The sequence below is a fragment of the Dromaius novaehollandiae genome, chromosome 6 (genome assembly GCF_036370855.1).
Source record: "Dromaius novaehollandiae isolate bDroNov1 chromosome 6, bDroNov1.hap1, whole genome shotgun sequence".
Lineage (NCBI taxonomy): Eukaryota > Metazoa > Chordata > Aves > Casuariiformes > Dromaiidae > Dromaius > Dromaius novaehollandiae.
In genome coordinates, this window is record NC_088103.1 from 27620673 (window position 1) to 27680660 (window position 59988).

Sequence of the window (59988 nt, forward strand, 5' to 3'; positions counted from 1 at the left end):
GTTACAATTTAATCTATCGCCATTGGCTAAGATTCAAAGACAGACTTTGAAAGAATGTGTATGCACCAGGCTGTGCACCTGCCAGAACAGAGATGGAAGACACAAACTTTGGGAAAGTAAATATTTATAGCCGGCTAAAAGAAAGCTGTAATTACAAGTGACCTGAACTTTGTCTTCCTAATGGAAGAAATCACAGTCATTGCAATTAAAGAGTGCTTGAAGAAAATTAGGAAGTTATGCTTATCAGAACATGTTATACTAAACAGAACATAGTTGTGATCCCAGCTGCTTCACTGCTTGCTTTATACAACAATATCTTGAGCAGAGCCCACTGTGGTAGGCGCTATAGAGACGCTGTAAAATTTACACTAACCTTATGATAATAAAGCTTGTGACACCATTAAATTCAACACAGATCAGCCACGCTTCAAGAAGTGTTCTCAGTGCTCAGCATGCTGAGCTCCTCTTAAAGTCCTCTTGAAAATAAGACAAAAATAAATGGTTCAAAATGCAGCTACTGCAGGTGTTCATGGTCACAAGGAACATTCTTTAAGATCTGGGATTTTACACCTGTTTAGAAACATATTGCTAAAGTAATAAAACCAATGTCATTCCCAGTGTCATTAACAAACACACCAAGCTTAAGAGTTCTTTACCTGCACAGTTCAGCTCTGTTAATGCAGTGCAATGCAAAACTTAAATGGTATAAAATCCTCTGCGTAATAGAGAACACATCTAGGCATACCTTAGAAAAGAACTGACCTATAGGGCAGCTATAGCTAGATAACTGGCAGAGGGAGTTAAAACTATTCCCAGAATAATACGACAAGTGAAAGAGAGCTATGCTGGTTAATAGCTAGGTTGCAATCAAAGCTGTTGTAACACCTCCTTTAGGCCAAACGCATCGAACCAGATCAATAGGCTCTGTTAAAGTTGCTCTAATTCAGTGGAATTAACTTCTCTACAGAACACACAGCTATCAGGAAAGACTCCTATGTCCTACACTACATGTAAATCCGATGTCTAACAATCTACGGAGTCCTACCTGTGTTAGCAGCGCTCATAAAAATCACAATCACCTTTGTGATGACCTGGTCTCACTTCCTGCATAACACAAGAAAACCCCACCAGCAAGTTCTCCATCAGGCCTCTATCTGGTGGGTAAGCAAGTCAATAGGAGCATACTCAAGGGTAAGACAAAGTACAGGCCTGTGTGCAGGATAAGAATCTGAAAAATCATTAAAATGAAGCACACAAGTCACTTCAGGACTCCAGCCTTCCTCTCCCACTCATCACACATAATCAGCACTTTGGAAATATTTAAAGTAGCATACGAAGGCTAAGGAAAGCTTTTACAGCGCAACTTTAAGTTCCTTTTGCTTTATAGCATGATGACCTATTTAACAAAATACAAAACTTAAGTGTTATGCCCTAGGCAATATATCCTTGCCATATTTGCTCCTCCTTCTTCTCCCTGTGAAGTATGGAAAGCCCAACGCAATCTGGTTCTCACTGATAGCACACTAGTTATCCCTAAAGCATTTCAGACATAAACATGGAGAAGGTTTTGCATGTGAATCCTCACAGCTGCTTGACAGTGGGCCAGCTGCCACTTCAAACTGGTATTAGCGCATCATTCACAAAGAAGCGATTTCATAAACACCCCAGATAGCAGTTTACCAATTAGAATTCCTTTTGGACGCTTGAGTAGCGTATTATCAGCTTTGCAGTCCCTTTCCCCTTGTACTTGTGTGTGGGCTGTGTGAAAAAGAAATGTGCTTTCTTTTTCTTACCTTTGCTCCCCAGAATGATTTCCAGCTGGTATTTTCAAGTCAGCATATTATACTGAGCAGTTAAGCTACAGGCACTGAGAGGTACCTCAACTGCATCAGAAGCGCTGCTGTACAGGTTTGTCAGTATATAGTGTGTTTTTGGATCATGGTTCCCTTTCTCTCCTTTATTTAAGGGATATTAAATGGCATCCAGAATTCCCTTCTGGAGCATTCTGGGAGCAAGTATTATGGTTTGTTTCACTCATGTGCCATCCTGACATGGTTTACATATTAATCCTCCTTTCTGTTCTCTTTTCAGTGGATGTAATGTGACTGAAGCAGTTCCCCATGGAAAAAAAATGTATATGTATTTTTATACACTCCACATGGTCAGCACCCACTGTACCCCACAGAACTGATCCACAGCACCCTGAAGCAGGTAGGAAAACAGACTAAATCCACCAGCCATATTAAAAGTGGCAGACATTTACAGCAGTTCTGTGACCACAACAGCAATAGTGAAGCAGGCACACTGGATACTCATTGTTTCAGTTCCTTCCCCCCCAAGTTTTATGTTGTTTAGCACTATATTTTCTTTATTGCTGCTATTATATCAAGCATAGAAGCAGCGTGAAGACCACAAGCAGATACATGCATCCACTGCCAGTTTCAGGATTCACAGAGTATTAAAAAATTAAAAACCTCAAACAGAATCATTAATATCCTGCACCTGAAACATCATCCATCCCTTAGCAATTCATTTATTTACTTTTCTTGGTACCAGAGCTAAAGAAAATACACACTCAGCAGACACTTTGACCCCTAGAAAACTCAAGGGCAGAAGGTCAAGAGGAAAGCAGTCACTGGGAATACTGATGGAAAAGGGTGAGTAAACCTGACTGCACCTCCAGCTCACATGACCAATAGGACCCTGCAAATTATTCTGAAATGCATTATATCTGTAATTTAATACGACTATGCGAGACCAGCTAGGGACAGGAATTAACCCATTGAAGAGCACAGGAAGATCAGATAAACTTCATATAAAGGGCCCAAGTCCACAAGACTCAGCACCGAAGACTTATTTTCTGACCAATTAGCACGAAATACCAGGAATCCAGTATATAACTGATCACTGTGACAGCTGACAAGCATGCTTTCATGAAACAAAGCTGTTCTTGAACATGAACGCTAAAAGATCTCTGCTAACCGCATATGCCTATGGGCTTAATAAATTATCCCGAAGACAGAATGCTCAATTGCAGAGCTTGCTCTGGAACACCATCTCAGAAAGAAGAGCTCAAAATCTTACCTAATTTGCACTAAAAAGCCAACCTGCCAGGACCAAGTGATGCCTCATAAACTAGGCCTTTGACATCCCAGCAATAATATGCCATCATCTTAGAAAGCCATGTTTCTACACCCAAAGGGGAGGCTACACAAAATGTTATGCACACATTTGACTTTGAGGAACACAAGGGGTTAAGGAAAACTGCTCAAGAACAGTCAGAGTATGTGTCTTAATGATCTCCACTAACAGAATAAAACTATTTGTGAAGCTCCTTAAGCTCCATGCTCCCTTCCCAGCAGGCCAAATGCTGTAGCAATCGAAGATATTGAACCCTGCATTCTTGCCGAAAGCCACTGTGCGCATTAAAGATAGCTATGTACTACTGAAAAAGCAGGCTGCAATGTGAAAAATAACGTGTTAATGCATGACACTCAGACAGGACAGAGACTGCTCACAGCACCATGTTCATGTTGTGGTGCGAGAGGCCAAGTTGTTGATTCATCTCAACAAGACATGAGGCTTCTATCCAGGGATCAAATGCAGATTTTTCTCTTTTCCCAGAGCTGTGAATTCTAGGACAGCAGAAGACATATGCTGTCACAGCCCATTTCCAGGCCCACTTTAAACTGCCCATGGGCCCAGAGCACTGGCTGTAGACAGTATAACTTAGGGTAGATCAAACACTTTTAATGAAACAAAGGCAGGATCTTGTTTATTTCATGAAGCAGGATTTTTGCCTACCAAATGCAAACAAAACCCTCGGGCATTGCATATGCTAGGAAAGAAACAAAGCAAAAAGCAATTTATAGGCTGCAGGTGCCTCCTGAAGGCCTTTAAGATGTTTTAAGTTGATGACATAAGGTGAGCCAAAACATTCTTAACTACAGAAAGCCTCACGGCCCTCAGTAGAAAGAGGGGTCTAATAACTTTTCTATACAAAAGTCTAGATACCTTCATTGGCAATGGCATATTGGTCTAGTGGTGCACCCATGCAAAATACTACTGGAATCAACAAGGTCTCCAGGTATTCAGAGGGCAAAATTTCAGTCCCTTTTCCAAGCTGTCCTCTTTTCAGAAGTATTCATCAGTGTCATGGTAAAGTCAAGTATTCTTGGAGGAAGAGGATGGATCAGGAGATCAGTAAGGAGAGAGGCTCATCCATAGAAAACTCAAGTTGTTAGTGCCTAAGGTCTGTGTGAAAGAGACCAGGGCCTCTATTAACTTCCCCAAATAATAGTTTTTCAATTCAAATCAACTTCCATTACAAGCCTAGCAATACTAGCAGCCCATTGGTGCTTCTGTTGATGTTAAATGAAGTTGTTAAAGCCTAGATAGGCCATGAAAATTATTTTTTTCGGTCAGATAAAGCGATTTGAGTAGAGTAGGTGAGGCTAAGGATGATGACTAGTATCTTTTGGTCTTTCAGGCAAATCCCTAAGTAGCAGCGCAGTGGGAAGTCTATCAGCATCCCACCCCCCCTCCCTCTCCTGGGAAAGAAGGGGGAAATACCAGTTCATCAAAACTGGAAAAATCTGAAGACATGTTTTGACAAATATGTTTAACACATTCGGAACGGGGAAGGGGAAAAACAGTCAGACAGATGCCACAAAATAGCTTGTAACACCACTTCAGGATGTTAACCTGAAATGGTGGAGGCCTAGGTTCAAGTGGTTTCCCTACACAGCCATTACTGCATACATAGGCACATAGAAAGTGCTTTGTTCCTCCGTGAGAAAACAGTAAATTTTGTTCTCATCCTAACATGAGACAGGCAAACAATTTGAATGAGAATGTTTTCAAAGACTGCTGATTTTTATATCTGTGACTGCAGCTGAAAGCATTCATTTCCCTTAAGTTTGCAGCAGTATCATGTGGATTCAAACAGACTAAGTTGTTCACAGCAAGGATTTAATCAGATGCCAAGAAATGCACACAATACTATATTCTGTCTATAGAGCACAGTATTAACTTCACAGGCTGGGCGATAGCTTTGTTAGGGAATTCTCACTTATTGTTTTGCTTTTTATTGTTCCTTGATGTCTCATCAAGAGTGGCTAATTTCCTCTTACAGGATGAATTCACATTCAAGTGATTCAGGACATGCCATAACCGACAACAGAAAAATTCCAAGCCCAAGGTAGAAAGAACCAGCACCATCTAGTGCTCAGAAACAGATGGAGCACATTTTAAGAGCAGACAGCAGAACACGTACTAAAGTATCAACAAATTTTTGCATATTTGGGCTTGGAAGTGCAGGATACACGCTTTAAATGAGATTCAAGATACATTTATCTCGCACATAAAAAGGGACCTTGCAAATGGCAAAACCGAAGCAGATGTACCTGGCATTATCTCAATGCTAAGATGTTATTACCTTGAAGGTCGTCAATCCAAGCTGTAAGGCAATAATAAAGAACAGTTCCCAGACTGAGACTCTGCAAAAAGGACATGCAGTTCTATCAATGCTGAGCACTCCCTTGGAAAGGCAGTTCAGGGAAGACATTTTAGGTTTCTCTCTTTTTGACACGGAAAAGTCTATCTGGTGCTCCAGAAGACAGTTAACACTAGAAGCCAAGGACAATTAAACATTTCCATGCTCTCAGCTGCACTCCAGACATCTAGAAGAGTTAAATACAGATCACAGAGTGACAATGGCACTTCCACTGCAAAAGCAAGACCATCAGTCCTTTCCTGCAGGTCAATACAATGCCATGGAGACTTATCGAAAATGTCCACAGTTCTCACCTGTTAGTGTTTCACAGTGTACCACTGAAACTATGTTGGTTCAATCTTTCCAGTAGAAGCTAGCACTACTTTCTTTGCTGCCATTTCCTTAGTCAGTATTCTGAACACTAAATCCCAGAAACCTAACTAAAAATCCCAAATGTCAACATCATCATATATCCAGCTATGCACAGGCGGTTGTCAGCAGTAAGCTTCAGGAGAAAATTTAATTAACAGTGGCAAACTCAGTTTCCTGCTGTTAGTTAGAACTGCAATTTGCATTGAATAATAGAGCATGGAATGATTTTTAATGTATGAATTTCTAATCCCGTCCAAGTACTTTAATTACATACCATCTCAACAGGAAGTGGGATGGAAAAGCCACAGAAATAACCTAATTGGTCTCGTTCACCTGAGATATAGGTAACAACTGCAGAGCAGACTGCTTTGTGGGCAACATCCACCCTGCTGGGACAAGATACAAGCAAGCTGCCACTCCAACTGCTGGCCTGAGTAGCCTGTCTAACATGCAGCAACGAGAAGCTTTTGAGACACGAATCTGCCCTGCTGCATGCTCTTATCTGTAAGGCACTGCCAACAACACTGGCAGACTCCCTACAGAACAAGTAGGCAACAACTACTGTCCCTGTGAGGGGGACAAATGAGTTAAGACTCATTTTCCTGTTCTGCCTTTCCTCATTTCCTACTTGGTATATAGTACAAACAAGGCGAAGTGAAATGGCTCCTACACAAGCCCTGCAAAAAGTTCCTGTGTGAGGTATTTTGTTCTGCCCCAGCAAAATTTTTGGCAAAATGCAACCAACAGTCCAACTTCAAAGGAGTCACTATTGAATGCAGACCCCTTGCGTAAAGGCAAGCTGCCTATGCTGAGCTCAGCCTTCACAATTAGTTGAAAAGCAAGCCACAGAGTTCTAATTTCTAAAGTTTTGAAAATAACCTTCTAATGTGAATGAAGCATATGCAGCCACTGTCTCAAGCTTCCTACAGACTCAGCCAACAGCTCTGAAGAGGGCTACGAACTATTCCATCAATCAGGGGGCTGGTAATGTTACTCACTAGAGCACAAAAAGCAAACTGAAGTTTTCATTGTAAGCTTAATTTGATCAACCTGTGGTCTGATTGGTTGAAAACTGTTTTTGCACAGTCATAAGAGCTAAGTGAAGGATATGACAGGATATTGGGAAAGAAGCCAAGAGGAAAGGGGGAAAGCAAGATCAATCACTTCAGCAGCAGCTTGCAGTGAAGTCAAATTACACTTACACAAAACCACACTCTTATTTTTGCAGAAAGACCTAGCTAAGATTTGTCACCGTTGACCTCAGCAGAAAGCATTGAGGCAAGAGCAAGGAAGTAGCTGTCAGGAGCAATTAAGAGACACAGGGATGTCAGGAATTTTTCAGCAAAGCTGCTTTCAATCAAAACATGCCAGTTGGTTAAAATACAAAAGGACACATTTTCTTCGGCCAAGAACTCTAGAGCATAGTCAAAAATGAAGCAAACTCACCCCCCTCCAGTATAACCAGTAGCCACTGAGGATACTCACCTAGTAGGTAGCTGACAGATTCATGTTCCTGATCTAAACCTAGTGGAACAGAGACTTGGGTGTCCCACATTGCAGGAGAGGATGTTAGCAACAACAGTTGCTAACAACAGCAACAGTACCAATCCAGAAATACCAGCTTCCATGCATGATGATGACCCCTAATCATTAAACTCTGCACCTGACTTCAGAGCACCCTGACAATTTTATAAAGTTTCCCCTCTGCCTACTAATGGGCCCTGAAACATGATGTCAGCTGATGAAGTGTCTGGTTTACTTTGCCATCCCATTTTGAACTTCATGCCTTCCTCTGTCACAGCTAGTGAATGGCTTTAAAAGGGTCCATAAATTCAGATAGTTCCCCCAGAGAAGACAGAGAGAACATCTCTGCCGAAGGAGGTATTTCAGCAAATCCTGCCACCAGATAACAACACAGGTTTGAGCACAGAACAGTTCTGCAGTCTCATGTCCCTAGTTAACCCTTCTCCCAGCTGCACTATACAGCTTAGAAATAAACTTGATGAAACAAGAATAATACACAAAGCCCATCATTAGTTCTTGTTACTCAGCAGAAAAATCAATACCGGCTCTGTTACAATGCAGGACATGCTGTTACTCCAGTCCCTACGCTCTGAGGAAGTAACTCCCACAGCCAAGCTTCACGCAGCCCGCAGCAGAGGAAAGCTAGTAAGATCCAAACACAGTTCCAGAAATCAAAATGCTGAAACTCCAGCAACTGATCACAAAAATAGGTCTTTGGAGGTAACCGGTAACAGACTTTTGAGGGCTTTGGACATTTCCTTGCTGGGATACATGAGAAAGATCTCAGCCCCTCTCATTGCCAGATAATTAGTTTCTAAAGGATTCTGATACTGGTAAGCATTTGAATAATGCTGCACTCTGTTCTTAATTTGCTAGAGCTCTGCAGCTCACAGACACAGCAAAATCCCAAATCTGTATTTACAGCTCTGGAATGTACTTGTCTTCACAAGATACCCAGCTTGGTCAAGGAGACTAAAAGGTCTTGTCATGTCTATAGATATATATAGCCCTATATGACAGTGGGAAAACTGTAACTGAGGCAGAGATATGATCACGGCAAGACATCCAACTCAGGGTAAGACAGGAAATACTGACTTGGGTTCTACAAGATCATTTGTGCTCCCCTTCCTATTCAGTACCCTTTTAGGAGCTGTTCACTATGTGGGCGTTCTGCAGGCCAGCAACTGCACAGAGCACAGCCATTTCAGAAGACTAGCAACAAAATAAGTCACCACACCCCGATTTATACCAAAACCAGCCTGGAATAAACATACTGTGAACAGAACAGAGAACTTCACAAGCCACATTCTCCAGTGATATCTGTGCTTGAGTAAAATTCTTTATCAACTGGCATTTTTCAGTATTTGCTATCTCTGTAGCAACCAAGTTTGCTACACACTTGAATGGCTTTAGCTATGCAAGAGAGGGAAAGAAAAAAAAGAATTTTGGAGGCACAATAGTGATGGCACTAAGACCGAGTAATTTTTCTCAGGAATGCAAAGAACGGCAGTGTCAAAACCACAGGTTGAACACACGTGTCCTGGGACACACAACTGTGCTGTGACTGTAGCATTGCCTTTTCTCATCCCTTTGGGCAGCCACTTTCCAAAGGGTTTCAAGTAGCCCCAAGCACTGTTTCACCCACTCCACTGAAATGGCAGCCACTTGTAGATCGCAAAAGAATTATCCTGATCTACAGCAACACAACCTGACAGGTTGGGCAAAAAGTGAAGAATGATCATTTGCCAAGTCGGAATCAGTAGGCAAACTCAAATTTGCAGAAAACTTAAAATTCAGCCAACCAGCAGAATCATTTCAGATCACCACTAGAACACGAGATCAATAATAAACAAAACACCACAAGTGCTTTCACAGCACAGGTCAGGAGTACTTCGTGGTAGTACAGTGCACCATCTTTGGGAAATGGGTCAAAGGACACGTGTCACATTCAGGCAGTGAATGGCGGTTCCTAGGAGATCTCCCATGTAAGCAATGCTGCCAGCCCAATGCCCTGCTGTTTGAGGGGCACAGCCTATGAGCGTGCAGTACAGGATAAGAAAAAGGAAGCAATAACAGGTAACGAGGAAAAAAATGCCTTCTCCCCAGGTAGCTTCTTGTGTATCAAACAGAATGCTGTCACAGTAACTTACGGCAAAACCTTGTCTTCTGCTGCAATTAAGAGCCTTTCAGCACAGCCTGTTTTTCTTGCACTGCCTGATACTATGTCAAGAGGAGCATACAACAGGCATTTGAAATCCTGCCTGGTTAGACAGCAAGAAAAAGACCCCAAACACACAGGTAAAAGCATACTGCCTCCAGCAGTAGTATTTAGCGACAGGGACAAATGTGCCCCACGTTATCCATTCCATTTAACTGTAATTATGTTAGGCTGCCTCTTTTTTGATCTACTCTATCAACAGACCCAACACTGTGGGGAAACAGATGATGATAAGAAGGAGAAAGCTAGTCCATGCAGGAGAAACTGGCTGTGAAATGAAAGCATGACCAAGCGCAGTTTTTACCCCAGCCACCTTTGTCTCCTCCTTGTTTCCAGGAACTCAGTCTTCGGGTATTGGAAGGCAGCTCTCAAGACATTCACCCTGTTTCATCTTTCGCATCCTCTCGTCTAATGCTGCTAGTGATGCAACACCCTTGTCCTCTGCCGACCTGTCATCTGGAACCACTCGCAAAATATACTACCTTCAAATCTATGCACAGGGAGGGTCCTACCTCTCAGATACAATCAGAACTGAATGGAAGCAAATACAATACTCTGGAGATATCAAGCTAGTCCACAGAAAGTGTTTATACAGGAGCTAAAATAATCAAAAATCTTCCATTAAACTTATGCTGTTAATTAGATTTTCTACCTAACAAAATTTCACCCTGCTTTCTTTCCATGGAAACTTACCTACTCTTTTAAACTAAAAGCCAAATATTTGGAGACTACATGTTTTTCAAATTGGGAAAGTGCACTACAATATCTGAAAAAAGATTATATCCAGTTACTGCATGCCCCTTTTCCACAAAGTCTGGGCTCTTCTGTGTGACAGCTTCTCCCACGATCTATAACAACCAGAAAACCATACCAATCTGGGAGCCCCATCCAAACAGAAAAGCAAAGGGCATGATGCACCTTAACTACTCTTTTCATGAGATACCACAGCAGCAGTGTTTCCAGAACAAAAAACCATGAAGCAGTCTGTGCAGTCCTGTTCCTTTGCAGATAACCTGACTAGTGTGCCAGGCAGCTTAGAAGTGAAGTGAACCTTGCAGTTCAATTATCATTAATGACAGCTGATGGGAATGGGATGATGTTGGGCACAAAGTACAAGGAAATGCTGGCCTACCTGGGGTAATTTCAAACAGATGTTTCCCTGGTTCATCAGGATTAGGTGGCAGCTCGTTCACCTGATTGCCTTGCAGCAGAATGAAACCCTGTAAGGGACACAAACACCAGTGAAGGGGGAAAGGCCATGAGGAGGACAAAGAAAGGAAGATAAACACAACAGGCTTTTTGCAAATTTAAGCCCTGCTGTCCCACTGAGTCCTTCTCCTTTCCAAACCCAACAATTTTGAGCAAGAAAAGATTCAGCTGGTCATGCACATCTCACCTTTCTTTCCCCTCACAGAGGACGCTTCTGGTCTATCCTCTGTAGCAGTAATATTCTAAGCATGCATAGGAGATTCTCCTTGGTTTCCACAGCTAAACATCCCTTATTAAAGTTTCATCTGAGATGACATCTATTCTTCCTTTACCTTTTAATTTCTCAACTCTGGTTGTAGCTTGCAAGCCATATGAGGTGGCTGAAATTGTACTTCCAGATCTCTATTTAGATATCTGAATAAAATGCACTCCTTTCCAGAGATTCTCGTTACTGAGAAGATCTCAGGAAGATACCTGAAGAGAACAACTGATTTAGATTTGCGAGACAACAGGACTGCTTTGTAATGCAAGAGATTATAGTTTACCTAGCAAGAGGGCTGAGCCCCTTTACTTCCCAGTCCAAACATTGCTAGAATTCAGATTCAATTTCACCTTAAGCCCAAATGTAATCAGCACAATGTATTTTAAATTCAGGAATTTTTTCATAGTCAGTCTGTGGAATAGCATCTTCAGTGAAAGTGAGCAAAAATCATCTATGGAGAAGTTGAGATAAAAAGAACCTAGGAACCTCTTGTCCAGTAACATGGATGGAACAAAAAAGACCATTTGGACACCACTGTTTCTCTTTTTAGTTCGATCTTTGACATTTTGAAGAATTTTCAACTGACATTCTTTAGGACCTACATTCAGTAAGACAGGCAGAAGGTAATCTGGGACTTATCTTAGGACTCTCAACAGTCAAGCCAAAAGGTGTGTAAGGAGCAACTCCCATTCCTGCACTAAACTGCCCTGGAATGGCAGCTGGATCCATAAAGGTTTTTTTGATGCGTAGCGGGGAAAGGGGAAAGGGGAAAGGGGAAAGGGGAAAGGGGAAAGGGGAAAGGGGAAAGGGGAAAGGGGAAAGGGGAAAGGGGAAAGGGGAAAGGGGAAAGGGGAAAGGGGAAAGGGGAAAGGGGAAAGGGGAAAGGGGAAAGGGGAAAGGGGAAAGGGGAAAGGGGAAAGGGGAAAGGGGAAAGGGGAAAGGGGAAAGGGGAAAGGGGAAAGGGGAAAGGGGAAAGGGGAAAGGGGAACGGGGAACGGGGAAAGGGGAACAATGGAAACAGCATGGCATTGCTAGTAAACTCTCACAAACTATCTTCTCTCCAACCATTTTAGCAACAGCCAAATTCAAGAGACATGAGAGTATCATAACACTGGTAATCAAAATCAATCCCAGTTATGCTTCTTGTCAGCTTCCAGATCTGTATTACTGAGTAATACAATTACAGTGTCTCATGAGAGAGACAATCCAGGATTTCAACTGATAGAACACAACCTATAATATGACCTTTGCAATCTTCTTTATATAGCAGAGAAGCCAGTAATTTTATTTTTCATTATATCTGTTATGGCATAATTTCCCTTTGCTTCTTGGTAAAACATCTTCTGTACAGATGCTTTATTTGGAGAAATTACTGTAATAAATCATGGAGCCAGCTGGTATTAAATGTAAATGAATTAACCTTTTACTCTTTTCTGTGAACATGGAACACTCAAACTACTATGTATAAATAACCCAAGCAGTAATGCTCAAGCTGGAAAATATTTTCAGCTGGAGAATAAACTCTGATTCATGAAGTCTGCAAGTTGCAATTCTCATTCTGACAACTCAACCTATTAAAGTGACTTGCTGCTTTGAAAGGACCTGCTTATTGCAGTCTGTTAAAGTCTCACAAGTATGTCAAATTTGCTCCTGACAAAATATAGTAGGACCCAGACTGTCATGTCACTACAGACACAACAACCCATTTCTATGCTTCGCTATCCCTCAAGTAGAGTCAGGCTATAGAGCTTCATTTAGTTCCTCTTGACAAGCCAGATCAACATCATTCTAAAGCAGGGAATCTCTGTCCATTGAATAAATAATCCAGAGCTCATGAAACTCTGCTCTAGTTAATCGCATAGCTCAGGCCACTGCAAAGTTTATACGGTAAGAATTGGGGTAGAACCCTGAACCCTGAATTGGGGTAGTCTTAGTGTATAGAGCAACAAAAATACTACTCCATACCCACCAGATCCACCCCACTACCTCACTGTTGCTATATTTAAGAAGTCAGGAAATAAAAAGCTCCAAAAGCAAAGTTACGGTGGCACCATTGCATATATGCTGAATGTTTAATAGTACACACTATTCCTGGTCCATCTACAGAATATAAGAGCAAAAGCAATCAAGAAACATTGTCAGATTTTTTGCTGAGGCCTTCACTTTAGATATCTTTGGTTTTGCTTTGAGGAATTTCTGAAATCATTATCTTGATTTTGTTTCCCTATGCTTTAAAAAAAAAAAAAAAAAAAAAAAAAAAAAAAAAAAGAGAGAGAGAGAGAGAGAAATAAAAATCCTGTGCTTAGTGTAAAAGTCAAAGATGGGTTGGCTTGTTTTAAACCATACTGTAAAGTTATGACACATTTGATATATATTTGAGAAGTAAGCATCTGAAAGAAAAAAAGATTTTGCCAAACTGAACACTGACTGTAGGGACTACTCAGATGACAGCCAGAGCCATTCAGCCAAACTCCACAAGGGGCCAAAGCCAGCAACTGAGGGCTCCACAAAGCAGCCCAGAGGAGAGGAGTAAAGCATTAAAGCTGACACAATACACTTTTGTGCGTGTATGCATTTTGCCTGCCTAAAAACCTAATAGCAGCCTGGTGCTGGTAATTGGAGTGAATTGCGAGCAGAGCATACTGAAGCCAGTAAAGGACCATTACACACTCCTGGTGCTCTAGGCTACTAAGCACAGAAATGAATTATTCACCAGAAGAAAGAAGAAACTAGGAATGAAAGAGAGACAGAGGATACGGAAGGTTTTTTGCTGTTGTTGTTGCTCTTTTTTTTTTTTTTTTTTTTAATAAATAGGGAATCTAAGTAGGTTTCAAACAGAAAGGTACATGTACTATCTACAAGTACCTTTCCGTGTGCCCCATTCCGCAATAGCCTGTGCAGCGCAGCCCAGCATCATCCAGCCCCTAACTCCTTCCCTACCCCAGTCCCTGCAGAGTGTGGCTGCTGCAACTTGCACAGCTGCTGGGCTCCAGGAGGGAGGAAGGAGAAAGGCTATAACTGAGTGACACTCCTCTTCTTCCCTTTCCCTCTGCTGAAGGAAACAAGGAGCACTGCACACCAGAATGCCAGAGCAGAGCTACTGTGCCTACGGAATCAGCTGAGGAGTGGATGAAGAGCCTGAGCTAGATGAACAGGACGAGACAGAACAGAGCAAGGACCACCCTTCCAGGTAACCTCCCCTAGGGGGTCCCAGCTCCTAAGTAAGATCAGAGCACTTGAGGAACAGGAAATTGCTAAAATGATCAAACCTCCCCCTCCATAGAACTGACCTCTGACCGTCTCCCCCACCAAAAAAAGAAAAATACTTAGAATCAGCATCCCAAAAGATTCAAGAGATGCTATCAATTGCTACCATGGCTAAACTGTGTTATCCCAGAAAGGGAAGAGATGATATAAGGACATAGGCAGTGGGAAGGTCAGAATTTTTTGTTTTGTCTTTAAGAAAGCTTCTTCATGAAGAATAGAACCGGAAGTGGTTTGGTGTTAATACTGCACACATTAGAAGTTCAAAACCTTGCTGCTTTCAGAAACGTATGCAATAGCCCTGGAAAAATGGCTTCACACACAGAAAGAGAACCAAAGTTGTGCAATTCAAACCAGAAGGGAATTCAGTATAGCCTATGACAAGAATGTCAAGAATTTACAAAAAGAACCCCAAAAGATCACAACGTTGGTTTAAAAAAAAAGTTCTCAAGATCATTCTAATTTTGGCAGTTCTGCATTCCCAGCTTTAATTTCACATTTTCAGATCATTATCTTCTCAACAAAAGCTAGAAATGTACATGTAACAATGAAAATAATACAGTATCGGTGGATTCCAGCAGATCAGACTTTCAGAGCCCCAATTACCACTTGAAAGCTGGCAACTGTTGTTTTCTGTCAGAACATGTAATTTTAATAGCTGCTTTATTTTGAAGACCAATTCACATTTGGTAGAAAGGCATGCTGTTAAGCAGACAGCAACTCTAGCTCTCTTCCTTTAAGGTACAATAATTCGCTCCTAAGGAGGTGTCTAAAGAAAACTAGGTAATCTCAGAATGGGTACTCCCTGCATGCTGAGGCAAAATAGAAATTAGGCCTTCCTTATGCAGTAGTACAAAGTAAAAAGTGAGCATAAACCCTATTTGTAAACATTTGCAATCAAGTAGAACTCAGGACTCTAAATCAAGCCATGTTTCTTCACTTCAGAAAAATGAATGCATGCTTCTGTGGAGGGCTCCTTCCCCCAGCCTGAGTCAGTATGTTTGGTAAATAAATATAGCTAGTTCACAAATATTCTGGGCAAAAAACAACTATATACATGTCAGCTTTTTGCTATTTTATGGCATGAAATGGCCATAAATGGTAAATGATACCTGCAGATCAGGAGATTCAAAGTTTATTTACAGGAAATAGCAGGAGGTAATAAAGAATTTCTTTTAAAATTGACTTAACAAAAAAGGGCTGTCAAACTAAAGCCCTTCATAAAGCCCATCTTTCTGCAGGAAACTAAAGTCACTGATGAAGCCAAAGGATCAAACCAAAACCTGCACAGCACTGCAGTATGAGATGCAGGAGTTGTAATTGGCTTTCCTCAGGTTACCATTCTCCTCTATGAAAGCCAGACAAACAGACTTTCACCATGCTTGATGCAACCTGTGATGTGATGTCACCTGCCCCCCTTCACTAAAAGGCCTTCGGTACACGAGGGCAATGAAGCTTACTCTACGAGAGATTGCAGACCCATAGATTACTTGAACTAACCCTAAAACAAAGCATTTCTCAAGCAAAATACACTTCCTTTTTAATCCTTTGCAGAAGATACTGATTCCATATACTCTGTAGAAAGTTCTTATGGAGATGACTTGTTTCCTCTTTCTATTTCATCCAGCTTTGAGGAAATGGCAGAGAAGAACAAGCTCTCTCTGTAGCACAGCTCATTTAAAAAAAAAAAAACAGCAGACACAGGACAGTGGAAGGAATGCAAAATTTGATGTAGCCACAGCAGCAATGGGGACTATACTCTATCATAGCCGCTTCCCTCTTACGAGTGTGGACCTCATACAGTAGTGCTAATGAGGCTGCAGCAGGCTGGTCTGGTAGCATGAAAACTGAAAGACTAGGAAAAGAGAAATAATGGAGAGAATGATTTTTTCAGAAAGGAAAATTGAGGGATGCTTACCTGTGAAAAATAAGAAAAAGAAAAAAAAAAAGCTGGTTATTTAGAGACTTTCACCTCAACTTCCATGAATAACCAAAAACACTGTAAACTGAAGCAATTTTAGTCTTCAGTGTATACCCCTGCCCCTCACACACAAGAAACTCACTTGAATTGATGGCATTTTTAAACACTCCTGAGCAGTTTGGAACTGAGCAAAGTCTACAACATAGGCCCATCTCTGGGAAGTACTTTCGGGTCACAGGAAGGGGTGTGCATGTGCACGTGCCTATGTGTCTACATATCCATCTCAAAGCTTTTCAGATCAGCTTCTTGTGCGTTGCTCCCTACACACCTCAGTGAACTGTGTGAAGCTCTTACCATAACCATTCCGGTTAGAAGCCAATGCACTTATTGAGGGTAATACACTACCTAGCTCACAGCTGTCTGATCTGTCTGGCAAACTGTAAAGCACTCTGTAAATAAACAAAAATGGAAAGGTAACAAAAACAATCTTAGTAAGGAGGGTGTATCAATTCTGACAGCCACTGCCACTGGTAAGATGACATTACTAAATTTAAATAGACTGATGTGTCCTTGCCCAGCAGTCATGCAGACTGCATTTGCAACCTTGCTTTGGAGGTAAATTAATGACGGATTAAATCAGTTCAAATTCCCCAGGGACTAACTTGACATATGCCAAAGCACGCCCCAGAAATAAACCTCAGTTCATGACTAAGTTATTCCTCCCTCTCTTGGGCTTCGGGCGCCATCCCTGAGAAGACAGACAGCTCAAGGGATGGGCAATAGGTTATAGAGCTTCCAGTATGGCAGAGGTTCAAATCCAATTTTTGCTAATAGCATCACCCCAAGCTCTTTGGGAGCCATGGTGCTTCGAGGGAGAATCTTAAGAGGACAAGCGTCCACACCTTCAAGGCATTATTGTAGCTGACTTCCTTAACAGAACCAACCGAGAAGTCCTGACTTGTACCAGGATCCTTACGGAACTGTAGTCTGGTAAGAAATGGGACATGTGTATGGAAATCTTCTGTTGCTTGTCTGAGTCCGTCAACACAGTTGGCTCCAGAACACTGAATGTTAAGTCTCATACCATTACTTTTAACGCAGCACCCTGGTCACTGTTACAAGTGTTTACAAACTCAAGGAAAAAAAGTGGGGCTGAACTCTACCCTCAGGTGTATGTTTGGAATCCCAGGCCAAGGATGAGGCTAAACTGACTACATCAATATCTTGAATTTGCTAAACATGGAACAACATTTCTGCAGCAGCTTTTTATCTCAGATCCTGAACTCCAAGGATCACATAGCCCATGCTAACTCAGGACCTTGACACAAATTTACACCAGTCCAGAATTAGAGATTACGGACTAGTCCATGTGACAATACTTCCACCCTTAAGTGATGCATTTTTGCAAGAGCTGAGGAAGAAATGTCCAAACATACAGTTCATCTATTACTGCAAGTCACCTTTCCCCTGAGGCTAGATAGGTAAAATATTTCTCCATAAAAGACATGAAAGAGTCTAGAGATCAAATGATCTATAATCCGCTTTCATTTTCGAAACTAGTAACATAGCATACATGAAGAAACTCTACACTGGGACACTTACAGCAGGAAGAATACACACATCTATGCAGAAGTATTTTGATATGCAACTTCTGGATAGCTGTGGCTTTGCAAAGCAACTATCATACTAATGAACAACTTTCACCGTGATTTCTGGATCAGCAGCCGCCACAGCTTCAAAAATCAGCGTTGCTTCCCTTGCCTGAAACTGGACCTAGATGACAGCAAGGAGGCTAACCTGGAAAAGATGAGACAAAAAGATGCTCTGCAGACATTTTTGTTCTGTGCAGCATTACTTCTAGTCTCAAAACAAAAAACAAAAAACACACGCACAGGGAAGCTGGAGGGAGAGGACTTAGCATCAGCTTAGCCTCAGTCAAAGAGATGGAAGGTGAATTTCCTCATATGTACTGCTGGCTAGAGATAGACACATGGCTCAACTGAGCCATGATCTCAGACCAGGAACAGGCAGCAGAACGGCAAAGAAAGCTTCCCTATGTGTCTGTGAAGAACTTTCCCAGAGCTACACAAGCACAAACCCGTAGAAGCGCTCCCTTGCCTGTATTGTTTCTCATCTGGACACTCAGTAAAACCTGTATTGGCAGTACTGGCACTTCGGATCACAAGGTAGATCTGCTGTGTCATAGGACATACTTGACTACAAGTTTGCTGTGTTGTATCAAGTGAATAACTAAGTTGCCTGTGCCCCAATTCCTCCATCTACAGAATACTGATAAAACCACCAGAACTGCAGCTGTTTCCACAAAAGGAAATCGAGTCTTAAGAGTTAGTTCAATATCTTTCAAAGGGAGGTGGAGAGCTGTATAAGTAACAGGATTTAAAAGAAAAAAAAGAGGGGAGGCAAGTTGCATCTGTAAGTTGTATTTGAGATGGATGGGTGAAGCCCATTGTATCTAAAGCCATCACAGCAGATAAACTCTGCACGTTTCAGGCCAAAACGTGTCAGAACAGACACACTGGTGCCTGTGGTTGAGAGAAAAGACAACTGAGTATTTTAAAGAAGGAAATGCATGGAGAAGTAGCAAGGATAGAATAGAATTCTGTTCTTTCCCTCTCTCTCACTCCATAGAAACCTTAAAACTAGCCTTTTTCCTGGCAGTGTCATTTTAGTAAGTGTCGCTAAGAGGTATGAATCAGACAAGGAGAGCATCAACAAGGTGAGGTAATTGATCATGGGTGCACTCCATTTCAAGAAGAGTTAAGTTAATTCACTTCATGTGGTATAAGATCATGCTCATCAGTTACTAGGATCAGGTAGCATCCTGATATTTGTTGAATTACTTGCTATGCAATCACTTCTCCACCCCAAGTGGCAGAGAACGGGTCTGCTCTTTGACCACTAAAATAGTTTAAAGAGTTGGCATGCCTGAGCTTCAGCAGGATCTGAAAACATTTTAAATAAAACAGACTAACACGAATCCCTGCAAAATTTCAATATCATCATGTAATCAGAAAGCAACTGGGAAGATCTTTTAGGCTATTTGCAATTACGTCATCAAAAGCAATGTAAAACAGCAAGGAGAAAATATCTTGGATATGCCAGCTATAGTAGGACAGTGACACAGAATGTGGCACAGATTACCCACTTCACCAAGAACTCTGGATCTCTTGCAGGTTTGGAGCCTATAAGGAAGTTCGTGCTGCTATGGTTTCCAGGTCATTTTTTCCAGGGCCAGTTCAAGTTTTCTTATTCTTACAGTAATTATACAGCAAATAACAGTGTAGACATAGCCATACAGAAAAACAGCTGAATGAACAGAGCCATCTTCTTAAGTTCTATAAGATTTAGAGTATGATTCGCAGATTTTAAGGGAAGAAGAGATTAATAGGAGTCTAGCATGACCTACCAGCAATGCAATAGTACCTCTGCTCCTTTTGCTGTTTTACATGCTCCTGGGCTCAGAGCAATATTAACATTCTGCTTAGTTTACACTGCTTACTTTCCACTGAGAGAAAAAGTAACTCACTCTGGGATATCAGCCTCTCCTGAATTCTTGATACTCTTACAGATTTCCATCTGTCCAAAACAGCTACTTCCTTCTCACGTTAAAGACTTGACCTGTGTTTATCCAGCAGTCCTTTATTGCCACAGTACATCTTTTTAGAGAAGAAAGGAAAGTTTTTCACTAACGTTACTAGAACTAGATTTTGTTTACAGGAACAGTTTGCAGATGGCAGCCCTTAAAAACTTGGAAGCTCTGTACTGGGAAATGAACAGAAGACTTCCAAAGTTGAATACATGTTAGAGAGTTCTCAACAAGGCTATAACAGACCAGAGGGTTATGGGAGCATCTACAGGTATGAATAACAGGAACAGTCCAGACTGCAGGTTGATGTTGCAGTAGATAGAACAAACATGTCTGGGTATCTCAGAGACTTCCCAGGTGTTTTCTGCCTTCTTCTGCAAGGAAAAAAAAACCTCTTCAGAAGAAGCTAATAACCTCCATAGTGACCTGGGGGAGGATGAAATTCCAGTATGTTATACATAGTACAACAGCTTTGCTCCTTTGCCTTGTAAAACGCACCCTGGATTGGTAAGAGAAACAGGTAAACACTGGGTGGAGTCTACTGACAAGAAATGCTCAGAAAACGTGTGGATAGCCAAAGAGGACAAAGATCTGTCAACACACATAAACCCCTTTAGAGGTTGAGGGAAGGCATGTCAATGCCAAAGCATCAAGCTATCCCCAAGTGTTACCTAACAGCTAGTTAATTCCTGTTACCAACCTCATCTCCAGGTATCCAATGTAACGAATAAAAACATTCGCCATGTTACAATGCATTATGATCCTCTACATACTACTCATGTCTTGCTACTCCCACTTCTCCTTTTGGGTTTCCCGTTACAGAGTCATTAATGGAGAGATCATATTGTTGCCATCCCTGTCCAGTGACTAGAGGAGAGGTGGCCCTAATGCTCTGTTAGGGCCTCTAGACAGTGCTGCAGAACAATGTCAGGGCTCAGTTCCTGTTCCCTATCTGGGGAAAGGTAAGACTGTGGAATAACAGGCTAGGAAGGAACTCCAGCAAAGACTGAACGGAGAGGTTTATCTAGGATGGTTGTGAGTTTTAAAATGAAGAAAAAAAACAAGGAGTCAAAAGAATAGGTTAAAAAAACACAACACTTTCAACACCTCCTGCCCTCAAGTCCTATCTATTGTCGTATGTTTTGATTTTTGGTTCACTGAAATCAGAAGACAGGATGAAGGGACTCCAAAAATATAACACAAAAATAGTGGAAATACAGGACTGAAAAAAGGAAAAACCCCAAACAAAAACCACCACATCAAAAAGTCATTCTAAAATGGCACAGAAGTATCATAATATTATCCTCTCTAGAGTGCAGTGCCTGGAACACACGCTGTAGAAAATTGTGCTGTTCTCTGGAGTGCACAATTCAAGCCCACTTCAGGTGCTCTTAAGCCCTTTATTATGCAGTCAATACTGAAAGAAAGATTAATGAATTAGCTGCAGAGTGGCTTCTGATCCCCTTGAAATCAGCAGGAGTTATACTACCTCCCGCCCTGGGAACATAATCAAACCCAGAGTTACTTTAAAAACCCACAGATATTGACAGCACTATTAGGAGTATCAAGAGGTCTTTGCAGGTCAGCCCTCCTTTCCCCCTGTCCTCATGGAAGTATCTGAGGAAATATTCAAGCAAAGCAGTATCTGCAAGTTCACCCTCCAGCCTCTAGTATGGAAGTCAGTCTGGCGGAGCAGACTGTGCAGCTGCAATTACATCATATGGCACACAAGTGCAAAACACCTTCATCACTGCTTGATGAATTACCACCACAGAACCCCCTTCACTCCAGTACAGGCCACTTCACTCCAGTAAGGGCATGCCATTCTCCTGTTGCAGATCAAAGTTCCTTCTTTTCTGAATTATTTTCAAGGGAAGAATGTTATTAATTCCTTCTATGGAAACCTGTGCTTCCAGATTCTTAGAAGTAGACAATGCAACATCCATGAACAAAGACATATTGTTTAGGGTTTCTCTCTTGAATTGTTATGGCAGTGTCTCGCAAACCTAATTTGGTTTTGTCAGATGAACATGACAGTGACTTTCTTCCAGAGTATGTACAAATAATGAAGCAAGAAAAGATCAATGAAAAGTTGAGTTATTGATATAGGTTTTGTACACCAGCTTGCAGACCATGCTCAGTCTTGAAAACAGGAAGATTTAAAACAAACATAAATATCTTTAGAGCTGAAGGAAATTAGGGCATAATATCAACTAATGAAAATCTCTACATAACCTAAAAACAAAAAAACTGACAAAGACAGAACTATTTATTCTAGGTCACGGCAGTCTGCCTGGGTCATTGTCCCTTCCTTCCACAGCATCCAAATGAAAAGCTAACAATTCCAGATATCTGCAGTCCGTTGCTTAAGTCAGATACAAATCCTATTTTTGTGACTGTTTCAGAGTGGTCAACAACATGGTCCTGTATCATCCTGTAAAAAAATGGCATCCCCCAATGATAAACTTAAGGCAACACATTTACTGTGGACAGAAGGAAAAAACATTTTCCCCCTTATCTTCACTATTTTCCCCCCAAACCGATGGAATTCACATGTGCATGACAATGGAAATGAAGAGCTTAGTGCAGTACAAATGACAGATACAAACATGCAATTGCTGCAGAAGTTTCAGAGGATAAAAGGCTAACACTGCCATGACTGTTAAAAATAAGTGTGTTTACTCAGCAGCAACAGCTTGTTCAATATTACACAAATACAAGACACTCTCCAGGGCAGAGCCTAATCAGCCAAATAAGCTATTAAAACATGATATTGCTGTGCTCCTCTTTGCATTAGCTGCATATTAAATAGGAAATTGCGAAGGTCTCCATTTTGATGTTCCACATCCCCAGTACGACTCCTCTACTTCAAGAAAACACCTCTCCTTCCAATCCTCAATTCTTTACAGCCATGTTCCCCCAGAACAAGAGAACTGTCAGTGAACAGCAAGCAATAAAACCTGGAGCAGGGAACTTAATTCTTAGTATAGTAAAGTCTCCTGCAGAACCCTTAACTGAGTTTTTTGGCCATAGCAAAGAGCTTTGCAGCATCTTTGGAAATGCTGGGTGGGATTTCACTTTTACTTTGGTCCAAGCCTCTCCTTTCAAAGGCTTACCCTTCAAGGGAACATTACAGAAGCTCCTCTCACCCAGGATACTTTTTAATGCACTTGCTGAGTGCTGCTGGATCTTTTCCCCTCCTCACAAGACATCACAGTCTTGATATGGCTTCCTGTCTGAACACTCAGACTATAAATTAAGGTCTCAATGACTCAACTGTTCTTAGACTTTTTGTCTCCTGAAGAAATTCCAGTTTGTTATCGAGGTAAGATCTCCTGCTTTAGTAACTGAAGCAGGCATTGACTTCTCCTCACCTCTGACACTGCAAAACCTACTCAGTCAGAATACAGGGTTCTGGAGTCTTGTCCTTTGCCCTGACTGCTAAAACCCATCCGTCCTACCTATACAAACCCGATGAAGACCAGGTGCAAAAGTGGCAGAGTTCACATTTGATCATGAGGGCCTTCTCTGGCCTCCAAACCTTGATGTTTGAAGCCTTGAGCTTTGGAACCCAGCAGGAATGGGTCCATTGCAATAGTCCTATATATAGCTGCAAATTGCCCCTGTCTGTAAAGCTTAATCTAAATAGATTAGGGAGAGCGTGAAGAGGAGGCGGCTAGCATGTGTGTGCAGGTCCACTCCCTAAGCAGGGCAGTGACACAATTTTACTCACAAGTTAAGTTTTGGTCATTCAGCTGGAATTATTTGAAGGCAGAAAGAGCAAGACGTGCAGGGAAGAAGGCAGAAGTGTAGGTGTAAGCTGAAGCCTAATGGTTTGCAGCGATACAGAGAAATCCACCTCCAAGAGAGGGCTCCGGGATTGCATCCTCTGCAGCCAGCTTAACTGTGATGGAAGAGTTTTCTGTACAGGAAGCCCTTGTGTTCTGGGAACCATACACCCCGGCACAGATAAGTGCTGTCTTCTAGTCCAGAAATAGACTTCCAGCCTCAGAAAGGGACAGGGTTAAAAAACACTCTTTTCAACATTCCTCATGACTGCCTGAGACAGCTCCCTGCTTAGCGTTCACCGCTATTAACTACGGTGCAGAAGTGCCCAGCTCTCCCTACACCTTGCGTACAGACACTGCATGCTTGGCTTAAAGCTGCAAAATCCAGCTGTTGGCTCAGGACTAAGTTAAACAATAGCAGGTTACATTATAAGGTTCAAGTTTCTCCAGTCTCTACATAGCAGCCTCTGTAATGAGGAATCAAGTCTCTGACAAGGTAAATGTGAGAGGTAGGATGCTGCCAACATCCTCCTGCATCCACAATGCATGTTTCAGGCTCACAGGGGAAAAATCCATCTTGGTTCTCACTCTACAATGAGATTTATGTGCAACAGTTAAGCATGTATCTGTAGCAAGCAGTTTAATAATAGGCTATAATGAGTGTGTGTATGCTGATGGTATTACGCAGGCTGCCTGTCACACTGTAGTGCCTGCACTGACTCATCAGGAGCAACAGTACAGGGACATTGTCTGGCTCTTCCAATTATGTTCCTTCTCTTCAATGACTCTAGTTAGAGGCCTGACAGACAAAACAGTGACTACAGAAAATATGCTGCCTAATATACTACAGCAACCAAGAAAGCACTTAGCTCAAATGCCACAAAAATCCTTTACAGGCACATCGAAGAACTTGAATAAGAATTTCTTATCTCTTGTAAGCCTTACCCAAGGTCTATAGTACATATCTCCCCAGTGCTGTAGATTTAGAAGGATCAGAGGAGCACAAAATCCTGCTGAATTTAGTGCAGAGTCCAGAGTGACACTTGCTATGCCCTCAGCTACACATTTGCCCTAAGTCGAGGAGCACTCTCTTCTCACTAGAGTCCTTTTTTAAGAGGACCACATTTAATTGTAAGAAACAGATACTAGACCAGCAGCATACAAAAAAAGGCCTGTGAAGCTGGACTCCAAAGAAGCAGTGTTTACCTGGGGGGAACTGAACAGGTTGCACCTGCCAGCACTTCAGGTCAAAGCACCTTGAACAGAGACCCTTGAAAACCTTTGAGGTGGTGAAGCAGTTGAAATTCTCAGCCATGGCTCCTTTGTAATAGGCGCTGCACAAGCGGCCAAAAGAAACATTAAAGAAGGATGCAGTTTCTTTGCCTGTCTCAGTCTATCTCCTCCCCCTTTCCGTCATGTAATTTACGACATATATATTAGCCTTCAACCACTAGAGCATCTGCTGTATGAGAAACAACTATTTTCAGAAAATTCCACGTTAAGGTGTTAGTTAAGTCAGTGAAGTCCTTTTCTCAGATTTTTCATTAGTTGGCTCTAAACATGTTTGGGGGGGGGGGGGGGGGGGCAGAAATATACCTGCCCTTGCCCTTCTGTTGTTTTTCTCTGCCTGCACATGCATTCCTGGCTCCACAGCACAGCCTAATGGGCAGGGGAAATTTCCACAGTAATAGCAGAAACACCTCATTGAGGAGTCAAAGCCTTGCATTTCAAGTTCATTCACATACCTGTAACTAACCACAATCAGTACTGCCTAGCAAAAAAAGCCAGCAAGTCCTATAAGCAGCTTCACATCTCCTTGTTAGTTGCAAAAACATTGACCTGTTGTTCTTCACTCTGCTGTGTGAAATGTCTAGCGCTGCAGATAACCAATGGGAGGACAGAGAATTTTTTCTTCTTCTCTCTTCCAGGGATCTTTATGGCTGCTGGAGAATTTAACACTTGAAGTCAGCTCAACAATATCCACTAAACTCTACACACATCTTACTGTAGATCAACAAAAGCAATATAATATGAATATAACAAAGGATGCAGTATATTTAGCAAACAAAACTCTTCACAGTGGGAACACTCATCTGCTCTAAAGGTTTTCTTGTCAGTGTCTTCCGATTCTCAGTGCTTCAGAAAACAGTAAATACTATCTACCTCTTTGCACAGCCTGCTTTCTTCTTGCACTGCTAATATAACAGAGCAGCAGCAGCAACGTACTGCAGGAGCACTTTTAGGAAAGGGGCTGTCATTTCCTATGTCTGCAGAGTGCCCAGCGCAACAGAACTAATTGTTTTCTGCATTTAACCACAGTGCACATACTAAATGATAGGTCTTAAATCCTAGTCAGACAGATATAACAGATAAGAAAGGAACAAAGAACTAAATGTGATTTAAGTGTGCTGGTTCAGCCAGCCTCAGAAAATGAGCAATTATTTTCCCCTCATGTACGATGGGCAGGGAACTCAGGCACAGAAACGTCAAGAGACTTCCCTTTGGTCTCAAACTCTGCCGCTAGAGTAGAGCTAGAAACAGAACCTAGCAATCCTGACTACAGATAAGAGACCACCTCTCCAATCAGTCACTTTGCAAAATAAAGACTGCTTCAGTTCAAGCTTCCCATCAGCTCCCTGCATGTTGCCTTCCAAAGGAATACACAGTATTTCCAGAACATTTATTTAGTGATCAGTTTACCCATTAAGGTATCTCCAGTCTGCACATTTCACATAAGGAGTCAAACAAGGATAAATCAGCACCATATTGGCACATGCAGTTTACTCCGGCTTACAGGTGGGCAGTTCATTTTCTCAGCTAGTTCAAGGCCTGCAGAAGTCTGCAAGAGAGAAATCCTGTTTTAAACTGCTATGAACTGAACCAGGAAGAGCCCAAACCTATTGTTCTGGAGCTGTCATCTCAACCTGGGAGGGGCTCAGCCCAGGGAGTATTTAGGGGCCTTCAGGAAACACAGGATATAAGAGGGAGTTTTATGTATACATGTACATACGTACACACAATCATACTCCCGTGCTACAGGAAATCATTCCTACCTGTGTTTTATTAGAAACAGCATGATTTATAAAAACTTGAAACATGAGTGATTTGTTAGCAGCTGCTTGTACAAAGTAATTGTATAGTTTTGTTTGTTTGTTTGTTTGTTTTTAAAGTCATTTTGGGTTATCATATTCATCTGTCAAGACTAGAGCTATCACATACTGAGAACAGTTAACAAAGGCTAGGGACTGCTGTCAAAAGTTTCATGGGAGTTGGGATACATGCCAGACTGACATCCGTAAGACCACCAGGATCCCTACAGGAGTCTGCCCCAATCAGCAGGAGATAGAAGGAGCTATATACAAAGATGTCCACTATTTCTAGGAGTCAAGTACAAAGAAAAGCACACAGTACTACCAAACAGTTACAGAAAGCTGAAGAGCCCGGACTCCGGAGCTCTGAGCGCTACTCAGACATGTAAGCAGATAGATCCCATGCTGCAAGAGCTACCCTGTGCTTGCATCCGCTTGCCCTGCACTCATCTACAGCCAACAGGGCCAAAACCAGGGAGTAGTTCACAAGGCTAACTACACAAAAAGGAAAATGGTGCAGGAATGAGCAAAATGAGAGATGATGACAGGAGAGAGGATTAACACATACTACAGCCAGGCATATCATTGATATATCCAAGCAGCCCACAACAGGAGCAGTACAAGCTGTGTCATCACCCAGTGGAGGGACCGTAGAGTGGACAAACATGAGTCTCTGTCTCGAGTCTCAAGTTTTGCAGACAATATGTCACAAGGTCACTGGATTGTGGTGCCACTGAATAAGCAAAAAGGGAAAAATAGCAGCCTAAATTTTTTCTATGAAACTCTGTTTTCAACCCTGGAAGGCAATAGTAGTTTTAGCTTTTCTCCACATTGACTAGAAGACCAATCCTACTTCCCTCAATCCTACCTGCTCTACAAAAGGCTAAAAATTTTGATGAGGGCAAACTCAGACAGTTTTATTTTCTGCCCATTGTAGAAGGTCACATTGTTCCCAGCCTGCTAAATTAGTCTTTCAGTCAGACACTCCTCCTTCCAGGAACAGGCAACACAAAGACTTGCCTAAATTCTCACTCCTCAAAATTTGCACAGAGCAGCAGTAACTCCCAAGGGTATATAAAACACAAGCATATTCCCAGTCCTTCATGCTGGCATATAACAAAACCCACATGCCCTACCCACACAGACCAGCCCTAAGCAGCTGCTCACCTCTGTCTGCTTGAGGATGGATTATTTGGGAGATGATGAGTCCCAGCTGACTAAGCGAGGTTTTTCACTCCTGCTTCAGCAACCTGGAAATTCATAGCTCTTCCTGTCAAACTCCAGTCTCACAGATGACCATGCTAAAATCTGGAGGTCAGTCTAGCATAATGAAACACTGTTTTCATATGGATGCTCTTTCAATAGAGAATGACTTAGGTGAATCTGTAGCATAAGAGGCTGAATAATCAGATAGTTGCTAACAAAACACATTTCCTTCTCATGCTGGGAGCTGTGGAGCAGCATTTTCCCTCATGGGCTTGTCAGAAGGTAATGGCTTTGAAAAAAGCTTTAAGAGGGGGCTTACAGTATTTTTCGTGCAGAGAAGATTATGCCAATGCAAAAACTGTAGATTAGTGAACAACCAGTGCTATTAATGTGGCACACTTTGTGATTGTCTGGATAAGATCTGTGGTAGCAAAGCAGTAGATTCCAGTTCATCTTTCTCCTGCAAAGCTACAACTCAGGAGACAAGACACCACCTTTAGGAAAGTAAATTATAAATCCTCGTTCAGAAGATGAGGAAATACTTTCCCAAAAGGAACTTTGTTCCTTCAATACAATTTCATGTTATACCTAATATTCCTTCATATTTGGAATTCCCTTAGAATTTCAAACACATAGAAATTTCTATCAAGTGTAAAGATTCCCAAAGCATTTATTATCATGCAAAATAATGTTGTCAGGTCTTACATTATAAGCCTGGCCTCTAAAACCCTGCTGGGGTTGGTGCATTTTACCAAAAAGAATGCTCATTGTCATTCATAAAAACTGCTTCCACTGAGACTATGCCGTTGTTACAGAAGCAGGACAAGTACAACGCAGTTGGAAGGATTTCTACAGTGCACCTTCCAGCTCCCAAATCTAAACTTGGCTGAACAAGAACAAAGCTGTTGCAGTGCTTGTACTTGTACTCGGGAGATGTGGATTCAGTTTCCTACTCAGGATTCTCATACGAACACGGGCAAGTCACTCCATTTCTGCATTTCAGTTTCCCATATGGAAAATGGGACTAAAGAGCCCCATCTTACCTCAAGACTTCCTGTGAAAACACATGCATCAGAAACTGAGAAACACATCATAACAGCATTAGGGCAATTCATCTACACGAATGCCAGCCATTATCTAGTGAAACACAAGCCACATTTCTGGCCTGCAGTTCCTCCAAAAGATCAACCATACAGCCTGAAGTGACAGAAAGAATATTCAATGATATTATCCATTTAGCTGGAAGAGGTGCTCAAATATTATAAAGACAGGCTGCATAAGAGCAGCAAGACACACAGACAGAACAATAAGCTGAACAACAGACAAAATGCAGTGGCCAATTTTTTTTTAATTATGCTTTCACAAACAATCAGCAGCTGCTTAATAGACTCATGACTTCCAGATGTTTAACAGAATCACTTGACAATTCTACTACTACATTCTACTAAGAGCTCCTTACTTACGGAAAACTCAAGTGACAGCGACATTACTGTGATTCTAGACAATGATTAATGCACAGTTTCTACTGCAGTTAAACAACCCAAAAATAGCCCATAATAAATAGTAACATGCCATTTTCTGTAATTAGATTTCCTCATCAGTAAGCTGTAGAACTGACAGGGAACACATAATTAATCCAGGGAACTTAAAACCGGATAATGCTTAGGGATATAGTAGGAAATACTGCTGCTCTGTCAAGAAGTAATTAGCAGCTCAATAACACCACCACATGTGAAAGATAAGAATGCCATTGCCTTATTAAATCAGGAAATGCAGCCCACCTACATGGAGAAAGTTTGTCCAGCCTGCATTACTCCACTCCTCTCCCCTTGCGTCCAATCAGGAGTTCATGATGTGCTTCAAAAGTTTGAAGGTCTGGTGCTAGTTCAACCAAAGTAGTATTGCTACTAGATCATATTTTGAACACATATTTTGAGAGCATAGTGTGCAGGGCGGGAGGAATGGAAAAAGGAGACAGTAACGCAAGAGGAAATACTCTTCCCTTCCCTCTCTCGATCAATGGTGGATAGTCAGCCAGGGGAATTCACTGCTGCAGGCCATTTTAGCTAAGGCTAAAAGTCAGACAGATTCAAGGAGGGACTAGATACATACAGATAACAGAAGAGACTCCTTCCAATACTTCAGCGGTAATCACTTGAGATGTAAGAACATAGTATAATTAGGGATTCCAGTACTCTCCAGTAGAGGGCAACAGCTAATAGGACAAACTGCTCCATATTTGCTACTGCAAAATTGCCACAACTTCCTCTGCCAGATGCTAACCATAGTTACAAGGAGGATATACACATAGACCTCATATGGCAAAAAACTATTATGTATAGCAAAAAAAACATTTAGCTCAGTACTGAGTTTGGTTCAGACCCTTCTCCAATAACAAACAAGAATTACAGGATTGCAAACAGCAACAAATCAGGAAGAAGAATCACTTGGTGAGCCAGAAACATACTTAGCAAGAAAGAAGAGGGTAGCAGCTTCCAGCAATTGCTTATGGTCAAATGAAAGGACTGCCAGCCCCCAAGCCTGGCTACTGCAAACCAATTACAGCACTATCCCTCTCCACAAAGCAGGGCCATGGCAATTCCATCTTTCACCCCTCTTACACACCGACATCTTCAAACCCCTTTGCAATAATGTAACTTGGAAGAAGTTTCCTGCTTCATTTCTTGGCTCTATCTTCTTCATCTCTGCCCATCTGTATCTCTGACAGGCAGAGCAGTTTCTTCCTCAGGTTTACAGCTTACAACTCTTACCTTTTTCTCCTGCAGAACTATGTTCTTACTAAACTGTTTCACCTGAACTAGGAGCATACTATGTAAATGATACCCTATACAAAGAGCCTTACCTTTTACCTGGTGGAATGGTTACTGAGAAAGTGTTTAACTTCAGACATAGTTAGTTACTAATTTGGTTTGTTTTCAGAGTTTTTCAGCATGCCCTAGTGTGTAAATAAATACCTTCTGATGCTCCCCTCAGCACTCATCTGGGTGGTGGCTAAGTCTTCCTGCAGAGACTCTTGCCTTTGAACCGTCTTAGTGGTAGAAGCAATTGGAACGAGCTCTCAAAGCTGTGTCCGTGACCCACACGGGAGCAGCAACAAAAATGCCCTACAGTTCTCAAAGTAGTCATACCTGAGGTTTAGTTTCCTCCTCATCCTTGTAGTAGAGGAGCTGGTCCCCACGCAGAACAAACCACCGCTGCTGCCAGTTCTTCACAATGCTCCTTTGTTTCTTCAGCCAGCCGCACTTCAGCACACGTTCTTGTGGATTAGGAGAAGAAGGTCTGGAGGGAGGCCGAATCTGTTCGCCCATCACCAAACTCTTTGACCGGACTAAAAAAGCAATTACAGAGTAAATGAAACAAAGAAATAAGGATGAGAACACACGCAGAGACCAAACAACTTGTTCTATGCCTTCTCAGATGAAGACAGACTGCTACATGTGGTCTCTCTCACTCTTTCAGTAGATTATCTGCTTTTCAGGAGATATATTCAAGTTTATGCTAGTCTAACACAAATATGAGCTTTTTCATATTACCCATGCTAGCAACCTTCCAGATTACAAGATTTCTTCACCTCTACCTAAGGCTCCACTGCTCATATCAGGTTTTAGTTGTAGCAAGTCATAACATCCCTCCAGCTCAACATGGGAATAACAATATTGCTCTCTCCTTAATGGAGATTTACCCATGAAGATGCATTTGTGTGGTGAGGCGAGACTGAAAGAGGGAAGGAGAAAGTAAAAGGAAACATTCCCACCTCCCACCACCAGTGCAATCAGCCAGTGGAACTAATTGCCACAGAAAAAAATTGAGCCTCAGAACTGAGCAAGACTCAAAAAGGGAAGAGACTCATATAGACAACATAGCTATCCAGAATTATTAGTCACTGAAGTAATAGAAAGATATTAAAAAAAGACCAAAACCCACACATACCCTTTCATTCATCAGGGCTTTCCAACCTTGAAGTAGAAAAAAAAACACAATAGAAATAGAACAGACAAAATAAAGGGAAGCTGAGGTATATCTCTGGAAACGCTTCTATTGGGTAGGGAGTCTATTGCCTTTTCCTTTCCCAGCTCTTCTCCTCCCATATTCCTGCAATGAGAGTGCTGACACTTGGGTCATTTAAAGCTATTCTGGAGTAGTAGATAATGATTATATATTGCAGGCAGCAATCCAGTCCTCTAGAACGGATAGGTTGGGTGATCTAATTGGTCTTCTCCATCTATACTTCCTCTGGCTTTATGAAGTATCTTAAAATAACAGTTATTATTTACTATCTCAGGTCATTTTCTTTCATTAGTACTAACATGATCCTGTTCCTTCCCATTTGCTACATTCTGTGCTTTCAGCCACTTTAAAGCACACTTTACAATTGCCCAGGTTAACTGGGCTTCCATTTACAGCCCAGTACCAGTAAATGTAATGAGTGATGGCTTATCCTAACAACCCACGTTGTAAACTTCAGCAGCTGAAAGGCAGGCAAGCCTCCTGTTCAGCCATCTCTGATGCATTATATCTTCCTACCCGCTACAGCTAACTCAGCTTGCAACAGCAAACAGCAACCCCCTGCCTCTAAGTGCTATTTCCTTTTGGGCTCCTGCAATTAAAACACATGCCGTTCATGCTACCGCTTGACTCTGGCTTCTGTTCCTAGTATATCACCACATGGCAACCGAACTGACTAATCAACATATCCCAAGTAAAGAAATAAAAAGAAAATGGAGGTAGAGAAAAACATCACAGTAGTAACATTAAACCTGATCCTATTTCTTCTTTTCCTTGAAACAAACTGGCAAGATATGAGATAGAAGGAGAGGCAGTGAAAAGACTGAGGTCAGATTTCTGGAGAGGCTCCTCAGTGTAATCCATTGAGAAAAATCAAATTGTTCTCCATGGCAAAAATCCACTTTAACCTTCCCCATGACCTGGCACCCTGGTCATCATGTTCAGCTTCTTAAAGGAATATAGAAACAACACTTTTACACACCAGATACTTCTATCTAGCAGAGAGCAGAGCTGAAAGGTTACTACATCACCCATTACCAAAATGGGTCAGTGAGAGCATTCTTCACTTACTTAGTGCCAGACGCTTTTACTAACTTAAAAATCTGTTCATCTCTTTCATAAGCATCCAGTAGGCAGTCAGACTGCCCTCTGACAATTTTCCAGTTTTATAAGAGAAAAATGGCATCCTCTAATTAACGTGTTAAGTTTTTAGGACTCAATAAAAGCCCTGTCCAATATGCAAAAGGGAAGTTCTCCCATTTCCCCAACCTCTTAACGTAAGCAGTGCTACTCTCATCAGAGCTGTATATATAACAGATTGTTTGGCACCTGAACCAAGGGAAGTAACTATTTCCAGCTAAAAAAAAGGGTTTTTTTTTTTATTTTTCCTCCTCAAAATTAAGAAGCTGAAAAACTGTTATAACAAGCACTGATGCAGTGTTATAGATTTTATTTTTGGCTCCCATTATTCCCTTATTTTTGGCTCAAATAAGGTGCTGAATTTAACCAGAATTCATATCAAATATCGATCCTCTGTTAGTGACATTTTCCAGCAAACTTGGTATCTGCTTAAGTAACCTAGTCCTCTTCAATCACTATTACTTTTACATATCCAAAACAATAAGAAACTTCTTAGTATAAAATTTGTTTTAAAACTCAGGCTCTGGTGTATCTGGGCTTATTCTAAGCTCACTCACTGTAGCCAAACCTTTAACTAGGCTGCCAGTCTGAGGCATTTTCATTTCTGTAAAATACATATAGATCAGCTTTTCTCCAGCAAGCTAACATCCACACACCATACTCTATCCCTTTCTGGCAACACAGTGCCCTCTAGCAGATGAATAGAGAAATATACCACCAAGCAACTCCTCCCCTGGCCACAACACTCCTCCGAAAAAAACAACAACAAACCCCCCTAACTTTTCACATTTCCGTCTATAGTGCAGAGGCCCATAAGGATTTCAGTGCAGGAATTATCTCTTTGCCTTGTCCCAGGCCACATTTTATGACAAGGACCAAACTGACACTTGTGCCAGATTCTTTCCTATACTACAGCTACAACATACCTTATTACAAGCAAGAATTTGCTTTCCGATATGAAAGTATAGCGTTTCTTTGACGACACCGGGGCTATTAACCCCACCAAGCGACCCACTAGCACCAGAAGCCCGGCTTCAGGAAGGGCCTCCACCTCCGGACTAAGGCACGCGGGCAGCTCCCGGGCGATGGCTTCGCCGCTCCTTTGTGACAGCGACGGCAGCACAGAGGGGCCCGGTGGCCGCACGGCCTCTCGTCCCCGTGGCGTTCGCTCTTTGTAGCCTAGTCCAGCTTTCCTCACTTGCATATAGTTATACAAACCCTCTCCTCTTCCCCCAAGCAGAAATTATACTTACGCATCTGGCAACAAACTACCTTTATTTTAGGTAAAATCTATAGCTATATTGACACAGCCCTCACAAGAGAGGTCAAATGCTTTGGACTAACTCGAAGTAAGTTATCTCATGATTTCCCTCATGCACCCTTGCACAGCACTAGCTAGGAATAATTTATTACAGGGAAGAGTTACGGTTTTTGTGAGCACGTGTTACCCAGTTGTTATGGCTGTTAATTCTTCATGTTGTCCTAGCTTTCCATTTCCTTAGAGTTTCTGGTCGTGACTGTAATAGTTAATTTCATTATAGAGATGCTTTGAAACCTCATCTGTAAGTCAACAACATGGATGAGACAGAAGTTTTTAGGAGGAATTATTTATGGCTATTAACAGCATTGACATTTATATTGCATGCTTCACAGAATACAGTAATTGCATAGAGATCAGAAGAAAACTTTCATGGATGAACATGGCCTGCCTTTTAAGCAGCAGGTATCTGATGCTACCGGGAGCAAAATATCTGCTTTGATAATCTGATCCAGTACATCAGGCCCCTGGCTCTTAATGGTAGATATATATTCATAGTGCTCGTCTATTTAACAGTTATGGAACCAGCAGAGCATAAGAAAGAAAGCAAATCAATAAATCAGACTCATAACTCAGCAAATACTTTACACGCTCTGGAGTTCTAACCCAGTAACGCCTTTTCAACAACCCCAGACAGTTTGGTTTTGCTTTTCACATTTTCATTAATCGATAATTGATTCAGTCACGCACAGATGCCCTAAACAGAAATTGATGTAGAAAGGATTTAAGCTTTTCCTGGGAAAAAAAATAAGTAAGTAAATAAAAGATCAGGATCCATTTGCACCAGATAGCTGTGCTGAAATGCCAACTACAGGATACACACAGCCAGAAGCAGGGAAACAATTATGGCACAGTGAGATTACAACAGGCCATGTAGAAACACATCCTCACTGCCCACAGGTGGTGGTAAAAGTGAGCCGAGTTTGTCTTTTGTAATGACAGATCATTAAAAGTCAAGAAAACAAAACTTTCAGAATCAGAGCTTGCAAATACTCCTGCAACTGGAAGTGGCACCGGTGTATGGGAGCTCACACCTACGTGAAGGTCAGAGGAGGAACTAAGAGCAAAGACAGCCGGGTGTCGCACGGTGCCAGTTGCGTAAACACCATGGCTACACTGAACAGGCTGCCCATCTGAAGGCCCACACTTGGTTACCATGTCTTTAACAGCAAGCTCAAACATTATTCCAAGGAGTGGATGGACCAAGGCAGATGGAGCGATACTGCCATTCCTTACAGAGACAGCAATCTTTGTCCCTACCCAGCTCGGCTCTCTAGGACTCCTCCATTTCTCCTCCTCACCCCACTAATGGGGCACCGTCCCACTCCAAGAGTCTCTCTGCCCCCCTCTGCAACTTAGACCTGCTTCCCAGCAACAGACACATTCCCATTTTCCCATCCCATCTACTCTGCACCTTCAGGCTGCATAGAGCCATATACAGATTTCTTCCTCCCACTACCCATACCAGCCCCCTTTCCCCAGGCACAATCCTGCCAGGCAGGATTACACCATCTCCTCTGCCTTCCTCCTGCTCAGAGCTCTGAACACCCCTGCAAGCCTGATCAATGGGAACCTACTTAAATCAGGAACATGGGGATCAATCAAAGCCAATGCAATTCAATACCAATTAAAGTTGTAATCTTTTGAAATTTCATAGGCAATTAGTTTGAATCAATATAGCCATTATAATTGATTCTGGCTGACAAACTGCCCTTCAGTGAAACCACTTTGGTCTGCTGTTCCTTCAGTCTAAGGACATGGTAACACTGGGTATTATTTCTGATATAGTCATTGTTTAAAGTACTAGCCACAAAGGGAAGTGGCTCCACATACTGTGAGAAATGTTCTCAGCTGTGTTATTTTATCCACACTTCGCCTTAAAGAAGGGATGCACTGAAAACCCAGGAGTCATATGCCTTAAAAAGAGATACTGCATATCCTTTCAAATTGTAGGAAATATTTTGTTTGCTTCAAACTTGTTTTCAGTGTCCAATAAACATCTGTATTTGTGTTTGGATTTGATTGCTAAGGTATCATGGCCAGTGAGCACAGATGAAGTGATGACATTTCCTCCAAACAACATGAGAATTTATCATCTTGAAATACCATAAATGAAGAAACTAAAGGCAGAATGTTTGAAGTGATTGGTGGCAGGATGTATTTAGGTCAATTAGAAAGATATCAGTTTAAAGAAACCAGCAGCGACTTAGCGTTCCCTCACAGCCAAATATAGGAGCAATCTGGAGGGAGCCAAGCAGGTGCTATGCAGCCAGATGGCTGCTCACATTTTATGACCTGAAGAACGTGCCTCACACTCAGAAGCACTAGTGTGAGGGCAGGGTGGACTCCATGAGCTCTGTCCAGTAAAGCTACACCCATCTATTCTGCACACCACACGGATCGAGATGACATGCTATGTTCTCCTAGAGATCTTCCCTTCATTTATTGTTCTTTCAACTGAAAAGATATTTTACTCTGGAAAATGATTTGCGTAGCCACCCAGCAGATATCCCCGAAGAGACTGAAAGAAAAAGCAAACATCCTACACAAGCTGCAAACTGCTTTTTAAGATACATGCATCACACTAGAAGCAGTTTTGTAACTTCACTGTTCAACTGAAGGAAAAGTAGGGAGAGAGCTAGCTTTACAGATGCCTTTCCACCATTTCTAATAACCTGCATTTTCCATTATGGTTGGGATACCAGACTACATGTAGCAAAGCAGGTAGGTTTTGCCAAGAGAAGATTCTGACAGTTTGGAGGAAGGGATCTGTCTGTACAAATATTTATCTGATACTATTAAGTTCCTGTTAAAACAGCTGTATTCTTGAAGGCCACTTCATTAACCTGAAATTCAATATAGGCTAGTATAATTTCACTATCAGACCAGGGATAATGACTGCTATTAGAAGCTGACAGGGTAAGATACCAGGGCAGAAACTTAGATCATAGAGAGTTACCTAAAGGTAAGATTAAAAAAACAAAAAACAAAAAAAAAAAGGGGGGGGGGGAAGGGGGAAAATACAGAACAAAGGTCTGGCCAAAGAATTCAGGACAGACTGCAGGACTATCACAGAAAACAAACAAACACACACACACACAAACATACTACATGCTGTAGCAAAAGATGCACCAACTCCCCCCAAAAAAGAGTCCAGAGTGATTGGGACACTAGACTTGTTCACCCTGTCTCTAGAACCCATCCCTTCTCTCATCTCAGGGCTTCTTAAAAGAACTGGAGGGCCTGCTTTCAAGATGCTATTTTCCAAAAAGCCTGTTATCCCTTCTGCACTGGCAGATCAGTCAGTGGTGCACCAAGGAACTCTGTGCCTGTTTGCCTCCGCTTACCCCATTCATTTCTAAAGCACTAATGCAAGCAGCTCACTCTGCCAACAGCACTCTCTCAAAGATGTGCTCCAACTACAGCAGTGTCCGACAAACCAGCAGCCTCCCAGAGCAAAACAAATTTTGCCTGAAGGTGCCAGCTGCAGAACAGAAGGACTACACTCAGAGCCCAGTACAGGCCTGGCAAGTGGCCCCAGCCACAACGGCTCAAAGATCAGCCAGCATAATAACAGGCAGCCTGAAGGAGGACTGCGAAGGACGATAACCCAGCATTCATGAGCTGAAGGAACTAATACTGCATTACAACCAGAGCAACCCAGCACCTTCACTGGCAGCAAGGGGAGAGAAGGGAGCTGCAAGTGCACCACAAGGCCAGGAGTCCCAAAGAATAAAACTAGACTGCATAAATTCTACGTACCAGCTTGTTTTAAGGGTGGGCATGTCTACAGCACTCAGCAGAGCGTGAGGCAAGATTTCCTGCTAACCAGCAAGTTAGTACACCCATGTGACACTGCTGTACTATACATACCAAAAGGCATGTAGCCCTGCCATACCATAAGCTCAGGCTTTTTCCAAGGTTAATTACTTCAGGCAAAGCAGCTCACAAAGTTGTCCATAGTCTTTCTACAGTCATTATGGCTGGCTCAGATCTTTGCATCAATCCTCAATGAGCCTGCAGCATTTCCTTTGCAGAACACATGCAAAACAGGCATAGCTGTTCCACCTACACTACAGCATTTACAGAACACTGCCAGAAGCAAGCAGGCAAAGACACACTAGTTTGAGGACAATTGCTTCATAACTGGTGTGAAGAAATTCATCTTAAATACTACTCAGAAGACAGAGATAATTTCCAAGACCTTTCACTACCTTACAAATGGTGTCAGCTCTGTATAAGGCATGTACTAAATCAGAAAAATAATTTTATACTCCAGTGACCTGTGCAATGTGACCATAAGAACCACTTTACTGATCAGTGTTACTTTGCAGAAGTGTGGAGGTAATACACCTAAACAAGGCAGTAGCATGATTAAATTCAGGCTTAAAGAAGACAAGAATCAGCTTCAATCTCAGCTATCTTTTAGAATGACAAAAAGGTTCAAGGCTTTAGTGAAATATGTTAACAGATGATCCAGTAATGTCTTGTCTTTACTGCAAATAACCTGTACAGAGTAGCACATATGGAAATATATTAATACAGGGCCTTTCTAGACAGTCTTGTTTTGTCGTCATCAACAGCAAAAAGGTCAATAGATCTTACCTCCAGAGAACAGTCATTTCAAGAGCTTAAATTTGCATTTTCAAAAGGATTTGAATTACTGCCTCATGTCCTTGGGAATGTGGGGTTTTTGGGGGCCTGTCAATCAACGAACCTTAAATGCTGCAGGCAACCAGCCACCAGCTGTACACAAGAGTGCACAATAGCACACAAAGCCACGTCAGTCTTATCTGTGAAATAATGCTAGTGATCTAGTAAGTGCCGTAATGGAAGGGCAACGGCTTGACTTTTTGCTAAAATAGGCCATGTTCCCAATGCCCTACCTAGTAAAATGAAGTAATTTATTCCCACAATTCACTGTTTTCAGAAACCACTGAGAATGTCAGCACTCAGATGAAGTAGCCTGCATCTTCTATGCACGGGGGGGGATTCAGCAATGTCTGGATTAGAAAGCAGTGCAGCACACAGAGTGGACAAGTTGGGTAGAATGGCTGATGCCATGGACTCAAAATCGAACCAATACTCATTTCAGGGATTTTATTTGTCTTAGTAGTCTGGTCGCACGGATTGACAGCCAAAGCATACTACACATCTTCCTTTTAACACCATTCAGGACTACACTGGAACACCAACCAAAGCACGATAGGTGGGAATGATCAGGAGATCCGCCTCAAAAGACGCCATTGATCCAAAATAAAATGGATGCTTATGTAGACATGCCCTCACTGCCAAATGAAGACACTGGACAGGATGTGCCTACTGCCCTAGTAGCTGAGGCCAGAAGTGCGCACCTATTAGGACAGACAGCGATACTTTTGGATATAGTAATAGTCCCCATAACTAACTCTTCAGCGCAAAGTGTTAAGTCTTAAAAGTTGCACCTAGCCTTTCCTATTTCTAGTCTTCTTGTTCCTAGCGTATCCAAAGCAGCAGCACGGCCCCATACCTATGGTGCAAATAAAAATGCATACTAAACAGATAAATGAAACTTTTGGGAAAAAAAAATCTGTGATGGGACAAGGAATAAAGACAGTGTTCATTCAGCATTCTGATTACTGGCTCTTTATTCCTCAGCAGATGGTATCACACTGGGGATGTACTGGTTATGCTTTCCTTTCAATATTAGCCACCCCACTACTGACCATGCAGCAGTATGAGTGATCTTCTCTATGACAGAGTGCACAAAATACATTACGGCACAGCCAGACTTGCTTTTCATCATGCTTCCACTTCTTCCCCTCCCCTCACAAGCCTCCCCACTAACAGTAGCCTCCTTTTTCCTCCTAGAAAAAAATAAGGATTATGTAGTTTTGCATAGCTAACTGTAGGTCATATTTTAAGCACGCCGTTTAGCATAGCCTTCACCATGCCAATGAACATTGACACAAAAGTCCAGGAACAATGATGCAATATTCTGTACTCTTCAGGCAAGGTTAGAGAGCTACAAGCTCCCGAAATGAATTGGTCACTAGTCACTCAAGTAATACTCACTTTATTTGTTAAGCACTGAGAGAGGCACACAGAAGCTGGAGGGCTAGTCCATTACAGATTTATGCTAATCCATACCATCAGAAAGCAGGTTCAGGTTGGCTTCATCCTCAGAAGAGATTCGATACATTTTATTGCTTTTTCAGGAAAAAAAAAAGTCTTAGTCAAGAATATTCTTGCCTCTTCTTCTTGCTGACCATGAGTAAACTCTATGACCAGTGGGTCAGAGCCCCAAATACAACCTGCTGGATCCTTCATTACTGCAAGATCAGGAAAACAGTATTTTTATAAGCAGCCCCAAAAGAGAAGCCTGTTGCTAACAACAGATTCTTTTAGTTTTCAGGTCCCTTTATCTGCACCATCTTCAGACAGTTCCCAATGGGATCCACTGCAGATTGTCCAGAGCAGCACTTAGTTCATAGCTATTTGATGTGCCACTTTAAAGCATACCCACCCTTTAACCAGACTACAAATGCTGTCTAGCAAGCCCAAGCACCATTTCTCCACTTCCACTGAACCTTGGCAGCATCTCTCAAGAAGCTGTCCATCTTCTCCATGCAGTTGTCTAGAACTGCCTACCTGACAAGCACCACTAAACTTCGCTTCTGCTGCTGGCAGAGCTCTGCAGTTCCACAGGCAACAGTTATCCACAGCTCACTGCCGCCAGAAGAGGGAAGCCTTATTCCCTTCTCCCCACACCCATACTGTTCTTGCCTTCTGCTGATACACCCAGCCATATGCTCCTACACTTCACTGACATGCTCAGATCTTTCTATAAGGATAGTTACTCACCGGAATGGCAAAGTTATCTCAGATGTTTGCCTCCTGCTATTTTAGTGAGTCAAATCTGCTCACAGGAAGAAGACTGAATGAATACCCTCTGCAATCAGTGAGGGCCTCTTGTAATCTTCCCTATGGAAATAGCTTTAAGGTTTCATTTTTAATAGCTTTCCCAACCACAGTGGATTGAGGAGCAAACAAAATGAGCTGACCATGATAACACTGAAATTAGAGCCAGGACTGTGCTCTGATCTTGTACAGCACCTAGCACTGTGGAGTCCTGGTCATGACTGCAGCTCTTCAGTGCTATAGATACAGCGCAAACAAGTCCCATGCAGCAGAATAACTCAAGCTTGTCATAATCCTCCATTCATCCATGTGTTTATAACAAATACCGGTGCCTGTGATATGCCAAGCACATGGTCCATATTATGGAGATACTGCAGTGGCTGCCAGCATCACCAGTACCTCACACTGACATATTGAGCAAAGACCTGTGTCTGCCACACTCCATAGGATATCACTTCCCAGAATTATTGTGGACTGAAAAGATAATCAAGTGTACAGACAACTTTATCAAGGCCTTTTGTCAGCCAGACTGAAATGACAAAATGGCCCATCCATTTCCAGTGAGAGCCCTCCCTGAATTCATCCACATTATCTTTCTCTTGTTGCTCCCAACCAAGCATCAGGCAGGTATTTATTTCTAGTCTACACTTAGGAGACTGCAAACTTTCTCCCAGTGCCTGTTTCCTTCTCTGTGTAATTGGTCACCAAGTGATTTATCCTAGCATTAGGGTTACGGATTTGAAAGACAGAGGCAGAAGGAAACCAGAAATTCTTACGCCTATATGATTCACGTTGAATTTATGTGTCCAACTCAAAGTATTAGGCTGTAAGTGTTAGTAACAAAGCATCAGTAGTAAATAAGATCACAGTGACTTCTCTTAAACTAGAGCTGTGTGCAGAGCTAAGAATTAGAGCATCAAAGCCCTACCTATAATTCTGCCAGAGAGATCATCACCAAACCAATCCTATCCCCTACAGGGTAATCAGTTCTGACCTTGAAACCAAGCAGACAGCTTCCTCTTCCTGTTCATTTAGCCCCTTACACCACAGGTTTGCTTTTAAACTTCTATACTAGCTCAGAGGACAGCTATCTTACTGAAGCATAAATAACTCTTATGACATGCATTTAAGAGGAAGGACATTATGAATAACTTTTTTCCAACTCCAGCAAAGACATAGTATCTCCTCTCTTTGGCTCTTCATAAAGATTACTTCCTTTTGGGCAAGAGAGACACACACAGAAGCTCTGTGGAAGGAACACACGTTAGGACAGTCAGCAGCAGCTTTCCCCCATTAGTTTTTAAATACCTTAAACACATGCACGCCTGGGCAGAGTCTAAGTATGGATCCTTTCCTATTTCAGCTCACCAGATGGCTCATACGGCAACCTGATCACGGGGTTCCCCTCCCCACAGTAGGGGAGGGCCTGCATTGCTTGCCTCAAAGTACCTCTGCCTATAATCAGGGAGCTGGAGAAAAATGAAGTTGTTTATACTGCTGTGCTTCCCTATTAGTTACTATGAATGTAAAGGAAAAGCCAGCAAGGTAAAGAGTAATTCTGATAGTAGCCTTGCAATAAAAAGGAATATATCTATATAGGCACTAGAAGCAGCAGGTGACTGCTCACCTCAAGGGACAGGTGCTAATATTTGTACTGCTTCCACTGTGCTCTTAGCAACCCTGCCAGTTTCATCCTGTACTCACTCAGTAGGTGTTTCACAAATAATTGAAGAGTCTATGGCTTTTGCATTTTTAAATATTTAATCCCCTCCCCATGTGCTCTCTGCCCAGCAGTCCAGCTTCCCTTCGAGCAATATTGCCGCTTTCTCACATTCCCTTCCTTTCCCCAGGAGGTGAGGCCATGATTCACTATTTCGAGTTCAGATTGCCTGTGTCTATTAAACTGCTGTCTACCTGCAAAGTTTGCAGGTTTCTCCCGGAGGGGCCTGATTTCCCACCTGAACCTCCAGGTGGGGAAAGAAAGCTGCTATTGCCAAAAGCAGCTTTTACTTCAGTAAGCACCATGGACCCTATGCGAGAAGAGATGGGCATCTCCACAGAGAGGACATATTATGCCTTTGAGCAGCTCAGGCCCTTCCTTATAGGACACACTGAAGAAAAGCAGTGGAAGCTAAACCTCGCTCTGGAGGAACCCCACAAATATCAGTTTGCCAGCCTCTTCTGTGCATGCACACAGCCACTGCCCAGGGACAAGAGAGAAGTTTACCACAGCATGCAGTTGATACGCCCCTCACCCTGCTGCACATCTTTGCACCAAAATAGCAGAGTGCCAGGAGACTGACTGGAACTGAGGGGGTAAAGCAACTCCCTGCTTTGTGTACCTGCCTAAAGCTAGGAACAAGCAGCAGAGACACCCAGCTCCATACCTGTTCACCACCCCCTGAGCATCACCCTCTAGCCAGGGCACATTTCTTTCCTCTGCTTTCAGAGCCACCACAACCAATTAAGCCAGGGGTACACCAGGCTCCAGCCCTAACACCTCCCTCAGGAGCCCCTATACCTTTTCCTCAGGACTTTTAACTCCAGTCAGCAGCTTTATTTTACCTTTCCTCCAAAGCAACAAGGGAGCCTAAGCCCACACCACAGACAAGACAAGACAAGACAAGACCTCCTCCGCTAGTGCCTCACAGGCTCCCTCCAACACCACCTCACAAACTGCAGGCCATGAAGCAAACCATATTCACTTAGCCCCAGTCTTTTACCTGGGCACATTTCCAGAGCACAGCTCCACACCACCTCTCCTGCCCTGCAGAGAGGCCCATTTAAGGAAAGGGTGCAGTGAGCCCCCTCCTCCCAGCTGGGCTCCTCCTGAAGGGTGGCCCTCCCATACCAGGTGCAGCTGGTCACACTGATTGCTCCCTGCCCCAGGGCTGCTGTGCCCCTAGCAATGCTGGTGGGCTCACACATGCTGGGCACACTGTTTGGAGGAGTTCACAGCTCCAGGGCTGTTTATTCTGGTTCTAGGAGTAACAGCTGAGTGTTATTACTCACTCTGTGAGGTGCTGGCCTTCCAGGAGCAGTGGGCTAGCCATGGGCAATGCCAGCCCCCCAAACCTGAGTTGCAGCCTGGGGCTGTGCAGGTCCCTGTGGTCCTGTTTGCAGAGCCAGGAGGCTGCAGGTGCTGAGCTGCAGTCTGGTGAAGGGGCCACTATTTCTTTATGGTCCCAGACATATGGGAGAATTCCCCTTTCTGCCTTTCACTGACTAGTGAAAAACATGCTCTTTATGCAGCGTGATTTTGAAGGGACCCCCTAAGGAGCTGCTTCTGCACTGGGCAGCCTCCAGGGCCTGCCCTGCAGGGACTACAGTGCTGGCACCTGGTAAGAAAGTCATCACTGCAGCACGAGCTGAGGGTGAAGGTGCCACCAGTCCTCCCTTCAGACCAGAGGAAAACACATACACGGCACTGAACTGCTCTTGTGTACAGAGCCGCAGAGCAGCCTCCTCTCCATGGAGGGCTCAGAGAACAGCCCAGAGCTGGAGGGTTGATGCCTCTGTAAATAGAGAAGTCTTGAGTGCACTCAGGACTGTTTGGCTGCCTCTGGACCACTATGAAATGTATTTATTTCACTGTTCCTAATCTCTTCCTTCTGACATGTCCTTTTATTCACAAGCTGAGTTTCACACTTTTTTCCCTTTAAATCTCCTTTAACCACTGTTTTTGTTCCCTTTTTGGGTCTCACCTCAGCTCTACCTGTTCCACAGACCGTCCTACTATCTATGCCTCCTACTGGGCTTGCCAGGGATACGATGGTTGCCTCAAGGTGAGGTCAAACTCCGGGGACCTGACGTGTGTCAGTGACACTGATTATCAACTGGCCAGGCCAAATATGGCTCTGAACAAGCAACATCTTCTAACAAAGTCAGAGGTCACCACCCTTGCCAATCTAAGAATGCCTGATTCATTTTCTCGTAGATGTCATTCATCATCACTGAAGATTATTCCTGAGCCTGGCAAACTCAGGCTAGATGAGAACTTCTGAAAGCCAGCACTGGCTGACAGCATTCTGCTGTGATTAAGACTGTCTCAAAAAAGTGATTAATAATGTTGCTTCCTCTAGGCAGAAAATCTTGAGAGAGATGACCCCAGGGAGATGATCCCAGTCACTCAATGTTTCTTGCACAGAAGGAAAGTTCCTGCAAGCAGCCCTCTGCAATTTCATACCAGTATGTCCTTCCTATTATCCCGATCCCCTCCATTTGCCTAAGAAAGAGTTACATTGTGCATTTAGATGTCTAAGACCTTCTCAGCTGGTGAGTTCTTAAGAAGTCAGTTTTGTTCTGATGACAGAAAATGGTCATTGAAAAACTGTTAGGAATAAGAAAGAAGGATAATCCAGTATTTTTTCACAGTACACTAAACTTTGGAAAACTCATTTCAAGTCCTAGCTCTGCCTTGGACTTCCTATGTGGCCTATGTTTTTCAGTTCCTAAACCACAGAATGTAAACATTACCTGTGAAATGCGGCATGTGCAAAGGTAAATCCATTATGAATTGTGAGATTCCAAGATACTACAGAAATGAACTGTCAGACACCCAGGCAGCAGATTAACATACAATTATCAGCCCTGAGTAGAAGTGTATTGTGACTCTGACAACTTCGGCTACGTCTGCACTAACCAATAGTATAGAGCAGTAGGCGTGAATCTATACGGCAAAGCAGTTAATGACAGAGATCTAACATCCATAGTACATATGCATTTCACAATGCTAATGTAGATACCAAAGTATACTACTGTAATTCTCATAATTCTCATTTGCTTTTGTTATATTATATTAATTATATTACATTAAATAATATATTGTTTTATATTAATATAATATATTATATTATATTATAGGCTTTCAGTCTGCAGAACTAAGAAAGCCTGGTTTTCCACCGGTTCCTGCCCTTTGTGCTTCTACCATACAAACCCCAGTTCCTGCATATGTACCTCAAGCTTCTATGATGTTCTCTCGTGATCCTCATCAAATCCCCAGCCCCTTCCACATCCCCAACACCTCAATACATTTCCACACTCCCTACCTTTTTGGCTGCCTTGAACCTATGTATGCCCTTATGAGCCAGCAGAGTTGCCAATTTTCTTTCAGAATATATGTATCAGTTGAGTGCTATAGGACAGTTGTCCCTCAGGCGCAGAGATATGGGTATCTTTCTTCTACCCAATTTTCTTGGAGCTTGTAGAATTCTAATATACTGTGATACTCCTTTTCTGCTTTCAAATCTGGTTGAACTCGGCCAAGCAGCTCAAAAATTTTGGAGCAGGGACTGATAGAGAGATAATGCAATCACATATCCTTACTGCCATAAGAAAGTAGTTTAAAAATAAGGTATTCATGCTCCCATAATCAAAGACACAACACTTTCTTTAAAAATACAATGACACCGTTTCAAAGGCACTGAATATTAAAACCTGGCTGTCCCCACTGCAAGCACGTGCAGCTTACATTGTAAATGTGCACAATCCCAGAGGGGTATAATAATACTTTACCCTCCAAAGTGCCTCCTGGCAAGATTACTATATACCATCTTTAGAAACGTTTTAAGTATGTATGCTAAAGCCCTCTTTTCATTAAAATTAAATTATGACAAGTTTGAGAGGAGGAAAAAGGAAAGAGAGAAATAACAATTCTACTATAGTCATGCTGAGGGATACCTGAGGTAAAACTGGTTTGCCCGCAGTAGGCTAGCTAGCCAAAATGTTTTCTGCCATTTTTTCCAGACTCTAAGTTTTAATCAAAAAACAAAAACAAAAAAAAAAACAAAAAAACCTTTAATCCTGATGACTGTGAAGGAAATTTTCAATGTACTGTAACACATGCATGAGTGTGCAGCCAAACAGAAATAACAGATCTAGAGAAGTGCAGACAATTCCATAATGTCAGATGCCTATGTCAGTACAAAGTCTCAGAAGGGACAGGAGGTTTATTCTTAGTAACTATACAGCTGAGAAACACTTTGCTGAAGACAGGAATACTGGAAGGAATATATCAGGTCAGCAGGCTAAATTTCTTGCCATAGAGGGCAATCCCATTATAACACTTACTAAAAAAACAAATGTGTGCCCTTGTAGTAAGTTCAGCTTTCATTTCCTAGCCCATTTAAATGCAACTGACTCGGTATAGCCTGTTTAAGATTTTTCAAGCCAAGAAGCAAATGGGTGGTTTCGATTTTTTTTTTTTTTGGATATCCTAAAAGCAATGAAGAAAAAAATGCATAGACTAAAGGATATAGTCTGAAATCTGCTTTCCCTGTTCTCCATACTGAAAGATCTCATCTCCATTCTGGAAAACAGTATTTCTGTGCCTCATCACAGTAAGTGACAGGAAAGAATGTGAAAATAGATGTTTTCCATTGCAGTCACTTATTTCAGAATCCTGGACCCTGGCAATTACAGTACATAAAACACTGTAGATGAAAAAATAATGCAAAACCCATTCAGGCCTAGCCAGGATGAATGATTTTTCAGAAGGCCCATTTATGCACATTAAGATTTTCACTGAGATTTTACTCCTTCCTAGGTCTTATGAAAATATAATGTGCATCTGAATGCCTGTTCCTGGGTTACAGGTGCGAGCTTGCTGATGGGATGGCAAGGACTGCATTACATTGACAATTACCTCTAGTAAGGCAACATACCTTTGTTCTCTACTATACCTTTCGCAGATATTAAGAGCTACACCCTAGATGTCAGGCTCAAGTCCAGACTTAGCACTCACAAAAGCCTGAATGTCTTCAAACCCAGGAGTCTGGACCATCCATAAGTCAAACAAAAATGATAGCATAAAATGTCATAGGTCATGCTGAGCAGAAATTTGGAAATACCTGGGGAGCTGATGCAGCTTCCCTACTTGCACAGACGCCGGGAGGCTGAAGCTAAGAGTGGGAGGTGCAGACCAGGTGGCTTGAATAATTCAACCATAGGAAATCTACACCAGATATATGAACATCCTTGGGTTTGCCTTAACTGCTGCCTCCCATCACACTCAATGAATGTCTGTCTGTACCCAGAGCATCCTTCCCTAGCCCTTCTCTTCTCTCTGTCTGGTCAGAAGTTGTACTGTCTCTCCTACACAGCTACATCCTCACTGGCAGAGCTAACAGGCTGCCGCTACTCTGAGAAGTCAGCTAAGCTCATGCAGCAGCTTGCAACAGATTTCTAGTCCTTGTTGATACTATCAGCAGCAGATGCTTGAAGCCCTTCTCAATACCCTGCTTGCCTGCCCTTCACCACCTGAACCGTCATGAGCAATCCCAACGGAGAGGCCAGGGAGCCTGAACTACCATTTCATGTTCAACTCAGTTGTGCAAGGTAGGACATACCCCTTCAAGAAGCACTCAGCACCTTCAGCACTCCCTGCTTACAGTGCCTGTTAATCAGAGCTATAAGGGAACCTTGCAGGATCCCTACTTGGTAACTTTTCTAAGAGGTTACTAGTGCTCTCCCAAGGCATCACAAAAGTAGGAAAATTCCTGACAGTTTCAAAAACCATCAAGCCAGCTCTTTTCATGAGCTCTGAATTTATTCGGAAATAAACCCACCACTGCACAGTTAATAAACCAAATACAGAACAAACCCTGAGAGACTGACGTATACTGCTATAAATTGTAACCAAGTCACGAAACTACACTACAGTCTGTCCCCTGAGCATCAGTAACATAAAGGGATCTAGGATAATATCTGTTCCATAACTAGACTTCAATAAATATTAATATACAAATTACTCTCTTCCAGATGCATTGAAGGAAGTGGAAAGCCTTCTTGCTCTGCCACAGACTTCCTGTATCACTCAGTCACCTCACTTAGCCTGCTTGTCTCATCAGAGCTCACAGGAATCTGGATAATAAATACATTAAAGACTGGCAGGAGATTAGACACCCCTTAGCAGAGGGATGGCAAGGAGGCAGCACCTATAACAGCTTGCTGAGCTTCTACAAAATTGTCTAACCAAAATATAAGTACATATGAGTTTAGTGTGGGTAAGACTGTACATGTACAATCCTGACACCTCCAGATGGCAGGAAGCCTCTTGCTTCTAAGATACTCATTACTATTTGATGGGATGTTGATATTTTAAGGACTGCTCAGAGCAAAACTCTGCTTTTATATGTATGATCCAGTGACATTCAGCTGGAAGGGTCTGTCTCAGAGTCATAGCAGTTAGAACCAGTGACAATTTCCTATTTTGTAATGTTGGCATGGCTGAAGAAAAGCCTAATCCTTATGTACCCTTCCAACTGCATCTGCTTTTGCTCCTAAATGATATTACTCTAGTCTCTGTTTCCAATGGGTGGGAGGATACCCCTCCAAGACTACCATTAGCCTGTGAATGGCAACGATGCTCAACAAATGCCATGTCAAGCAAGGAACAGCTGCTGCAGCAGAAGACCACACACCACATCGCCTACCAGAGCATTTCCTCCAGCAGAGCTAGAGCAGAGACACCGGCTGTGGCCAGCCCGAGCAGATGGCTTCGCAAACACTGCCTAGAGCACCTCGCAGGTCTGAGCGACCGCTCCAAGCGGCCGTTGCAAGCCCCGGACAGGTTTTCCTTCCTTTGTCTTTGCCCGCAGCTCGCATCAAGCGACTTTCCCCACCTTCTGCCCTGGGGGCACACGGCGCTGCACGCCCGGCAAGCTGCCGCGGGTAAACTTGTCTAACTGTCTGCGGGCTCTTACTAAGGACGCCGACGTTAGAAACACAGCGTTAGAAACACAGCAGGGACCCGGGTATCCCGCTAGTCCCAGGCGGACTACAAGGATCGGCTTGTCCCGGCTGCTCTGCCCTGGCTCTGCAGACCACGGCGGTGCACGCCAGCACGGGTCTCCCGCTCCCAAATCCCCCCCGCGCGGCGGCAGCAGCCTCGCCCGCCCGCTCGCTGCGGGTCCCGCGGCTCGGCGGCCCCGGGCGCCCACCCCGCGCCGGCGGCTCCCGCCCGGTGCCGGCGGCGACTCGACTCACCTCGCCTCGCCTGCCGCAGCTTGGGGCTCAGCATGCTGCCGCCGCCGCCGCCCTCCGCAGCGCCCGGCCCCGGCCGCCGCCCCGCGGCCGCTCTCCGCCCCAGCGCCCCTCCTCTCCCCGCCCGGCACCGGCTCGGCGGCGACGCCTCACGCCGCGCTGAAGAAACCGTAGTGCATTATTTATCCGGCCCCGAATTAATTCCCGTCCAAACGAAGCACCGAGCGCCCCGGGAATGACTGCCGATAAATCACCAGCGCCAGGCACGAGGGCTGGACCCGGCCCCTGCCGCTAACGGGCCGTGCATCAGCGGTATTAACGTGCCTCTCCGGGGAGCAGCGCCCATCCCGCTCCCCCGCTGCATCGTCCTGCGGCCGCGCTCAGCAGGCGCTTCGACTCGGCAAGCAGCAGCTCAGGAGCTGGCTCTCTCCGAGCCGGAGCCAGGGGAAAAAGGGCCCGAAGCGCACGCCGAGGAGCCGGTGCAGCTGACGGGCTGCACAGTCAAAGCGAGAGTGAGCGCCCCGGTCTGCAGGGCACCGGGAGGCAAGAGCTGGAGCGGGGGAGCAGCGACCCTCCGCTCTCGGCAAGGCGGTCACGGCAAGGCAGAAAAGCCTCTCTTCCCAGCACTGACAGCCTGGCGGGAGGGGGGCGAGGGAATGCCATCGCTCCGTATCAACACCTACCACTGCCTGTGAAGCCGTTCCTCACCTTTCCCGGGGAAGGAGGCAGCGCGGGTACTCAGCAAGGGATTGCAGGAAGGGCAAACAGTTGATGAAATAGTTAAAAAACAGATATTTGGATGAAAGTCGCCTCTGACTGGGTAGCAGAGACCCATGCTGCCCCAGCTGCTCTTAGCGTACCCCCTTCCTCACTATCCCCATCTCTTGCCTAGCAGGTCCTTCCACAGCATATAAAAGGTGGTAAATACTTCCTTGGCAAAGTGCATGCCCTGCAGTATCACCCTTCCAGTTTGTATTGCTGAATTGCGCTGACAAAAAGCATCCAAGATTGGCAGCTTCCCTCCTTCTCAAGAAGATCTATCACATCTTGGATCCTGAATACGGGCCATGAAGTCATATCTCCAGTAGTGCAAGAGGTTCCTGGCCCTTTAGAGAGACTGTACTTCTTAACATGTGAGCCTCAGCAAAGGCTAAGATACTGGGACATTTAGAGGTCTTGGTGGAACCAGCTGCGTAGAAGTGATTGTAAATCTCTTGAGTTCATGGTGGCTGTCTCAGATCTCCAAACGTATCAATGAGGCTAAGGTCTAGCCCAGTGGGATTGAACCTTTGTTCTGAACGTGCAGGCTCCTGCAGCTGGCTTCCCTGCTTAATAACCTGTATTTGCTAGACTTCAGCAAGGTGAAGAGTAGCTAAGTGGTGATCCCTTGGCCAACAAGCTTAGCAAGTGTCCTGACCCAGTGTGAATAACCAGCAAGACCAAGGGCTGAGGGAAATTACGCTTCTGACTTTCTGCCTAGCCTCAGTCCCTGGGTCTAAAAATCACTCCTCCAAATCAGTCATCAGACCTCTTTCTCTCTTCACATTTTTGGCTTGTCAGGCTTGAATTTGTATGGAGGAAAGCTGCTTTGATGCTGTTTAGATGCATCATTTTGCAGTTTCAGCAGGAAGCCAAAAGGTATGTACAGTAAACCATAACAGGAATAATGTTAACTGAACTTTTAATCTCATGGGAAACTTGAGACACTTTATCCTGCTAAGCCACTTACCATGAAAGCTTGATTTTCTCCTCTGGGGAAGGGCGTGACATATAGACCTATATCAATAATTGATTATCATGTTTATGGGTGAAATCAAAACATTCAAACAAACAGCCAAGTTCAACCCTAAACACTAATTTTGCAGCGTTTCTTGGTTAAAAGAAAGTACTCTGTGCCGACAGCATTTGATTTGACCCTGTGTGAAATGTTTTCTTTTGACTTATACCTTTTCAATTCTTCTTAAGGCAACTTTCAATATAGAAACAAAAAAATTGAAATTTATCCATTTCTTTCCCAGATTAAACATAAATTCAGACCTGAGTCTCCCAGATATACTCTTTTGGGTAAAGAAACTATTTGTCAGAAGAAAAAAATAACTATAAAAATAGTCAGCTAGGAGAGAGAAAAACAATCACCTACAGCAAGTGGCTCCATTGAAGGCTGCAGTACTTTGCTCTGACAATTTGAAGAACTATTTCCTGAAAGAAACACTGAGGGTAGGTCCTATAAAAAGGTAACCTAGCAGGTGTTTAGAAGGAATAAGACCCTAAAGGATGTTTGGTCACTGAAGCTTGTGTCTTGAGCTACATATATTGATCAGGATAGCTGGGGCAATAGATCTCAATAGCTTGTATTTACCTTTATTCTCCTTGAGTTTCACAGCCCCTTTCCACCCGACTGCTAGTTTCATAGTGCCTTGGTGTGTCCCCACGTGCGGTATCTACCCCACAGAACCACATCCCTCGCTGCCCCTGCCCTTGGAGCAGGGCTGGGGATGCACTGTCACCCCCGAAGGCTGCTTCATCTGCAGCCCAAGTCACCTCTTCTCCTGCATCTACCCCTCCACTGCCATCTGCCCCCTCCACACACCTAGCAGGATGCTTTCTGGATGGGTACATACATACCTTTCCATATTGAAAAGCACTATGTAAAAGGTGAGAGAGCTCAAAGCAGACTATGATTACGCAGCAGGGAAGAAATCTGAGTAATGGCTGATTTAGCTTATTCTCCCTGTATCAAGTTTTATCTGACTCAGATGCTGCTTCCAAATGACAATGATATTGAGTGCTTCAATTACTTGTGAAGAACAGTAATTGTAAACTGAAGAGTACACAATTTAAGTAATATGGATTGAAGTTAATCTGGCAGCTATAGGAGACAATTATTCCAGTGCAGTAATTTTACTTAAAGGAAAGGAGCATAAAGATGTGAAGAATGAAGAAATATTCTGTAAAAGCTTTATGTTCACTGTATTTGCTTTTAGTTTCTCCCTTAGAGCATGTAGTCACCTGGTTACCAGTTTAGCCCAGTCAGCTTAGCCCAGTATTTCATTACTAAATTGAAACTGATAAGTGCAGAGGTGGTAAAACTGAGGAAAATAGAGACAACTCCATGACACCAATTCTTCCATCTTATTTGGTGAGGGTAGCTTTGAGGGGAGTTTGAGAATAACCTGATTAGAAGATTGGTACAAAGATGTCAGAAAAGGCACCTGGGTGAGCTCCCTACCTTGACAACGACCAAAGCTGTGTGCCGAGCCTCAGTTTGCAGAGCCCAAGCATGAGTCCTTGTACCAGCAATTCTGAATAAAACCCTCCTGCTGCTACAAAACATGACTTGTCTGCATCATTGCAGCTGATACATGGGTTATGGTACCAGGAAAGTCCTCATATAGAGGCACAGGGAGTATTCTAGTGAGGTTACAGAGAACAGTAGAGTTGCTCTGAGTTCCAGGCTCACTTCCCAAAGGCCAGAAAAGCCAATATCAGAGCCCAGAAGTGCACTAATAGCCTTCCTTAATAGCCCTGACCAGCCTCACCTGGGGCATTGCCTACACCCTCCCCTCTCCCCCACACACACTCTGCTCATAGGCCCCAGAGCTCCATTTAAGCTCAGGCTAGGGGCTTTCAACTCTAGCCTGAAATGTACTGTAAGAGTACTGGTTTTCAGCTCAACTACAGCCATGTCTATGCCTGGCCACAGCCACAATAGGCTCTGGACCCTAACATCCTTGACCTCAGACCTGTCTCGTTGCTATGGGCCTGCCTAGTGATCACTGGATTGTGTCTGTTCCTGGTTACCCTCACCAGACCTGATCCTGACCATGACCAGTGGATAGGCTTTCTGACTTGACCATGGACCTGCCTCAACATCATGAACTTGCCTGATGAGCTGGACTCCTGGTCAAACCTGGCTGCCTTCTTCAGGTCTGCTCTGCTTGTCTTGCTTGGGTATTGTGGGGCTAGGCCCTGGCTGGAGAGGCCCCTGCCTTGCCGCCTGTGTTGTCCCTCTGGGCTCACGGTTGCTTAGAGCGCAGCTGGTCTTTGCTGCTCCCTGACAACCTGAGGCTTTCCTATTACAGAGCTATGCCAAAGACAGCCCTGCTGAGCAGGTTCCCCAGAGATCTGGGAAGCTGCTGAACTCTAGGCAATGAGACTCCTAGGACTGACTGTCCTGAGGCATAAGGGGCCTTTCTGATGGCTTAAGATGCCAATGCCAAGATGAGTACTATTTGGTGGGAACCACTGCTCTCATTGTTATACTTCAGTGCTGCTCTAAATAGAGCACCATTGTGTATCATGGAACACTAATCCTCTACAGGGCTAGAAAATGGGGATCAGCTGATTAATCAATAGCTAGAAAAGAGCTACTCTCTGCCTCTTATCTGAATCTAAGAATAAATGTGCGTATTAACCACCTGCCACCTATTTGGAATACAGAATAGCCATCTAGTAAGTGTTTACCACTGACTGCTAAACACTCCTAATAAAGGAAGGTGATGTGGCCCAGGGGTTAGAAAACTGGAGGAGAGTGTAGGGACAAGGCCTCCAGCCCTGATGCCAACTGATTTGCCATAATCACAAGCAAGACATTCAGCCCTGTTCACCTGCATGCAGTGCTGTGAGACCTGAGACTGGCAAGCACTATCTAAATGCAGAGGATGATCACTGTAATAACTTACTGCAGCAGGGACACTTGCAGAAGATATGATTCACCAGCTGGCGCCAAGGCTGATGGCTGTAGGCTATGGAACATGTCGGGCGTTCGAGACGGAAGAGTGCGTGGGCCAGTGAAGCTGCTGAATCTGTGTGTGGGGGGGGGGGACGGACTGAATGGATCTCTGTTTCCTGAGGCTGCACGCAGCATGCTGTCACCCACCAATTACTATATGGCATATCCTTTTTTCCTCCTCCTCATCTTCTGCTTCCATATGCAGGCCAAGGACTTGTTGTAACTAGCTGATTGATATATTTTTACTCATCAGCAAGATGGGTCTGGATCAAAGCCCAAGATCTAATCACCCTGGACTTTGGCACACAACTGAAATCCAGATTCGGTTTGTTTGGATTGCAACATTTCGTTTGGTTAGAATCTATTCTCTATATAAAATGGAGTTGATTGAGGAGGGTCCAAAGAAGCAACCAGGACCATGGTAGGAATTCTCTGATCAATATCATCATCAGCATCATCTTTTGCAAAGTAAGCTAGAGTATGTATATATGTGTATGTAGGACCTGTGGGGATTTTCTAGCAGAAGAAGACTGGACAGTAGACAGTTTTTCAAGTATTTAATGACCAGAAGGAATTTCAGTCTGATACGACTTTTGCTTCCAGACTAAGTGCTCACTAGTTCAAAACTTCATGATGTTGCTATTTGTTTTCTTCCAGGTGAAAAGGGATGCTTGTTTTCCAAATGCCAGCAATCTGTACTTTTATTGGCAGTTTTAGCAGACAGAGCAAGAAATACCTGGACCACAAAAAGAATTCCTGTGTTCTCCTTTAGAAATGGCCTAATACCAGGTAAGCTGATGCACAGTAGAGAAGGCTGCAGATCTGCTCTTGAAGCAACTGGAAGCTCAAAGGGCCTTCTGGGAAACATTATGGTTCACAAATAAATTCTAGTCCAGGGATCGTCTTGGGCCAAGAGATAAGAACTAGAGCAATTTCTTTGTATTTGGCTGAAAATTAAGAAACCAAATAAGCTTAATGGTGTCTTGGGCAATAGTAATGCTTCCTAGAGGAGGTAGTGAATATGCCAAACACTTCTAGACTATTGAAAGAGGACAGAACTATAATCTCATGGGAGTATATTCAGGAACGAGGCATAAGGCAGAAGCTGTCAATTTTGAATGTTTTGCAGTTAGAAATTAAACAATTTGTTTATCTTTATCAATCTTTTGAAGTCACTGCTCCTGCCCATGCAGTCAGGCTTCATAAGTAGGTCAAGAGCATTCATCTTTCACTTCAGGATGTAAGGGTGAACCTCCAGAGAGCAGCTACTGACTGAGAGAAGGCTAATACAGCAGCCATAGACTGGGGGGTGACATGAGATACCAAGCAGAGATAATGCTGACAGCCAAAGATGCCTTTAATTTTTGTTCTGCAATGGTAAACTTGCATAAAATGTAACTAAACCCTGCAAGATGCCTCCTCCTACTTTAAGAACCACCTCGAAATTGTTTGACTTCATTCACAAAAGAGCCCTGTGAATAGGAGTAATAGGAATTTTACTTAAATGGCCTGCAAAAGCATCTTGAGAATTGCTTGCTATTCTTGATAGTAGATAAGACAGCCTTTGTATTATTTTTTTAAACTTAAACATTAAAGATGATGCGCCCTTTTCTGTTCTTGCTACAAATGTGGTGGTCTCTGACCATGTGAAGGGTGTGCACTGCACTAATGAGAGAAGCAAAATCTTTAACAGGAATGTCTCACCTACAAGGAAGTTCTTAAGCAGCACAACTGAAGCAGTGACAAAAAGAAACAAAGCCTAGACAATTCTGAATGATCTGACAAAGAATTCCAGCTTTCTGTGTTTTCTGATGCATCTTCATGATCTTCATTGGAGCCAGGCAAAACTTACATTTTGAATGTAAAAATGCTCCTAAACATAAATCCAAAGATTCGTAAATCTCATAAATCCAAAGATTCTAGACTTCTAAACATCACAAACAGCAAGCTGATGCATGATCCTAGTTTTCTTTTTCCTTTATGCATTTTCTGTTCTGCATAAGTGTCTAGTGGTATCATCCTTACGCGACCATGCATAACTCCAGGAATGGAGACTATACATCCCCTTGAATGGCAGGAATTGGCTTGTTACTCCCAAATGTTGTCTGCAAACAAAGTTTTTTCTGGGTATTCAAGGCAAACATAGGGTTACTGAGAGAGGGTCACTCAGGGTATTGCATTTGATTTGTCTTTCAAAGGGTAAGGAGATCAATTTCATGCAGGAGGGGTGCCTACTATATGGACAACCCCCACCTGTCTTAAATTGGTGCCTAGATAATAGTTTTGTTATGGAGGCAGGCAGACAGAAATCCTTTCTTCCTTTGCAACTACTACTGGGGACTTCCCAGAGCAGATTAGATGCTTTGAATTATTTGTTTCTTGTCCATAAAAGATTGTTAGATACCTTCCAATCAGAACTAGAATGATAGTCCTCAGTATAACTTGTGTTCCATAGATAAAACTGAGTAACATAATTCAGTAAAATCAGATAAATTCTTGCCAGTCTGTACTTGGCTTGAAATGTGATGCGTGTTTCACACCTGAACAAGGGCTCAGGCTGGGGGCCGACGGCACATGACCTACAAGGAAGGGTTGAGGGAGACAGGTTTGCTTAATCTGCCAAACAGGAGGCTAACACAGCATCTAGAAGCAGCCCACAACTACTTGAAGGATAGTTTCAAAGATGATGCAGCCAGACTCTCCTTGATATTGGAAGATGGTAAAAGAAAAGGCAATGGCCACAAGTTGTGGTTTACAAATTCAGATCAGAGATTAGGAAAAACTTTTTTTTACCAGGAGGACAGTGTAACACTGGGACAAACACCCACAGAGCTGGTAGGATCTCCATCTTCAGAGGCTTTCCAGATGGCTAGGCAAAGCTACTGTTAACATAGTCTAGTTTTGACAACAGTCCTGCTCCAAACAGAAGACTGGGCTAGGTAACCTCCATGGGACCCTTCCAGCCAACATTTCTGTGATTCCATGTCTGAACGCCTGTCTGTTTTCTGCAGCTATACCTATGCTGGTCTACCGAAATGTTACCTTTCTCTCCAAAGTGTGCCTCACTTGCTTCATCAGACCATCACATGTATAACGGACCTGCTACTGCAGTCAAAACTGTCAAAAAATCAAGGAAACAACAGCTGAGGGCCTTCCCTTCTCCATTGCCTCTCAAATGGATGCTGCATCTCTTGGAAATTCTCTATATGACATGAATCCTGAATTTCCTTGAGTTTAACTTCTGATTTCAGTACAGAAGAGTACTTGAGCAACCACTTCCCACAAATCATGGGAATAGTGTCCCTGAAACCAGTGAGATGACTCACATGCCTAACATCAAAACACATGCTTATTGGAGTACTTCACACTGGACTTTGAGGTTCCATGCTTTGCTTACACAATACAAACTTCTGAGTCAAAGGAAGCTATGTGACTAAATCCCAGTTAGATACCCTGTCCAACACAGGTCTTTGATTCCCGTTGTACTGTCTGCATGGTTTTGCCTCCAGTTATATGTTGCAGACTGTTGTATGAGCAGACTGCTGGCATCAGTCTGCTCTCTATCAGATCTTGCAACAAATTTTCTGGTGAGGTGCTCGGATATTCCTGGGATAGATGCGAAATGGAGAGTCTGGAGAGACTACTGATTTTTCCTTTTTTTTTTCCCCATCCTTTTCCTTTCCCCTCCCCCTAAATATTCCCTGCACCTTTGAGAACAGTGACTGCACTGTACCTGTAAGTCAGCAGCTGTAGTACCTCAAGAATCAGCCGAATTAAAAAGCAACAACCTGGGCAATCAGTTATTCTTCGTGTCATCCATGAGCCTAGAAGAAATGAGGTTCTTAATGCGTTTCTGTGTCTCCTCTCTGAATCATTTAAAACTTAAATGCCATCTCTGCAGAATGGATTATTTTCTTTGTCTTTTAGCAGCAGGAGCCAAAGAGCAGCACATGCATATTTTAGACACTAGGGACTGAGGCTGGCATCCCCAGGAACATCTCTCCTCCTGCTGTCTCAGGGAAAAATATAGTCATTTCGGCAGATCTGATTCAAAATGAAACTAGGGTAAAAACTGGAGGCTGGGTGAAAAATGAAGTGAGCCAAAAATTTCAACAGTATTGTGATTTTAACACCGACTTTTTTTTTTGTTTTTAAGTCTTTTTAAGAAAAGGGGGAGGAAAGAATGACATTAAAATAGAGTTGTAATTATTAATGAATTGTTCGTTTAATAATCACTGGACTTGCATCTTGGAGGCCTGGGTAGTATCCCTGGCTCTGTCATTGGCTGGTGCTGTGGCCTTGGGCAAGTCACTTCAATACGTGATGTCACTGTTTCCCGGCCTGCGAAATGGAGATAGCAATACTGATCTCCCTGATAAAATGTTTCAAGATATATGGAAGAAAAATATAAGATGGATGTTCAGCACAAGTAGTTTTACTTAGTAAACAAAAATGTGGCCTGAAAATGTTTTTGAATCAAAATATGATTGAAAAATGTGATGAAGCATTTTTGTTTTTTAACTAACGATATCAATATTTTCATGAAAAAAATCATTTTGGGATCATAGCCTTTTAAAATCAGCATTTTGTTAGAGCAGACAAAATCCTGACAAAAATGGTCTTAAAATTCTGGTAATCAACATCTCCTTCACCAGGATTCCCATTTCCCAAGATGACAAATACTTTCTCTCCCTGACCCTACACTAGTAAGCAGAGCAGACCTATTTGGACTACTCAGCTGTGTATTTATATGAATGTCTTCTCAAATACAATCTCCTGTGGAGGTTGTCCATCTTTACAGATTCACAGCTGTTGCAGTGTAATGAGTCTGCAAAGAGATACTGCATTTAAAAGTCAGAAATATTACATCGCAAAAAAAATATGTCTCTGAATCATTAGGTGGACAGCTCCTGAGCTTGGGTTACTGCAGGGAATT

General features: G+C 43.0%; 1 protein-coding gene across 1 annotated transcript; it reads right to left on the reverse strand.

Annotated features, from left to right (window-relative positions):
• Window positions 1–8533: 8533 nt before the first annotated feature.
• LOC135328789 (rho GTPase-activating protein 22-like) lies at window positions 8534–50392 on the reverse strand. The gene is made up of 4 exons (XM_064514462.1): window positions 50324–50392; window positions 31104–31303; window positions 10741–10828; window positions 8534–8574 (listed from the first exon to the last, which is right to left on the reverse strand). The coding sequence occupies exons 1-4, from the start codon at window positions 50355–50357 to the stop codon at window positions 8534–8536; spliced, it is 363 nt and encodes a 120-aa protein (XP_064370532.1). The 5' UTR covers window positions 50358–50392.
• Between the last annotated feature and the right edge of the window lie 9596 nt (window positions 50393–59988).

Bases quoted from the DNA above. Each gene is read 5' to 3' on its own strand.
- LOC135328789 (XM_064514462.1), bottom strand. From the start codon at position 50,357: ATGCTGAGCCCCAAGCTGCGGCAGGCGAGGCGAG. The intron at 31,304-50,323 runs GTGAGTCGAGTC...TTGCTTTTTTAG, and splicing joins GCTGCGGCAGGCGAGGCGAG to TCCGGTCAAAGAGTTTGGTG. The intron at 10,829-31,103 runs GTATGACTACTT...TGTCCCTTACAG, and splicing joins AGGAGGAAACTAAACCTCAG to GGTTTCATTCTGCTGCAAGG.